Genomic DNA, 72,089 nt, shown 5'->3' with positions numbered 1-72,089 from the left:
AATTTGTCTTTGTTTCCCTTTCCAACACCGTAATTCGGATTTAGCCAAACTTTTCTTGATCTAACATCCAAGACTTCAAACCAAACAACAAGGCATAAATTTGACATTCAAACAACCAAAGACATAGGAAAAGATCATGCAAACATTCTGGAAAAATATACAAGAATGGTTCGGCACTTTGAAGATTTCTGCATTTGAAGCTTTCTGCAACTAAACATAAGCTTTCTTTAACAGATGCAAACTTCATTCAAACACAGACAGCTTCTCCACCACACAGCAAAGGCATGATATGGAGCAATCAATATCACAGAAATTGAACATTCAAGCAAGCAAATCTTCTGTAAAAAAAATCTGCAACCTTCCGGGTTTAGTTCAAAAAAGAAAGAAAAGTTTCCTGCTGCAAATTTGTTGCTTGGCTACCTCGCGTGGCAGATTCTCACAAGCATCTCAACCCTCAATCCTAACTTTAAGTTCCTATCAAGCTTTTTATGCATGCCGTGGGATGGTAGAACCAGAAATGATGAAAGATTTTCATGCAAACAAAATATGAGCAAAGCTTTCTGCCCAAACAATTCAGCAGCTAAAGCGACTTTCTGCAATTCTGATTTCCAGGGGTTTGCACAACATTATATGAAAAATAGATAGCAGCAAAGTCTAATCTCCAAGCTCTCATTCAGTATTACAAACTCATCCTCAAAATATCATGCAAGGGGAAGGAAATTCTGGAATGGGAAAGGCTTGCAAGTTCCAAGTTCATTTAAAAGAAAATTTCCCTACAGGCCACAGATCATGCAAACCAGGCTCCAAACTAACGAAAATCATGCAACTTATGCCTTTTATTTTCTCAACCAAGCACTAAATACACACAAGAACAGGCAACAGCAAAAGGCAGCAAACCCACGAAGCTTTGATGTGTTCCTGAGTTCATTCTCAGCAAGCACCGCACGAATTAAGCAAGCAAAGCAACTAACCATATCATGAACTCCAACCAAACTTGCTAATGATGTACCAAGATAGACTTCCTATGTTTTCTTGCCTAAAACCCAAGTTCAAACAGAACCCAACTCTAGATCTACACATGCCAAAAAAAATCAGAATAAAGAGCGCGCAAAGCTGGAAACTTTCTGCAACTATCCGACATGTGGCTTCAGATGCAGAATCGAATGAATCAGCCAAGGAAATGTTATTTCCTTCTCAAAGTTAACATCTTTACTACTAAACTACAGCCTGTAGCCTATTCCAGTTAACACCCAACCCAGCAGCAATATTGTGCAAACACGAAAAAACAGCGACCCAGGAATTGATACATGTTCATCGCAGGGTTTCAAGACATGTTCATTATACCAGTAGCCAAATTTTTCTGTGTTTTTGTGTGTCCACTCTGATGATGTATGAGCAACTAAGGATACAAAAGATTACCTTTAACTTCTGGTGGAAACAGGAACACAGAGTGGATGAAAAGATTGCTTCCGCTGTAGAGGTTCGAAGCTGCAAATTTGATGCCCGGGCTCTCCCTTTTTCACAGCCCTCTTTTTTGTTTTCTCTTCCAGCCGTTCCCCTTTCTTTCCCTTTTTCTGTGTTTCTATCTCTCGGATTCCTCCTTTTGCCGTCTCACGCACCCTCTTTTTTCTTTTTTTCTCTCGCTTTCTAGCTCTACCCCCAGATCTCCTCTTTTCTCTTCTTGCGGCTACTGTCAAAATGCAACCCACCTTCACCAAACCCTTCATCCCACGGCTCTCCTTTGCTGCCTCTTCTCTTTTCTGTTTTAATCCCTACACCTTGCATAGAAGCTTCCTCCATTAGCCAGGTGTCTGGCCACCTGGAACCACCAGCCTTCTCCTCTAAAAATTGCAGCCAAAGGGCTGCCCGAGCCCTTTCTTGCAAGCTGCGAAAATACGCAGCTTGCATGTCACGCCTTTTTTTTATTAATAATTTAACAAAATTAATAATAAAGCTAAGTAATAAAAAACCACAATTTAAGTAATATCACATTAAAACATACAAACTAAAAACAACAAAGTTGCCATTTTTCAATCTTTTTTTCCTTCATTTTCACTTTCATCTTTTTCTTTTCTTTTTCCTCTTTTTTTTGAATCAAATTAGTAAATAAAATAAATGCTCGTAAACTAATTAAAATACAATAAGAGGCACGAAACAGGAAACAACCAAAATAAACCTAAAATTGAAACAAATAAATCTAAAATTAAACTAATTAAAAAATAAAATTCGAAACCAAAAATTTGGTGTCTACAGTTTGCCCCTCTTTGTCTGAGTTTTGGAAAAACTTGAGACAAAGAAGTAGACACCAAATACCTACCTGTGTTATTTGGCTGTGAACGACTCGAACGATGGGGACTGACCCCTTTTGATGAGATTAACTGGGACGAGAAATTTATAATGGATTGATCTGAACAAGAAATTTAAAACGGGACTGACTCGAACAGAAATTTTAAAACGGGACTGGTCCGAACAAAAATTCAAATGGGATAGACCCACGGGATAGACTGGGCAAAAATGTAAATGGGATAGACCCACGGGATAGACCCGGACAGAAATGTAAATGGGATAGACCCGGACAGAAATGTAAATGGGATAGACCCCGACAGAAATGTAAACGGGATAGACCCGGACAAAAATGCAAATGGGATAGACCCACGGGATAGACCCGGACAGAAATGTAAAAGGGATAGACCCAGACAGAAATGCAAATGGGATAGACCCACGGGATAGACCCAGACAGAAATGTAAATGGGATAGACCCAGACAGAAATGTAAATGGGATAGACCCACGGGATAGACCCGGACAGAAATGTAAACGGGATAGACCCACGGGATAGATCCGGACAGAAATGTAAACGGGATAGACCCACGGGATAGACCCAAACAACATGTAAATGGGATAGACCCGGACAGGAACGTAAATGGGATAGACCCACGGGATAGACCTGGACAGAAACGTAAATGGGATAGACCCAGACAAAATGTAAATGGGATAGACCCACGGGATAGACCTTGACAGAAACGTAAATGGGATAGACCCACGGGATAGACCCAGACAAAATGTAAATGGGATAGACCCACGGGATAGACCCGGACAGGATGTAAAAGGGATAGACCCACGGGATAGACCCGGACAGAAACGTAAATGGGATAGACCCACGGGATAGATCCGGACAGGAACGTAAATGGGATAGACCCACGGGATAGACCTGGACAAAATGTAAATGGGATAGACCCACGGGATAGACCCGGACGGAAATGTAAATGGGATAGACCCACGGGATAGATCCGGACAAAAATTTAAATGGGATAGACCCAAACAGAAAAGTAAATGGGATAGACCCACGAGATAAACCCGGACAAAATTTAAATGGGATAGACCCAAACAGAAAAGTAAATGGGATAGACCCACGGGATAGACCCGGACAAAAATTAAAATGGGATAGACCCATGTTTAACGGCAATGAGAATGAAATGCGCGCTAGTGGGACTGACCCATGTTTAGCGGCGAAGAAAACAAAATGCACACTAGTGGGACTAACCCATGTTTAGTGGCAATGGAACATGAAATGCACGTTAGTGGGACTGACCCACGTTCCAGCAACGGTGAAAAATGAAATGCTTACTGGCGGGACTAACCCACGCTCCAGTAGCGATGTAAATGAAATGTGTCGCGCCCCACTTTTCGATCGTCGAATGTATGTGTGTGAAGTGTGGTGTGTGAACGTGTGTAAAATGAAAAGTAAAAGGCCATGGGACTTCGAATGCGACGATTTGGCCAAGTGAAGTTCAAAAGGGTTTTTTGTATCAAAAATGGAGTCGCCACTTGGTATAGAGTTAGGGTGTACCAAGTCACCCAAAAAGTGTTTTTTAAAGACAAAGTAGTAAAACCCTTTTTAAAACGACTCCTAGTCCACGTAAGCCAAAGAAAAAGGTTCGGGGGTCACGTTTGACAAAGGGGAAGGCAAGGATAGAATCCAAGGCACCCCTTTGACCTAGCCAAGGCTAGTTGCGTGACTTAAACCAATTTTCCCTAGTTTTCTACCCAATATATGTTCGTACGTTGGATATGACTATATGAATGCAAAACGGAAAGAAAAATGCAATCCTAAATTCTACGATGTCTCTCATGAGGCTCTTGGTCCCAAACCACATGAATTGTGGCGGCCAACAAAAGAAAACCCCATAGAGGTCGATTAATGCAAATGAGACTCAAATGTGCAAGTGTGGAAGTGTATGAAAGAAATTAAAAATCCAAGTGTTTGTGTGCAAGTGTATGAAAAGGTGCACGTGTGCAATTGTATGAAAATTCCAAGTGTTTGTGTGCAAGTGTATGAAATATAGTGATAAGTGCATATTAAATGCAATTTTGTGAAGTAGAAATCAAAATGAACAATAAGGAAAGGAAAATGTGAATTGAAAAGAATGAGTGAGTGATAAATGAGAATGAATGAACCTAAGGGAATGCATCAGGTCGGGTATGGGAATGACTCCTAACTTGTCGACTTCGATTTTCCCTTTGATTAGAAGGCAAAACTAGCGTGCTAAGGCTATCGAGTAGCCACACTCGCTCGTTTCCCTTATCAGAAGGGGACTCTCATGCAAATGTACACTATACCTAGTATGGGACGCAAGACCTAAAGTGAGGGGAAAGGGGAATCGAGGAGCACGCCAGATGATAAAACTAAGAAAAAATGCATGATATGTAGTGAACAGGCAAATAATGCATTAATGAAAAATAAAGGAAAAATCCTATTGGGTCTAGCGTTGGACTAGCCCTTTCTATGAATTCCTAATGAAATAATGAGCCACAACTAGCGTTGGACTAGTGTGGTGACGTACATTCATTCCATTCCATTCATTCATGGCTATGAAAGCAAGTAGACATGCCAAAACACTCGTAAACACGTAACACGTAACACTTAGCATGCTCGACTAGATGCAAGAGCCTAATAAAGCAATTAAACATGTAGCAATAAAAACAAGCAACCAAGGGGAAGGGGAAATGGACCAGATGCTCTCCGAGCCCTATCTATTACAAGCCAAGAGGTGTACACATACCCCATAAAAGCATAAAGGGGAAGGGGAAATGGACCAGATGCTCTTCGAGCCCTATCTATTACAAGCCAAGAGGTGTACACATACCCCATAAAACTTAAATAAAAGTAAAAGCAAGTAAATGCATGCAAGGAGGTAAGGAAAGCGGAGTAGACATGCGTATTCACGTAACACGTAGGAGCACGTAGAATCAAATGAAGTGCAAATAAAAGGGTAGAGTGTACCTTCCTTGAAATTGGGCCCCAATGAAGTGAACTTACTAATTTACCCTCCAAAATAATAAAAAGGTCAAGGCACCAATTTATTTGGCAAATAATCACAAAGGATAAAAATAAGCATGAATTGAATCAATTGAATCATGTCAAAACCCACATTTAAGAAGTCAAAAGAAGAAGGGACTTAATTGCAAAAACGAACAAAGTTTTGGGGTCAAAATTAAAGAAAAATAAAGTTCAGGGACTTAATTACAATTAATTTAAGGACCGAATTGAAAGAAGTTGAGAATGTCCAGGGCCACAATACATCTAAGGAGAAATTCAGGGGCTGATTTGCAAATTTGCTTTCTGGTTTCTTAGTGGATCAAGCCACTGGGCTATTGCCTTTATTTGTTTGGGCCAAAGTTTCCCAGCCCAATGGAAATTCAAAGCAAGAAGGGAATGGACCATTTTATTTGTTCGTTTGGGCCAACCCTTCCTAGCCCAACCAAAAAACCCAAGCAAAAACAGATGGGCTAGCTTAACTATTTTGGCCCAAAATTAGCCAACCACACAGATGGGTCATGACCCTATGGCCCAAACCAAAAAATTCAAATAAACAAACTAAAACTCATCAGCCAAAAACCCACCAAGCAAACCTTTAGCCCAATAGGATAACAAATCCACTAAAACAAATTAAGGTTTAATTATACCCGCAACCACAGAAATAATAAGTTTAGAAATGCACCTAAAATATCAAGAGGAGATGAGCATCCAATAGGGATGTGAATCGTTCAATTACAAATGTTTCTGGGCCGTAATGCAATTGGACAAAAGTTGGGGCTAAAATAAAAAAATTCAGAAAGTATCATGCATCCTGCTCGAAGTTCTCTTGCAATTTTTTCATTTCTTTCTTCGGTAACTCACCCCAGGAACCACACGAAACAGATGCGGAGCAAACAAAACTTTTTAACAAACTCAAACCCCCTTTGATCAATGCAACCCAGTCATTCATATTAAGCCGTTGCAGATTAAAAGAATATCAGTGGCCATTTAGCCTTCCTTCGCAGAATAAAAACATCAAAGCAAAAACGCAAGTTAATCATCACTCAAGCAGAATTTTAGCTGGGCATTTCATCAAACATCTAATGGGCATTAAGCATATCATCGATTCTTAGCTCAATTGGGGTGATAATCAACCCCAAAATTGTCAGCAACCCAAGGAAATTTAGTCCGGACAGTATACAAGCTCACGTGTTCAGAAGTTTAGGCAAATTAACAGGGGATTCGCACCAAAATAATACCATGGCAAACTCATTTCAGAAGTTTGAGAGAAACTGAAATTTGAAGAAAATAACTTACAGGGCTATAAATTCTGAAGTCGAATTGAATCTGGGGGGGTGGCGCTGACGGTAGACGGCTCTGTGGAGATGGCAGTAGAAGCCCCTGCTGCTTTGATGGCTACGGTGGCAGCAACGGCAGTGGGAGTTGAAAGGCGGCAGCAGAGGTGGAGAGTAGCATACAGCAACAACGACGAGTGCGGCCTGGAGGTGGCTTGGGCAAGCGGTTGGCTGCTTGTTGGTCGCGCTGGAGAAGAAAGGTGGCGCACGAGGTGGAGGTGCCGTGGCGGAGCTCGGATTGCGGCGGACCTCCTGGTCTTTGTTTCCTCACTTTGCGTTTAGTTCCTTTGCCTCTGCCCGAAATTCCTCCTCCAAATTCCAGATTTCGGCTGCCAGTTTCTTTTTTTTTAGTTCCGTTTCTTGCTCTTCCTAAATTCCTCTCAGCTATCTCTCCGTTTTCTGTTCCCTTTACTCTCCGCAGCCCCCTTCTCTGTTCTTTAGCCTTTCCTTAGCCGAATCCTCCCCTGTTTTCTTTCTTTTGCTTTGTTTTTCTTTCAGCCTTTTTCCTTTTGCTAGCAGCCCCTTCTCTGTTTTTTCATTTTTTGCCGTCCATCCTCTGTTTTTAGCCCGAAGCCTTTGCCTAAAAATCCTAACTTCATTCTCTTCTCTTTTCCCTTTTCTGCGTTTTTCTCTCCACCCAGATTCAGCCGCCCCTTTGTTTTCCTCTCAAGGCCGAAGCCCCCTGCTTAGCTCTCCAGATTTTTCATCGTCCCCTGCCCTCTTCTCTGTTTTTCTGGTTTTTTCTTCCCTTAGCTCCGCCCAAAACCTTCCCCTGTTTTTCCTTTTCATTCCCTCGCTTGCCCCCCAGCCAAGAGCTTCCTTCGATTTTTTTAGCCTTTCGTACCTTTTCTCCTCTCTTAGACCTCCAGGTGTCTCAAACACCTACCCCTCCCTAAACACTTGTCCTACCATTCCTTAACCACTTGTCTAATGCTTATTTGCACACTTGTTCAACATGCAATTGACACACTTGTTTAATATGCTAATTTTCTAAAATTACCTTGCAAAATGCCTTAGCAAGAAAAAATCAAATTTAAAAAAATAAAATGGATCTTTATTCAGGATTTTTCCTAAAATTTAGCGTAAAATTGCTTTTAAAAAGAAAATGATGAATTTTAATGTATTAAAATAAGAATAAACATCAATTACTATTTGCAACCTCAAATCAATTAAAAATAATAAATATGAAACAAGAATAAATAAATAATGATAAAAACTAAAATTGAATCAAAGAGAGTCAGAAATTGAATAAAGCTAAATACAGTTAAGATTGAATTGATGAAATTTTTGGTGTCTACAGTTTGCCCCTCTTTGTCTGAGTTTTGAAAAAACTTGAGGCAAAGAAGTAGACACCAAATACTTACCTGTGTTATTCGGCTATGAGCGTCTCGAACGATGGATGCTTTAGAAATGGGGACTGACCCCTTTGACAAAAATTTAAAATGGGATTGATCCAAACAGAAAATTTAAAATATGGATTGACCCGAACAGAAAGTTAAAACGGGGTTAGACCCACGGGATAGACCCGGACAGAAATGTAAAATTGGGATAGACCCACGGGATAGACCTGAACAGAAATTTAAAATTGGGATAGACCCACGGGATAGACCCGGACAGAAATTTAAATGGGATAGACCCAGACAGAAAAGTAAATGGGATAGACCCATGGGATAGACCCGAACAGAAATTTAAAATTGGGATAGACCCACGGGATAGACTCGGACAGAAATTTAAAATTGGGATAGACCCACGGGATAGACCCGAACAGAAATTTAAAATTGGGATAGACCCACGGGATATTGTGAAGTTGGCGGCACGAAATCCAGGCCCAACGTGATTTTTGGAATGTTGGCGGCACGAAATCCAGGCCCAACTTGATGTTTGGAACGTTGGCGGCACAAAATCCAGGCCCAACTTGATTTTTGGAATGTTGGCGGCACGAAATCCAGGCCCAACTTGATGTTTGTGAGGTTGGCGGCACGAAATCCAGGCCCAACTTGGTGATGTGAAGTTGGTGGCACGAAAACCAAGCCCAACGTGACATTTGTGATGTTGGCGGCACCTAGTCCAGGCCCAACGTGATAAAGTGATGTTGGCGGCACCAAGTCCAGGCCCAACGTGATAAAGTGAAGTTGGTGGCACGAACACCAAGCCCAACGTGATAAAGTGATGTTGGCGGCACCAAGTCCAGGCCCAACGTGATGTTTGGGAAGTTGGCGGCACAAAATCCAGGCCCAACGGGATGTTTGGGAAGTTGGCGGCACAAAATCCAGGCCCAACGGGATGTTTGGGAAGTTGGCGGCACAAAATCCAGGCCCAACGGGATGTTTGAGATGTTGGCGGCATTAAATCCAGGCCCAACGTGATAAAGTGATGTTGGCGGCACCAAGTCCAGGCCCAACGTGATAAAGTAAAGTTGGTGGCACGAAAACCAAGCCCAACGTGATAAAGTGATGTTGGCGGCACGAAACTCAGGCCCAACGTAATAAAGTGAATGGTCAGCGGGATAAGACCCAGTCCTACCATCCAATTGGTCAAGAACTTGAACTTGATTTGTCAGGAATCAAGAAATTTGATTTTCCAAGTAACAAAAACTTGAATTTTGATTTTTGATTTTTGACTTTTTCTGATTTTTCGAGAGAATCTTTTTCACAAATAATTTGCCCCAGTGTAGGGCCCTTCTCCCTTCTTTCTCCTCTTTCTTCGGCATCGGCCTTCCACATCGCCAGATGCTTTTCGTCGACTTCAACTGTAAATACCTGCACAGGGCTTACGTGCACTCAAATGAGCGTGACTGATTTGAAAAAATGCATTATTTTGATTCTTGGACGAAATCCTCACTTGGACTTCAAAAATATTTGCCCCTGTGTGGGCTTATTTTGCGAAATTTTGCAAATAAAAATTTTGCCCCAGTTTGGGCCCATTTGATTGCAAAAATTGGTTTAGATGATTTCCCATTTACTTGAACAAAGAAAAACCGCACTTTTGCCCATTTAGAAAAGAATGCACATATACAACAATGTGAAGAAACTTTAAGCGTCAAGTTTGAACTCATGCAGAAATTTCATGATGAATTCCTCGAAGTAACACCAAATTCAAGAAGATTTCTTCCTCACTTTTTAGCATTGGTGTTAGGGTAACGGGTCACCACTTTTGGTTGGCTCATCTTTTCAGAATCAATCAAGTGACTTTATTTTTGAAATGGCTAAGGAAATGGGAGATAAGAATTTGTCTCATTTTTGTGCCCCAGTTGTATGTAATCCATTCAATGTCACATCTTAGTGAAAGCAAAGAGTTTGTTACCCTTATTTTCAAGAAAACTTAGTCAACATACAAGCTTTCTAGGCTTGTAACGTATGGACAGAAGTGATAGCTAAACATGTGGAAACGGGTTATGCCCCTATGATCACAAATGATTTGATGAATTTCTTGTGAGCATGATCCTCATTTTGGATTGTCATGAAAGAATAAGTCAACGATGGACTTTGTTAGCTTGTAATTTGGCTTGAAAACGATAGTTTAAGACTTTCAAGGATATTGCACCATAGATCGCATTTTTCCAAAATTGCCCCTATTTTGAAATCAAAAGACTTCAGCCTTTGTTTGCATTTTTCTCATCACTCACCAGAGACTTCAGCGTCGATTTTTCTGCATTTTCTTGCATTTACTTTTCTTTCTTCGCTTTTTGCCTCTTTTCCCTTTCCCTCGAGCTGATGGGTTTTCACATGGTGAGTAGCGTCAAACTCATACTCAAGCAATTCAGAAATACAGCTAAAATTTTCCGGCATCAGAAATTTTCTTGACAGGGCCATTGCAAAGAACAGAAGTCAGGACTTTCGGCTTTTGTAACGGGGTCAGGTGGGGTGCTTAGAAAAGTTAAGGCTTGAAAACGGATTTCGAAACAGGTTTGAAGGATCTGAGATCGCATCGTTGTGCCAACCCTACTTTAGGGTTAAATCAGAATTTGCCCCAATTTTTGCTCAATTGAGGCTTTTTCTCTTTCATTTTCTTTCTTTTTTTTTGATTTTTCGGCTTTTGGCCATTCTTTTGAACTTTCACAAAATTTGCCCCAGTTTATTTTGAACTGAGGTTCTCTTTTCTTCTTTTGTTTTTGATTTTGTTGCTTTTCACTTTTTTGAAATTTTCTTTTCAACTCAAACTCGCCCCCAGTGTGGGGTTTGCGATTCTCAGGGGTTGCCAAACGAAATAATTTATTTTGATGGCTCAAAAGGGATAACTAGGGATAAAGTGTTCGATTGGAAAAGAAGATGGCCTGACTTGTATTCCATTCCTTACAGCAGCTCTGAAAGGAAACTTTCGTTAATGCGAAATTTTTTGCGTGTGTCTGAATTAATTGACTGAGGAAGACCCTTGCTCATCCATATTTGTGAAACATAGGCGATTCACATGGACAAAAACCCTTCCTTTTCTTTTTTCAAACTTGGAACCCAAGTGGAATCAAATTTCCCCAATTTGCAGTTCCCTCCTTATTCTAGCATTTTTGCTTTTTCCCTTTTTTCCTTTTTCTTTTTTTTTTTTTTTTTTTTGAAAATTCTCCAATCTCCCTCCCCAATGTGGGGTACGACCATGAGTGCATTAGAAAAGAACCACCAATTTTAGCTCAAAATGGGGATGCAAGGGGTGATCAGTGTTTAGGTTGTAGAAACGACGGCCAAAGCATCATTCTTACACCTCATGACAACCAAAGTAACGAAACGGTTATTGAAAATCCATTCCCCTATTTGATATTTGAAAATTTTCCAATATAGGGTAGAGATCATTAAAGCCTTTATTTGAAACGAAATTATTCTTTCATAGGCTCAAATGGGAGAGCAAGTGATAAAAATCTGTATAGGTAGTGAAACAAACGCTCAAAGTATCATTCCAAATTTTCAAAACAAACAAGAATAATGCACATTTTTTCTTTCACTTAGATGTGAATTGAATCCGGTTAAACCAATGGGGATTTTTCCAAGCAAAGAATGTCCCAATTTGCAATTTATCAATCAATGTGACTGATTTTATTTTGAGGTTAAATGAAGGAAAAAAGATATCTCATTGGGCCTTCTGAATGACCTCTTTTAATTCTGAACACTCTTATTGTGAATTTTCAGGTCGGAGGTTGAAAAAATCCCAATTTAGTCTTATTTCTTAAAATTCATCATGAAATCTCCAATGAATAAGAATAAAGAATGAAATGTACATAAATATACACAAAACAATGATTGTCCAAAAAGTTTATTGCTGAAAAAGTTTGAAACAAATTTTCTCATTCAATTACGATACAAGTGAGAAGAGAGAAACTTGTAAAGAGCTCCACATATACACTTTTTGTCTCCTTTTCAAATATACAAAATTTCCCTTTGGAAAACAATTACAACATCTCTCAGAGGGTTTTCATCGTAGGATCCGCCCAAGAATCAAATAACACTTGTAAACTTCAAACTTTATTGGATTAAAATTATCATCAGATATAGAAGAACATTTTCGTCTTATTGAAATATTTTTATGAATGCAGGGGAGGGGGGAAACAAAAGAAAAATACCCCGAGTTAGTAGGCAAAACTGCAAAATCGGTATGCATGTCCTATGGGAGAATCCTTTTATGCCAAGGGTAGGCCTAGCATGAGGATGCAGTCCTCTGAGGTAGGCACTATACTATACCTGATGGATCTGATCAACTTATTGAGTGAAGAATAATTTCAAAAATTTTGGTCAATTGGAGTGACGAGAGACATTCGTCAAAATGAGGTCAACGTTCGAATGGATTGATCACTTTTGATCGATACAAGATATTGCAAAAACGCACGGGTTTGACCTTGACGAACTTCCTATCAAAGTGATTGGAATTCGTTTGATAAAATTTCTCAGAGAAGCATGAGTCAAAAACCCAACTGATTAAATAGTTGGATATAATGGATGGTTTTCTCAAAATTGACTAGATTTCCCAATTTGGAATTCGATATCGAAACCCTAATTGGTCAATTGACAATTTATTAAAAATTGACCGGATTACCCTAAAAAGGGAAACAGGTCAAATGAATTCAAAGAAATTTATCCAAAATTAATCAGATCACCCTAAAAAGGGTAAATTGATCAAATAGATTGAACGAAACTTGATTTATTCAAAATCGGCTCGGTTGCCCTAAAAATGGGTAAATTGGTCAAATGAATGAAATTGAATTTAGGGATTTATTCAAAAATCGGCCGAATGACCCTAAAAAGGGTAAATTGGTCCAAAGACCCTAAAAAGAGTAATTTGGTCAATTGAATTGATAATTTATTCAAAAGCGACCGAATGACCCTAAAAAGGGTAAATTGGTCAAAAGACCCTAAAAGGGTAAATTGGTCAAATGAATTGACGATTTATTCAAAATCGACCGAATGACCCTAAAAAGGGTAAATTGGTCAAATGATTTGACGATTTATTCAAAATCGACCGAATGACCCTAAAAAGGGTAAATTGGTCAAATGATTTGATGAATGAATTTATTCAAAAATGATTAGATTGAACTAAAATTGAATGAATTGAAAAAAAGTGGATTGGACAAGATGGATGATTTGTTCAAAAATCGATTGAATTATTCGCCCACTGGGTGGTTTCAAAAAATCATTACAATGCCTTGGTCTATGAGCCTCTAAAATCAAAATTTGGCCTCTATATTTATCGTCTCAACAATGAGGAATCATTTGTGAATTTTCTTGGAATTAATGTCCTTTTATGCAAGGGGATTTTACCAATTTTGAGAAAATGGCCAAAAGATGATTATTAGATGCTCATATTCCAAAGATCACTCTATGAAAATGATCGGATCCTACCTTACCTTGTGCACTACCCCTTCGGACGGTACGAGAAAGGTAAACGTGCAAGTCTCATTTGGATTATATATCCGAGACATGGGGTGGTTTATTCCTAACACGGGATCCCCTAAATGGCATTCCCTTTCTAGGGTTTATGCATGATGCCAGTTTATTAAAGCTATGTAAATATGTGACAAACATGAAATGTGAGCTAAAGGACATAAATAATGCAACGGGGGGAAAAGGTCTAAACATGAAATGTATTCACTGAAAAGTAAGTGCAAAGACTGAAATTTAGACGTGTGAGCTATCTAGTGGGTGAGTCACTAAAAGAGTGCCCAAGAGGCCTCTTATTGCTAAGGCATATGAATGCAAGCCAGGAAAACAAAAGAATGGTTAGTGCAATTGATAGCACACATAACACATTGGGAACAATTAAGAAGAAGAAATACAATAAAGCAAGTAAAAGGGGTGGAACCCCTTCCCTCGTGCCTAATGTGCTTAAAATAGGGTGAGGCTGACTCTAGCCTAGGTCATTCTAATATGGATGCATGAGGCTGGGGTTCACTAATGCCTAGACTCGATAAAGCTTCGGCTCCCAAGCCTTCAGACCTAAAGGCGAAGGGTCATCACTCCCAGGGCCTTCGGTCGGTGGCTCGAGTGATCCCTTAGGTAGCGCTATGGGCGCAGAGCACACCATCCGCCTACCCAAGGCAATCGATCCTAATCCTACAAGGCGGTGTGGGATGGCGCCCACGAAAAATAAAATAAAATGGGATAAAGCAAGTAAACATGCACGTATGAAGTGTTCCCCTATTTTGAGGGAAGGGGTTGAGAACCACGCGAGGCTCTAAAGGTGACACACACCCCCTCCCAAATGCAATGCAAGCGTGAAATAAAGAAGTAAATATACATCCAAACATACATTCATGAGTCGAGGGATTGGTTTGAGACGCGAGTGATGCAAAATCCTAAAAGGGAAAAAAAATGCAACCCTAAAACACCCAAATGTAATATATGAAAAGGTTAAAAGAAGGAAAAGGTTGATTAAATCAAATTTGCTCGGACTCTCGAATGTCCCCAGTGGAGTCGCCAACTGTCGCGCCCCACTTTTCGATCGTCGAATGTATGTGTGTGAAGTGTGGTGTGTGAACGTGTGTAAAATGAAAAGTAAAAGGCCATGGGACTTCGAATGCGACGATTTGGCCAAGTGAAGTTCAAAAGGGTTTTTTGTATCAAAAATGGAGTCGCCACTTGGTATAGAGTTAGGGTGTACCAAGTCACCCAAAAAGTGTTTTTTAAAGACAAAGTAGTAAAACCCTTTTTAAAACGACTCCTAGTCCACGTAAGCCAAAGAAAAAGGTTCGGGGGTCACGTTTGACAAAGGGGAAGGCAAGGATAGAATCCAAGGCACCCCTTTGACCTAGCCAAGGCTAGTTGCGTGACTTAAACCAATTTTCCCTAGTTTTCTACCCAATATATGTTCGTACGTTGGATATGACTATATGAATGCAAAACGGAAAGAAAAATGCAATCCTAAATTCTACGATGTCTCTCATGAGGCTCTTGGTCCCAAACCACATGAATTGTGGCGGCCAACAAAAGAAAACCCCATAGAGGTCGATTAATGCAAATGAGACTCAAATGTGCAAGTGTGGAAGTGTATGAAAGAAATTAAAAATCCAAGTGTTTGTGTGCAAGTGTATGAAAAGGTGCACGTGTGCAATTGTATGAAAATTCCAAGTGTTTGTGTGCAAGTGTATGAAATATAGTGATAAGTGCATATTAAATGCAATTTTGTGAAGTAGAAATCAAAATGAACAATAAGGAAAGGAAAATGTGAATTGAAAAGAATGAGTGAGTGATAAATGAGAATGAATGAACCTAAGGGAATGCATCAGGTCGGGTATGGGAATGACTCCTAACTTGTCGACTTCGATTTTCCCTTTGATTAGAAGGCAAAACTAGCGTGCTAAGGCTATCGAGTAGCCACACTCGCTCGTTTCCCTTATCAGAAGGGGACTCTCATGCAAATGTACACTATACCTAGTATGGGATGCAAGACCTAAAGTGAGGGGAAAGGGGAATCGAGGAGCACGCCAGATGATAAAACTAAGAAAAAATGCATGATATGTAGTGAACAGGCAAATAATGCATTAATGAAAAATAAAGGAAAAATCCTATTGGGTCTAGCGTTGGACTAGCCCTTTCTATGAATTCCTAATGAAATAATGAGCCACAACTAGCGTTGGACTAGTGTGGTGACGTACATTCATTCCATTCCATTCATTCATGGCTATGAAAGCAAGTAGACATGCCAAAACACTCGTAAACACGTAACACGTAACACTTAGCATGCTCGACTAGATGCAAGAGCCTAATAAAGCAATTAAACATGTAGCAATAAAAACAAGCAACCAAGGGGAAGGGGAAATGGACCAGATGCTCTCCGAGCCCTATCTATTACAAGCCAAGAGGTGTACACATACCCCATAAAAGCATAAAGGGGAAGGGGAAATGGACCAGATGCTCTTCGAGCCCTATCTATTACAAGCCAAGAGGTGTACACATACCCCATAAAACTTAAATAAAAGTAAAAGCAAGTAAATGCATGCAAGGAGGTAAGGAAAGCGGAGTAGACATGCGTATTCACGTAACACGTAGGAGCACGTAGAATCAAATGAAGTGCAAATAAAAGGGTAGAGTGTACCTTCCTTGAAATTGGGCCCCAATGAAGTGAACTTACTAATTTACCCTCCAAAATAATAAAAAGGTCAAGGCACCAATTTATTTGGCAAATAATCACAAAGGATAAAAATAAGCATGAATTGAATCAATTGAATCATGTCAAAACCCACATTTAAGAAGTCAAAAGAAGAAGGGACTTAATTGCAAAAACGAACAAAGTTTTGGGGTCAAAATTAAAGAAAAATAAAGTTCAGGGACTTAATTACAATTAATTTAAGGACCGAATTGAAAGAAGTTGAGAATGTCCAGGGCCACAATACATCTAAGGAGAAATTCAGGGGCTGATTTGTAAATTTGCTTTCTGGTTTCTTAGTGGATCAAGCCACTGGGCTATTGCCTTTATTTGTTTGGGCCAAAGTTTCCCAGCCCAATGGAAATTCAAAGCAAGAAGGGAATGGACCATTTTATTTGTTCGTTTGGGCCAACCACCCTTCCTAGCCCAACCAAAAAACCCAAGCAAAAACAGATGGGCTAGCTTAACTATTTTGGCCCAAAATTAGCCAACCACACAGATGGGTCATGACCCTATGGCCCAAACCAAAAAATTCAAATAAACAAACTAAAACTCATCAGCCAAAAACCCACCAAGCAAACCTTTAGCCCAATAGGATAACAAATCCACTAAAACAAATTAAGGTTTAATTATACCCGCAACCACAGAAATAATAAGTTTAGAAATGCACCTAAAATATCAAGAGGAGATGAGCATCCAATAGGGATGTGAATCGTTCAATTACAAATGTTTCTGGGCCGTAATGCAATTGGACAAAAGTTGGGGCTAAAATAAAAAAATTCAGAAAGTATCATGCATCCTGCTCGAAGTTCTCTTGCAATTTTTTCATTTCTTTCTTCGGTAACTCACCCCAGGAACCACACGAAACAGATGCGGAGCAAACAAAACTTTTTAACAAACTCAAACCCCCTTTGATCAATGCAACCCAGTCATTCATATTAAGCCGTTGCAGATTAAAAGAATATCAGTGGCCATTTAGCCTTCCTTCGCAGAATAAAAACATCAAAGCAAAAACGCAAGTTAATCATCACTCAAGCAGAATTTTAGCTGGGCATTTCATCAAACATCTAATGGGCATTAAGCATATCATCGATTCTTAGCTCAATTGGGGTGATAATCAACCCCAAAATTGTCAGTAACCCAAGGAAATTTAGTCCGGACAGTATACAAGCTCACGTGTTCAGAAGTTTAGGCAAATTAACAGGGGATTCGCACCAAAATAATACCATGGCAAACTCATTTCAGAAGTTTGAGAGAAACTGAAATTTGAAGAAAATAACTTACAGGGCTATAAATTCTGAAGTCGAATTGAATCTGGGGGGGTGGCGCTGACGGTAGACGGCTCTGTGGAGATGACAGTAGAAGCCCCTGCTGCTTTGATGGCTACGGTGGCAGCAACGGCAGTGGGAGTTGAAAGGCGGCAGCAGAGGTGGAGAGTAGCATACAGCAACAACGACGAGTGCGGCCTGGAGGTGGCTTGGGCAAGCGGTTGGCTGCTTGTTGGTCGCGCTGGAGAAGAAAGGTGGCGCACGAGGTGGAGGTGCCGTGGCGGAGCTCGGATTGCGGCGGACCTCCTGGTCTTTGTTTCCTCACTTTGCGTTTAGTTCCTTTGCCTCTGCCCGAAATTCCTCCTCCAAATTCCAGATTTCGGCTGCCAGTTTCTTTTTTTTTAGTTCCGTTTCTTGCTCTTCCTAAATTCCTCTCAGCTATCTTCTCCGTTTTCTGTTCCCTTTACTCTCCGCAGCCCCCTTCTCTGTTCTTTAGCCTTTCCTTAGCCGAATCCTCCCCTGTTTTCTTTCTTTTGCTTTGTTTTTCTTTCAGCCTTTTTCCTTTTGCTAGCAGCCCCTTCTCTGTTTTTTCATTTTTTGCCGTTCATCCTCTGTTTTTAGCCCGAAGCCTTTGCCTAAAAATCCTAACTTCATTCTCTTCTCTTTTCCCTTTTCTGCGTTTTTCTCTCCACCCAGATTCAGCCGCCCCTTTGTTTTCCTCTCAAGGCCGAAGCCCCCTGCTTAGCTCTCCAGATTTTTCATCGTCCCCTGCCCTCTTCTCTGTTTTTCTGGTTTTTTCTTCCCTTAGCTCCGCCCAAAACCTTCCCCTGTTTTTCCTTTTCATTCCCTCGCTTGCCCCCCAGCCAAGAGCTTCCTTCGATTTTTTTAGCCTTTCGTACCTTTTCTCCTCTCTTAGACCTCCAGGTGTCTCAAACACCTACCCCTCCCTAAACACTTGTCCTACCATTCCTTAACCACTTGTCTAATGCTTATTTGCACACTTGTTCAACATGCAATTGACACACTTGTTTAATATGCTAATTTTCTAAAATTACCTTGCAAAATGCCTTAGCAAGAAAAAATCAAATTTAAAAAAATAAAATGGATCTTTATTCAGGATTTTTCCTAAAATTTAGCGTAAAATTGCTTTTAAAAAGAAAATGATGAATTTTAATGTATTAAAATAAGAATAAACATCAATTACTATTTGCAACCTCAAATCAATTAAAAATAATAAATATGAAACAAGAATAAATAAATAATGATAAAAACTAAAATTGAATCAAAGAGAGTCAGAAATTGAATAAAGCTAAATACAGTTAAGATTGAATTGATGAAATTTTTGGTGTCTACAGTTTGCCCCTCTTTGTCTGAGTTTTGAAAAAACTTGAGGCAAAGAAGTAGACACCAAATACTTACCTGTGTTATTCGGCTATGAGCGTCTCGAACGATGGATGCTTTAGAAATGGGGACTGACCCCTTTGACAAAAATTTAAAATGGGATTGATCCAAACAGAAAATTTAAAATATGGATTGACCCGAACAGAAAGTTAAAACGGGGTTAGACCCACGGGATAGACCCGGACAGAAATGTAAAATTGGGATAGACCCACGGGATAGACCTGAACAGAAATTTAAAATTGGGATAGACCCACGGGATAGACCCGGACAGAAATTTAAATGGGATAGACCCAGACAGAAAAGTAAATGGGATAGACCCATGGGATAGACCCGAACAGAAATTTAAAATTGGGATAGACCCACGGGATAGACTCGGACAGAAATTTAAAATTGGGATAGACCCACGGGATAGACCCGAACAGAAATTTAAAATTGGGATAGACCCACGGGATATTGTGAAGTTGGCGGCACGAAATCCAGGCCCAACGTGATTTTTGGAATGTTGGCGGCACGAAATCCAGGCCCAACTTGATGTTTGGAACGTTGGCGGCACAAAATCCAGGCCCAACTTGATTTTTGGAATGTTGGCGGCACGAAATCCAGGCCCAACTTGATGTTTGTGAGGTTGGCGGCACGAAATCCAGGCCCAACTTGGTGATGTGAAGTTGGTGGCACGAAAACCAAGCCCAACGTGACATTTGTGATGTTGGCGGCACCTAGTCCAGGCCCAACGTGATAAAGTGATGTTGGCGGCACCAAGTCCAGGCCCAACGTGATAAAGTGAAGTTGGTGGCACGAACACCAAGCCCAACGTGATAAAGTGATGTTGGCGGCACCAAGTCCAGGCCCAACGTGATGTTTGGGAAGTTGGCGGCACAAAATCCAGGCCCAACGGGATGTTTGGGAAGTTGGCGGCACAAAATCCAGGCCCAACGGGATGTTTGGGAAGTTGGCGGCACAAAATCCAGGCCCAACGGGATGTTTGAGATGTTGGCGGCATTAAATCCAGGCCCAACGTGATAAAGTGATGTTGGCGGCACCAAGTCCAGGCCCAACGTGATAAAGTAAAGTTGGTGGCACGAAAACCAAGCCCAACGTGATAAAGTGATGTTGGCGGCACGAAACTCAGGCCCAACGTAATAAAGTGAATGGTCAGCGGGATAAGACCCAGTCCTACCATCCAATTGGTCAAGAACTTGAACTTGATTTGTCAGGAATCAAGAAATTTGATTTTCCAAGTAACAAAAACTTGAATTTTGATTTTTGATTTTTGACTTTTTCTGATTTTTCGAGAGAATCTTTTTCACAAATAATTTGCCCCAGTGTAGGGCCCTTCTCCCTTCTTTCTCCTCTTTCTTCGGCATCGGCCTTCCACATCGCCAGATGCTTTTCGTCGACTTCAACTGTAAATACCTGCACAGGGCTTACGTGCACTCAAATGAGCGTGACTGATTTGAAAAAATGCATTATTTTGATTCTTGGACGAAATCCTCACTTGGACTTCAAAAATATTTGCCCCTGTGTGGGCTTATTTTGCGAAATTTTGCAAATAAAAATTTTGCCCCAGTTTGGGCCCATTTGATTGCAAAAATTGGTTTAGATGATTTCCCATTTACTTGAACAAAGAAAAACCGCACTTTTGCCCATTTAGAAAAGAATGCACATATACAACAATGTGAAGAAACTTTAAGCGTCAAGTTTGAACTCATGCAGAAATTTCATGATGAATTCCTCGAAGTAACACCAAATTCAAGAAGATTTCTTCCTCACTTTTTAGCATTGGTGTTAGGGTAACGGGTCACCACTTTTGGTTGGCTCATCTTTTCAGAATCAATCAAGTGACTTTATTTTTGAAATGGCTAAGGAAATGGGAGATAAGAATTTGTCTCATTTTTGTGCCCCAGTTGTATGTAATCCATTCAATGTCACATCTTAGTGAAAGCAAAGAGTTTGTTACCCTTATTTTCAAGAAAACTTAGTCAACATACAAGCTTTCTAGGCTTGTAACGTATGGACAGAAGTGATAGCTAAACATGTGGAAACGGGTTATGCCCCTATGATCACAAATGATTTGATGAATTTCTTGTGAGCATGATCCTCATTTTGGATTGTCATGAAAGAATAAGTCAACGATGGACTTTGTTAGCTTGTAATTTGGCTTGAAAACGATAGTTTAAGACTTTCAAGGATATTGCACCATAGATCGCATTTTTCCAAAATTGCCCCTATTTTGAAATCAAAAGACTTCAGCCTTTGTTTGCATTTTTCTCATCACTCACCAGAGACTTCAGCGTCGATTTTTCTGCATTTTCTTGCATTTACTTTTCTTTCTTCGCTTTTTGCCTCTTTTCCCTTTCCCTCGAGCTGATGGGTTTTCACATGGTGAGTAGCGTCAAACTCATACTCAAGCAATTCAGAAATACAGCTAAAATTTTCCGGCATCAGAAATTTTCTTGACAGGGCCATTGCAAAGAACAGAAGTCAGGACTTTCGGCTTTTGTAACGGGGTCAGGTGGGGTGCTTAGAAAAGTTAAGGCTTGAAAACGGATTTCGAAACAGGTTTGAAGGATCTGAGATCGCATCGTTGTGCCAACCCTACTTTAGGGTTAAATCAGAATTTGCCCCAATTTTTGCTCAATTGAGGCTTTTTCTCTTTCATTTTCTTTCTTTTTTTTGATTTTTCGGCTTTTGGCCATTCTTTTGAACTTTCACAAAATTTGCCCCAGTTTATTTTGAACTGAGGTTCTCTTTTCTTCTTTTGTTTTTGATTTTGTTGCTTTTCACTTTTTTGAAATTTTCTTTTCAACTCAAACTCGCCCCCAGTGTGGGGTTTGCGATTCTCAGGGGTTGCCAAACGAAATAATTTATTTTGATGGCTCAAAAGGGATAACTAGGGATAAAGTGTTCGATTGGAAAAGAAGATGGCCTGACTTGTATTCCATTCCTTACAGCAGCTCTGAAAGGAAACTTTCGTTAATGCGAAATTTTTTGCGTGTGTCTGAATTAATTGACTGAGGAAGACCCTTGCTCATCCATATTTGTGAAACATAGGCGATTCACATGGACAAAAACCCTTCCTTTTCTTTTTTCAAACTTGGAACCCAAGTGGAATCAAATTTCCCCAATTTGCAGTTCCCTCCTTATTCTAGCATTTTTGCTTTTTCCCTTTTTTCCTTTTTCTTTTTTTTTTTTTTTTTTTTGAAAATTCTCCAATCTCCCTCCCCAATGTGGGGTACGACCATGAGTGCATTAGAAAAGAACCACCAATTTTAGCTCAAAATGGGGATGCAAGGGGTGATCAGTGTTTAGGTTGTAGAAACGACGGCCAAAGCATCATTCTTACACCTCATGACAACCAAAGTAACGAAACGGTTATTGAAAATCCATTCCCCTATTTGATATTTGAAAATTTTCCAATATAGGGTAGAGATCATTAAGGCCTTTATTTGAAACGAAATTATTCTTTCATAGGCTCAAATGGGAGAGCAAGTGATAAAAATCTGTATAGGTAGTGAAACAAACGCTCAAAGTATCATTCCAAATTTTCAAAACAAACAAGAATAATGCACATTTTTGCTTTCACTTAGATGTGAATTGAATCCGGTTAAACCAATGGGGATTTTTCCAAGCAAAGAATGTCCCAATTTGCAATTTATCAATCAATGTGACTGATTTTATTTTGAGGTTAAATGAAGGAAAAAAGATATCTCATTGGGCCTTCTGAATGACCTCTTTTAATTCTGAACACTCTTATTGTGAATTTTCAGGTCGGAGGTTGAAAAAATCCCAATTTAGTCTTATTTCTTAAAATTCATCATGAAATCTCCAATGAATAAGAATAAAGAATGAAATGTACATAAATATACACAAAACAATGATTGTCCAAAAAGTTTATTGCTGAAAAAGTTTGAAACAAATTTTCTCATTCAATTACGATACAAGTGAGAAGAGAGAAACTTGTAAAGAGCTCCACATATACACTTTTTGTCTCCTTTTCAAATATACAAAATTTCCCTTTGGAAAACAATTACAACATCTCTCAGAGGGTTTTCATCGTAGGATCCGCCCAAGAATCAAATAACACTTGTAAACTTCAAACTTTATTGGATTAAAATTATCATCAGATATAGAAGAACATTTTCGTCTTATTGAAATATTTTTATGAATGCAGGGGAGGGGGGAAACAAAAGAAAAATACCCCGAGTTAGTAGGCAAAACTGCAAAATCGGTATGCATGTCCTATGGGAGAATCCTTTTATGCCAAGGGTAGGCCTAGCATGAGGATGCAGTCCTCTGAGGTAGGCACTATACTATACCTGATGGATCTGATCAACTTATTGAGTGAAGAATAATTTCGAAAATTTTGGTCAATTGGAGTGACGAGAGACATTCGTCAAAATGAGGTCAACGTTCGAATGGATTGATCACTTTTGATCGATACAAGATATTGCAAAAACGCACGGGTTTGACCTTGACGAACTTCCTATCAAAGTGATTGGAATTCGTTTGATAAAATTTCTCAGTGAAGCATGAGTCAAAAACCCAACTGATTAAATAGTTGGATATAATGGATGGTTTTCTCAAAATTGACTAGATTTCCCAATTTGGAATTCGATATCGAAACCCTAATTGGTCAATTGACAATTTATTAAAAATTGACCGGATTACCCTAAAAAGGGAAACAGGTCAAATGAATTCAAAGAAATTTATCCAAAATTAATCAGATCACCCTAAAAAGGGTAAATTGATCAAATAGATTGAACGAAACTTGATTTATTCAAAATCGGCTCGGTTGCCCTAAAAATGGGTAAATTGGTCAAATGAATGAAATTGAATTTAGGGATTTATTCAAAAATCGGCCGAATGACCCTAAAAAGGGTAAATTGGTCCAAAGACCCTAAAAAGAGTAATTTGGTCAATTGAATTGATAATTTATTCAAAAGCGACCGAATGACCCTAAAAAGGGTAAATTGGTCAAAAGACCCTAAAAGGGTAAATTGATCAAATGAATTGACGATTTATTCAAAATCGACCGAATGACCCTAAAAAGGGTAAATTGGTCAAATGATTTGACGATTTATTCAAAATCGACCGAATGACCCTAAAAAGGGTAAATTGGTCAAATGATTTGATGAATGAATTTATTCAAAAATGATTAGATTGAACTAAAATTGAATGAATTGAAAAAAAGTGGATTGGACAAGATGGATGATTTGTTCAAAAATCGATTGAATTATTCGCCCACTGGGTGGTTTCAAAAAATCATTACAATGCCTTGGTCTATGAGCCTCTAAAATCAAAATTTGGCCTCTATATTTATCGTCTCAACAATGAGGAATCATTTGTGAATTTTCTTGGAATTAATGTCCTTTTATGCAAGGGGATTTTACCAATTTTGAGAAAATGGCCAAAAGATGATTATTAGATGCTCATATTCCAAAGATCACTCTATGAAAATGATCGGATCCTACCTTACCTTGTGCACTACCCCTTCGGACGGTACGAGAAAGGTAAACGTGCAAGTCTCATTTGGATTATATATCCGAGACATGGGGTGGTTTATTCCTAACACGGGATCCCCTAAATGGCATTCCCTTTCTAGGGTTTATGCATGATGCCAGTTTATTAAAGCTATGTAAATATGTGACAAACATGAAATGTGAGCTAAAGGACATAAATAATGCAACGGGGGGAAAAGGTCTAAACATGAAATGTATTCACTGAAAAGTAAGTGCAAAGACTGAAATTTAGACGTGTGAGCTATCTAGTGGGTGAGTCACTAAAAGAGTGCCCAAGAGGCCTCTTATTGCTAAGGCATATGAATGCAAGCCAGGAAAACAAAAGAATGGTTAGTGCAATTGATAGCACACATAACACATTGGGAACAATTAAGAAGAAGAAATACAATAAAGCAAGTAAAAGGGGTGGAACCCCTTCCCTCGTGCCTAATGTGCTTAAAATAGGGTGAGGCTGACTCTAGCCTAGGTCATTCTAATATGGATGCATGAGGCTGGGGTTCACTAATGCCTAGACTCGATAAAGCTTCGGCTCCCAAGCCTTCAGACCTAAAGGCGAAGGGTCATCACTCCCAGGGCCTTCGGTCGGTGGCTCGAGTGATCCCTTAGGTAGCGCTATGGGCGCAGAGCACACCATCCGCCTACCCAAGGCAATCGATCCTAATCCTACAAGGCGGTGTGGGATGGCGCCCACGAAAAATAAAATAAAATGGGATAAAGCAAGTAAACATGCACGTATGAAGTGTTCCCCTATTTTGAGGGAAGGGGTTGAGAACCACGCGAGGCTCTAAAGGTGACACACACCCCCTCCCAAATGCAATGCAAGCGTGAAATAAAGAAGTAAATATACATCCAAACATACATTCATGAGTCGAGGGATTGGTTTGAGACGCGAGTGATGCAAAATCCTAAAAGGGAAAAAAAATGCAACCCTAAAACACCCAAATGTAATATATGAAAAGGTTAAAAGAAGGAAAAGGTTGATTAAATCAAATTTGCTCGGACTCTCGAATGTCCCCAGTGGAGTCGCCAACTGTCGCGCCCCACTTTTCGATCGTCGAATGTATGTGTGTGAAGTGTGGTGTGTGAACGTGTGTAAAATGAAAAGTAAAAGGCCATGGGACTTCGAATGCGACGATTTGGCCAAGTGAAGTTCAAAAGGGTTTTTTGTATCAAAAATGGAGTCGCCACTTGGTATAGAGTTAGGGTGTACCAAGTCACCCAAAAAGTGTTTTTTAAAGACAAAGTAGTAAAACCCTTTTTAAAACGACTCCTAGTCCACGTAAGCCAAAGAAAAAGGTTCGGGGGTCACGTTTGACAAAGGGGAAGGCAAGGATAGAATCCAAGGCACCCCTTTGACCTAGCCAAGGCTAGTTGCGTGACTTAAACCAATTTTCCCTAGTTTTCTACCCAATATATGTTCGTACGTTGGATATGACTATATGAATGCAAAACGGAAAGAAAAATGCAATCCTAAATTCTACGATGTCTCTCATGAGGCTCTTGGTCCCAAACCACATGAATTGTGGCGGCCAACAAAAGAAAACCCCATAGAGGTCGATTAATGCAAATGAGACTCAAATGTGCAAGTGTGGAAGTGTATGAAAGAAATTAAAAATCCAAGTGTTTGTGTGCAAGTGTATGAAAAGGTGCACGTGTGCAATTGTATGAAAATTCCAAGTGTTTGTGTGCAAGTGTATGAAATATAGTGATAAGTGCATATTAAATGCAATTTTGTGAAGTAGAAATCAAAATGAACAATAAGGAAAGGAAAATGTGAATTGAAAAGAATGAGTGAGTGATAAATGAGAATGAATGAACCTAAGGGAATGCATCAGGTCGGGTATGGGAATGACTCCTAACTTGTCGACTTCGATTTTCCCTTTGATTAGAAGGCAAAACTAGCGTGCTAAGGCTATCGAGTAGCCACACTCGCTCGTTTCCCTTATCAGAAGGGGACTCTCATGCAAATGTACACTATACCTAGTATGGGATGCAAGACCTAAAGTGAGGGGAAAGGGGAATCGAGGAGCACGCCAGATGATAAAACTAAGAAAAAATGCATGATATGTAGTGAACAGGCAAATAATGCATTAATGAAAAATAAAGGAAAAATCCTATTGGGTCTAGCGTTGGACTAGCCCTTTCTATGAATTCCTAATGAAATAATGAGCCACAACTAGCGTTGGACTAGTGTGGTGACGTACATTCATTCCATTCCATTCATTCATGGCTATGAAAGCAAGTAGACATGCCAAAACACTCGTAAACACGTAACACGTAACACTTAGCATGCTCGACTAGATGCAAGAGCCTAATAAAGCAATTAAACATGTAGCAATAAAAACAAGCAACCAAGGGGAAGGGGAAATGGACCAGATGCTCTCCGAGCCCTATCTATTACAAGCCAAGAGGTGTACACATACCCCATAAAAGCATAAAGGGGAAGGGGAAATGGACCAGATGCTCTTCGAGCCCTATCTATTACAAGCCAAGAGGTGTACACATACCCCATAAAACTTAAATAAAAGTAAAAGCAAGTAAATGCATGCAAGGAGGTAAGGAAAGCGGAGTAGACATGCGTATTCACGTAACACGTAGGAGCACGTAGAATCAAATGAAGTGCAAATAAAAGGGTAGAGTGTACCTTCCTTGAAATTGGGCCCCAATGAAGTGAACTTACTAATTTACCCTCCAAAATAATAAAAAGGTCAAGGCACCAATTTATTTGGCAAATAATCACAAAGGATAAAAATAAGCATGAATTGAATCAATTGAATCATGTCAAAACCCACATTTAAGAAGTCAAAAGAAGAAGGGACTTAATTGCAAAAACGAACAAAGTTTTGGGGTCAAAATTAAAGAAAAATAAAGTTCAGGGACTTAATTACAATTAATTTAAGGACCGAATTGAAAGAAGTTGAGAATGTCCAGGGCCACAATACATCTAAGGAGAAATTCAGGGGCTGATTTGCAAATTTGCTTTCTGGTTTCTTAGTGGATCAAGCCACTGGGCTATTGCCTTTATTTGTTTGGGCCAAAGTTTCCCAGCCCAATGGAAATTCAAAGCAAGAAGGGAATGGACCATTTTATTTGTTCGTTTGGGCCAACCCTTCCTAGCCCAACCAAAAAACCCAAGCAAAAACAGATGGGCTAGCTTAACTATTTTGGCCCAAAATTAGCCAACCACACAGATGGGTCATGACCCTATGGCCCAAACCAAAAAATTCAAATAAACAAACTAAAACTCATCAGCCAAAAACCCACCAAGCAAACCTTTAGCCCAATAGGATAACAAATCCACTAAAACAAATTAAGGTTTAATTATACCCGCAACCACAGAAATAATAAGTTTAGAAATGCACCTAAAATATCAAGAGGAGATGAGCATCCAATAGGGATGTGAATCGTTCAATTACAAATGTTTCTGGGCCGTAATGCAATTGGACAAAAGTTGGGGCTAAAATAAAAAAATTCAGAAAGTATCATGCATCCTGCTCGAAGTTCTCTTGCAATTTTTTCATTTCTTTCTTCGGTAACTCACCCCAGGAACCACACGAAACAGATGCGGAGCAAACAAAACTTTTTAACAAACTCAAACCCCCTTTGATCAATGCAACCCAGTCATTCATATTAAGCCGTTGCAGATTAAAAGAATATCAGTGGCCATTTAGCCTTCCTTCGCAGAATAAAAACATCAAAGCAAAAACGCAAGTTAATCATCACTCAAGCAGAATTTTAGCTGGGCATTTCATCAAACATCTAATGGGCATTAAGCATATCATCGATTCTTAGCTCAATTGGGGTGATAATCAACCCCAAAATTGTCAGCAACCCAAGGAAATTTAGTCCGGACAGTATACAAGCTCACGTGTTCAGAAGTTTAGGCAAATTAACAGGGGATTCGCACCAAAATAATACCATGGCAAACTCATTTCAGAAGTTTGAGAGAAACTGAAATTTGAAGAAAATAACTTACAGGGCTATAAATTCTGAAGTCGAATTGAATCTGGGGGGGTGGCGCTGACGGTAGACGGCTCTGTGGAGATGGCAGTAGAAGCCCCTGCTGCTTTGATGGCTACGGTGGCAGCAACGGCAGTGGGAGTTGAAAGGCGGCAGCAGAGGTGGAGAGTAGCATACAGCAACAACGACGAGTGCGGCCTGGAGGTGGCTTGGGCAAGCGGTTGGCTGCTTGTTGGTCGCGCTGGAGAAGAAAGGTGGCGCACGAGGTGGAGGTGCCGTGGCGGAGCTCGGATTGCGGCGGACCTCCTGGTCTTTGTTTCCTCACTTTGCGTTTAGTTCCTTTGCCTCTGCCCGAAATTCCTCCTCCAAATTCCAGATTTCGGCTGCCAGTTTCTTTTTTTTTAGTTCCGTTTCTTGCTCTTCCTAAATTCCTCTCAGCTATCTCTCCGTTTTCTGTTCCCTTTACTCTCCGCAGCCCCCTTCTCTGTTCTTTAGCCTTTCCTTAGCCGAATCCTCCCCTGTTTTCTTTCTTTTGCTTTGTTTTTCTTTCAGCCTTTTTCCTTTTGCTAGCAGCCCCTTCTCTGTTTTTTCATTTTTTGCCGTTCATCCTCTGTTTTTAGCCCGAAGCCTTTGCCTAAAAATCCTAACTTCATTCTCTTCTCTTTTCCCTTTTCTGCGTTTTTCTCTCCACCCAGATTCAGCCGCCCCTTTGTTTTCCTCTCAAGGCCGAAGCCCCCTGCTTAGCTCTCCAGATTTTTCATCGTCCCCTGCCCTCTTCTCTGTTTTTCTGGTTTTTTCTTCCCTTAGCTCCGCCCAAAACCTTCCCCTGTTTTTCCTTTTCATTCCCTCGCTTGCCCCCCAGCCAAGAGCTTCCTTCGATTTTTTTAGCCTTTCGTACCTTTTCTCCTCTCTTAGACCTCCAGGTGTCTCAAACACCTACCCCTCCCTAAACACTTGTCCTACCATTCCTTAACCACTTGTCTAATGCTTATTTGCACACTTGTTCAACATGCAATTGACACACTTGTTTAATATGCTAATTTTCTAAAATTACCTTGCAAAATGCCTTAGCAAGAAAAAATCAAATTTAAAAAAATAAAATGGATCTTTATTCAGGATTTTTCCTAAAATTTAGCGTAAAATTGCTTTTAAAAAGAAAATGATGAATTTTAATGTATTAAAATAAGAATAAACATCAATTACTATTTGCAACCTCAAATCAATTAAAAATAATAAATATGAAACAAGAATAAATAAATAATGATAAAAACTAAAATTGAATCAAAGAGAGTCAGAAATTGAATAAAGCTAAATACAGTTAAGATTGAATTGATGAAATTTTTGGTGTCTACAAAATGCACACTGGCGGGACTAACCCACGCTCCAGTGGTTGTGAAAATGAAATGCACACTGGCGGGACTAACCCACGCTCCAGTGGCGATGTAAATGAAAATGCTTACTGGCGGGACAGACCCACGTTCCAGTGGCGGTAAAATGAAATGCTTACTGGCGGGATGAGATGCACACTGGCGGGACTAGCCCACGCTCCAGTGGCGATGTAAATGAAATGCACACTGGCGGGACTAACCCACGCTCCAGTGGTTGTGAAAATGAAATGCTTACTGGCGGGACTAACCCACGCTCCAGTAGCGATACAAAATATAATGCTCACTAGTGGGACTGACCCACGGCTAGTGGCCAAGATGAAAGAAATGCGGGTATATATGAAGAAACTGTATAAGATTTGCTTGAAAAATGATCCGAAGATTTGCCCCAGTGATGAATTGGTCAGTGGGATTAAAACCCGAGCCTGCCTTAGTTGGTGGTACAAAATCCAAGCCCAACGTGATAAAGTGATGTTGGCAGCATTAAATCCAGGCTCAACGTGATAAAGTGATGTTGGTGGCACGAAAACCAAGCCCAACGTGATTTTTGTGAAGTTGGCGGCACGAAATCCAGACCCAATGTGATCTTTGTGAAGTTGGCGGCACGAAATCCAGGCCCAACGTGATGTTGGTGATGTTGGTGGCACGAAAACCAAGCCCAACGTGATTTTTGTGAAGTTGGCGGCACGAAATCCAGGCCCAACGTGATCTTTGTGAAGTTGGCGGCACGAAATCCAGGCCCAACGTGATGTTGGTGATGTTGGCGGCACCAAATCCAGGCCCAACGTGCTTTGTGTATGGTCAATGGGATAAGACCCAGGCCTGCCATCCAATTGGTCAAGAAATTGAATTTGATTTGTCAAGAAATAAGAAATTAAATTGGCGGCACGAAATCCAGGCCCAACGTGCTTTGTGAATGGACAGTGGGATAAGACCCAGGCCTGCCATCCAATTGGTCAAGAAATTGAATTTGATTTGTCAAGAAACAAGAAATTAAATTTGATTTTCCAAGAAACCAGAATTTGAACTTGATTTTTGATTTTTGACTTTTGAAGTTTTTTTTTTTTTTTCGAGAGAATCTTTTTCAAAAATAATTTGCCCCAATGTAGGGCCATTTTCCCTTCTTTCTTCTCTTTCTTCGGCATCGGCCTTCCACATCACCAGATGAATACCTGCACAGGGGGCTTACCAAAGTATGACATGCATTCAAATTTTCATGAAAAGAGCAGCGTGATTGATTTGAAAAATGCATTATTTGATTCTTGGACGAAATCCTCAATTGGACTACACAAATATTTGCCCCTGAGTGGGCTTGTTTTCACGAAATCTTATAAACAAAATTTTGCCCCAGTATGGGCCATTTAATTGCAAAAACTTGTTTGGATGACTTTCCATTTATTTGAACCAAGAGAAATCGCACTTTCCAAAATTTAGAAAGTAATCATATATACAACGAGAAGAAATTTGAATGTTGAATTCATGCAGAAATTTCATGATGAATCTCTCAGAATAACACCAAATTACAAAAGATTTCTTCCTCACTTTTAGCATCGGTGCTAAGGGTAACGGATCACCACTTCTTGTTGGCTCATCTTTCAGGACCAATCGAGTGGGGCGTTAATTCTGATTTGGAAATGGGAGGTCAATATTTGTCTTATTCTTGTGCCCAAATTGTACGTAATCCCTTCAATATCACATCTTAGTGAAAGCAAAGAGTTTGTCACCCTTATTTCTTAAGAAAACGTAGTCCACATATGAGCTTTATAAGCTTGCAACAATACGGATGGAAACGATAGCTAAGCATGCAAAACTGGTTATACCCTTATGATCACAAATGATTGATGGATTTTCTTATGAGCATAATGCTCACTTTGGGTTGTCATGAAGAAATAAGTCAACGATGGACTTTATTAGCTTGTAATTTGGCTTGAAAACGATAGCTAAAGAATAAAACTTTCAAGGACATTGCACCGAAGATCGCATTTTTTCAAAATTGTCCCTATTTTGAACCCAAAGATCTCAGACTTTGTTTGCATTTTTCTCATCATTAACCAGGGATTTCAGAGTCGATTTTTTTGCATTTACTTTTCTTGCTTTGTTTTTCGCTTTTCTTTTCCTCGACCTGGTGGGTTTTCATATGGTGAGTAGTGTCAGCCCCCATACTCAATCAATTCAGAAATACAGCTAAAATTTCCCGACATCAGAAATTTTCTTGACAGGGCCATTGCAAAGAACAGAAGTCAGGACTTTTGGCTTTTGTAATGGGGTCAGGTGGGGTGCTTAGAAAAGTTAAGGCTTGAAAGCGGATTTCAAAAGTGGTTTGAAAAATCTGAGATCGCATTGTTGCGTCAACCCTACTTTAGGGTTAAATCAGAATTTGCCCCAGTTTATGCTCAACTGAGGCTTTTTCTTTCATTTTCTTTCTTCTTTTGATTTTTCGGCCTTTTGCCATTTTTGAACTTTCACAAAATTTACCCCAGCTTATTTTTGAACTGAGGTTCTCTTTTCTTCCTTTGTCTTTTGATTTTGTGGCTTTTTACTTTTTCCACTTCTTGAAATTTTCCTTTTTCAAATTTGCCCCAGTGTGGGGTTTGCGATCCTCAGGGGTTGCCAAACGAAGTATTTTATTCTGAAGGCTCAAAAGGGATAACTAGGGATAGAATGTTTGATTGGAAAAGAAGATGGCCTGACTTGTATTCCGTTCCTTACATTGACTCTGAAAGGAAACTTTCATTAATGAGAAATTTCTGGCATGTATCTGAATTAATTGATTGAGGAAGACTCTTACTCATTCATATCTTATGAAACATAAGTGATCCACCAGACAGAACTTGTCCTTTTCCCTCTTTTCTTTTCTTTTCAAAATTGAAACCCAAGTAGAATCCAATTTCCCAATTCGCGGTTCCCTTTCCCCTTTTTGTTTCTTCCTTTTTCAAAATTCCCCAATGTGGGGTGCGATCATATGTGCACTCGAAAAGAACCACCAATTTTTTGGCTCAAATGAGGATGCAAGGGATAAATGGTGTTTAGGTTGTAGAAACGATGGCCAAAGTATCATTCTTACACCTCATGACAACCAAAGTAGCGAAATGGTCATTGAAAATCCATTCCTCTTTTGATATTTGAAAATTTTCCAATGAAGGGTAGTGATCATTAGGGCTCTTATTTGAAACAAAATTATTCTTTCAAAGGCTCAAATGGGAGAGCAAATGATAAAATGTGTATAGGTAGAGAAAAGAATGCTCAAAGTATCATTCCAAATTTTCAAAACAAACAAGAATAATGCACATTTTTGCTTTCACTTAGATGTGAATTGAATATAATTAAACACAGTGGACATTTCTAAAGATTGCCTCAACTTGCAATTCATCAATCATTGTGACTGATTTTATTTTGGGGTTAAGTGAAGGAGAAAGGCACCTCATGGGCCTTCTGAGTGATCTCTTTTAATTTTGAGCACTCTTATTGTGTAGCTCGGATCACCAATCTAGTGTATACATTTGTGAGTTTTCAGGCTGGAGGTTGAAAAAAATCCCAATTTAGTCTTATTTCTTAAAGTTCATCATGAGATCTCCAATGAGCAAAAATAAAGAATGAAATGTACACGAGTATTATACAAAACAAATAATTGTCTGAACAAAAGCTTTATTATTGCCAATGTTTGAAAAATTTAAAAGCAATTCTACAAAATTCCTTTGCACATGTATACACATTTTCTCTCTTAATATCCCCTTTTTCTTTGAGCAATGAAACCTCTTAAAGGTTTTACACGAGCGCTTTCAGATGAGTTTCCAAATTTACATTGTAGGGCCTGCCCAAGAATCAAGTAATACATGTAATTTTCAAACTTTATCAGATCAGAATTGTTTTCACACTTTATTTCATGTTTTCATGTTTTATGAAATTTTTATGAATGCAGGGGAGGGGGAAAACAAAAGAAAAATACCCAGAGTTAGTAATCAAAACTATAAAATCCATATGCATGCCTTATGGGGGAACCCTTTTATGCCAAGGGTAGGCCTAGCATGAAAATGCAATCCTCTAGGGTAGGCACCATACAATACTTGACGGATCCCATCAATTGATTGAGTGAAAAATAATTTGAAAAATTTGGCCAATTTAGAGTGAGAAGAAACATTCATCCTAAAAAAAGAGGACAAAGTCCGAATGAATTGCTTATTTTGATCGACACATAATGTGCAAAAGGGGTAAGAGGGTCAAATGCATTGAATAAAATTTGATTAATTGAATGAATTAAACTAATCAAATAAATTGAATGAAATCAATTGATCAAGCGGATCGAGTGAAATGATGATTTATTCAAAACCGACCAAATTGCTCTAAAACTAGGCAAATCGGTCCAATGGATCGGATGATTTATTCAAAATTGACTAGACCACCCTAAAAGGGTAAACTGTTCAAATGAAATTGAACGAAATTGATGACTTATTCAAAATTGATTGAATTGACCTAAGAATGGGTAAACTAATCAAATGAATCAGTGATCTATTCGAAATCGACTAGACTGCCCTAAAATGAACAAATTGATACATGAATTGGATGAAATTTGTGACAGCCCCACTTTCCCCTAAGGCGAACCAAAGAGGTTAGCGGACTGCCTGCCCAGCTCTCGCCAGGACTAACGGTGCAGTATAGAGCGATCTTTCACATTCCGGAACTTATAACGCGCAAATAAGGCAAAAGGGCAAAATAACCCAAAATAAAAGAAAATGAAACCCGGAGTCGGCCATGAATAGTAACCGACTCGTCCGAACCCAACCAAACATCGAATTACATAAACCACATAACATTTAGCCTTTACAAACCAAAATGACATTTAAAAGTGATACAAAAGTCGCTACATATATGGTTTGCCAAAACAAAAGTGAAAACGGCCCTAATGATACATTTAGGGTCCCATTTTATATACAATACAAAAGAGTCATTCATCTAGTTCATTCGGCAACCATTTATCAAAATTCATTCCAAAAGAGTCATATTCCTGTAAGGAAAACAAAAGGAACGGGGTGAGCTAATTGCCCAGTGAGAATACAACTCAAGCAACCAAGTTCATGGATACCTCAAGCTTAACAGTCCAATTTACCAAAATAAATAAAGCCACACATTAATAATGAGGATAAAAGGATACGGGTGGCTCTCAAGAGCCCTTTTCCTCGTTTGAATTCTTGATCGGTCTCATTGACTCTCCGTCAATGTTTGAAAAGTAACCAACTGTAGACTCCTCTTCTCTCCCATTCCTTCCACCAAACATCCCCCTACCGGGCCCGCACTCCAAACACTTGTACTGTGCTATTACTCGAGTATACCGGAATCAAGAGTCTCTCATACTACAAGATTCCTTATAACTTTACCCAAGGCTCATTAATTGTCACGACCAAACCCTTGTCGGCTCGATTCAATCAACTACCAATGGGGTTGAGCTCAATGATAACATTTGTAGTCGTTGGATACTTGTCCAATCGATATCAAGTCATGTATTTCATTTCATATATCAGTTCATATAACTTTCCAATAACTTTCCAATAACTTTTCAATAACATGTGAAACAATAAGTGAGAGTGATAAAGTACACTCTCACATCAATCCATTAACATACAACATCTCAAGTTCAAATATCAAAGCCATATAATAGCACACAAGTGAGTAGTACACTCACCAATCAATTAAGTGCTATTTCATGCACTTCCGTCAGGAGAATGTCGTGAGCTATCGTCACGCACTCGAACATGTAAACAAATACCATAAGACTCGATAACGAGTCATAAAGTCAAACCAATTATCGCCCAATAGGGTTTCATGCATGGAAATTCAAGGGTTAAATACTTAACCTTTACTCAAGTCGAGAGTATAGTTTTCTAAATCTCGAGTAAAAATTCGGGCAGCATGCCCTTTGTGTTTACCAAATTTTCCAGCCATAAGGCTTCATTATTTTTCTTCAATCACAACCCAACAACACACATATAAGCATTTCATGTCAAGAGCCGTTCCATAGCTCACAATATCATAAAACAAGAAACCATACCGAGCCATAAACAACACCAATTCACAACCCCAATAGGGTTTTATAAACATATACAAGCATGAAAGCAAACCAGAAATTAAGAAAGGCTTTAATGTTGGCCTTGATAAGAAAACCGGTTTTGACGTCATAATGCGGTAATGGCACAACTCTCACTACAATTATCGGTTAGGGGTGTAAGACCCACCGTTTCGAAGCTATGAAACAGGGCTACAACAATGTAGAAGGTCACTCAATCCAGTTCCTGACCCAACTAGGTCAAAAATGCCAAACACTAAACCAGAATCACCAAAACAGGTTTGCAAAACACAGAAAACTGTAATCGGTATATCTCAGTCCATACAAGTCCAAATGCCGAAATTCCAAAGGCATAAGTTATTTAAGACATCCAGCTACATTTCATCAGAAGACACCAACTCCAAAATCCAAACCAATTCCAGTCAAAACAGGCAATTACTATCGCAGTTCGGACATTCTGTGCACCAAAAACAGCAACAGTAAAAACGGCATAACTCACTCTACACTTGTCCAATTGCCCTGAAATTTTGTAGGCACACTAAAATCATCAATACCTACAACTTTCATGTTTTGAGCAAAGTCCAATTCGGCCTCTAGCTATGACCTAAAATTTCGGACAGAATAGGGGTTCAAGAACCCTAACTTTTCACATTTCATTCCAAATCCAAAATTGATTGCATTTAACAACAATTCACACCTACTAGAGCCAAAGCCCCTTATTACCAACCATCATACTAGTCCAAAACATCAAAATCATATGAAACCAGAAAATTCATCATAAAATGGAAAACTTCACCAAATCAAGCCAAACCAAGAAATAAATCATATAATCCAACACTCAAGCCTCTTCTAAGCATAATATAACCATCATTAGGTGTAGTAGGGTGTTCAAGCATCACTTACCAAGAAATTAAGAGAGATAGAGAGGTTGGCCACCTTAGAGCTTCAAAACAACTTCACCAAGTCACTTACTAGCACCTAATGGAGTGATTTTATGGAGCAAATCTAAGTTTAATTGGTTGGAATGGAAGATTGAGATAGTTTGAAGCTTGTAAATTGAAGAAGTTTTTCTTCCTTGTCCAAGAGAGAGAATCGGCCAACAAGAGGTAAGAAAGAATGAATTTTTAGTCAATTTTTGAGATATTTAATCCATGATAAGAAAAGTCAAAAATGTCCAACAAGTGGACCAATCACATAGTGCCACTTGGCACTTCATTTAATGCCTTCCTATCACTTGGTTCCTCTCACATCAATGCCATGTCACCCTCTGCTTATCTCTTAAAACCCGATAAATTTCCACCAGTATCCGAAACTTAACCTTATTGGCCGAATTTTGCCGTACTTTTCGCACTAGTGGGTCCCACGTCCAAAATATATTCTTAATTTTCTAAAAACTCACCAATACTAGAAAAATCATCTAAAAACTATAATTACTCATAAAATCTACCAGAAAAATATTCCTAGGCCCGAAAATGCAGAAAACATGCAATTAAGGGGAAATAAACCCTAGGAAAATAATTAGGGTTTTACGGGTTCTCACAAAATTGATGAATAAAATGGATTGAATAGCTTATTGAAGAAATCAATCTATCCACTGGTAGTTTCAAAAACTTATTGCGATGCATTAGTTTATGAACCTTCTAAAATCAAATTTTGGCCTCAATTTATTTATCGTCTCAATAGCGAGGAATTATTTGTGGATTTCTTCAAATTAATGTCCTCTTCGCAAGGGATTTTCACCAATTTTGATAAAGTGGCCAAAAAGTGATTATTAGACGCTCATATTCCAAAGATCGCCCCATGAAAATGATCGGATCCTACCTTACCTTGTGCACTACCCCTATGGATGGTACAAAATGTAAACGTGCAAGTCTCATTGGATTAAATATCCGAGACACAAGGTGGCTTATTCCTAACACGGGATCCCCTAAATGGCATTCCCTTTCTATGGTTTATGCGTGATGCCAGTTTATTAAAAGCAGTAAAATATGCAATTCGAAATGAGACGTGACCTAAGGAACCCTTTATCTGCCAGGGTAGGCCTAAAATGGTATGGCATTATTAATTTATGAACGAAATATACCACAATTTTTAAACGTGCCATAGCCTATCTACAAGGGTAGGTCCTAAAAGAAAGGTCATGCCAGACCTCTTATTTCCTAACGTTTGTGAATACAAAGGCAAGAGACAAGGAAAGTTAGTTCAACACATAATCACATAACACGTTGGACAATTAAATGATATAAAAAGCAGGAAAAGTAAATAAGGAAAGGGGTGGGATCCCTTCCCTCGTGCCTAGTGTCCCTAGTTCAGGATAAGGTCGACTCTACCCTAGGCAATTCTAATATGGATGCATGAGGTTGGGGTTCACTAATGCATCTAGACTCGATAAGGCTTCGGCTCCCAAGCCTTCAGACCTAAAGGCGAAGGGTCATCACTCCCAGGGCCCTTGGTCGGTGGCTCGAGTGATCCCTTAGGTAGCGCTATGGGCGCAGCGCACACCATCCGCCTACCCAAGGCGATCGATCCTAATCCTACAGGGCGGTGTGGGAAACGCCCACGAAAATAAAATAAAATGGGATAACAATAAATAAACGTGCACGTATGAAGTGCTCCCTATTTTGAGGGAAAAGGGTTGAGAACCATCGCGAGGCTCTAAAGGTGACACACACCCCCCCCCAAAATGCAATGCAAAGCGCGACATAAAATAAGTAAAACATACATCCAAAAAACCAATCATACAAACATGAGCGAAGGAGTAGTTTGGTACGTGCGCGAGGTAAAAAGTCCTAAAATGGAAAATGCAATCCTAATATCCAAATGCTATGCATAACAAGGGTAGAAAACTGAAAGGAATGACTAAATCAAATGCTTGGACCCACTTAGGAAGTCCCCAGTGGAGTCGCCAACTGTCGCGCCCCACTTTTTGATGTGGTGTGAAAGTGTGGAATATGTATGTGAACGTGTGTAAATGAAAATAAAAGGCCATGGGACTTGAAAATGCGACGATTTGGCCAAACAAAGTTCAAAAAGGGTTTTTTGTATGGAAAATGGAGTCGCCACTTGGTATAGAGTTAGGGTGTACCAAGTCACCCAAAAAATGATTTTTTGGAAAGAAAAATAAACAAAACCCTTTTTAGAGAACTTTTAGGTCTACATAACCAAAGAAAGGGATCGGGGGTCACATTTGATAAGGGAGAAGGCAAAGGCAAAGCCTAAGGCACTCCCTTACCCTAGCAAGAGCTAGTTGCGTGATTTAGCCCCACTTTTCCTAATTCTTCTACCCAAAATAAGCGTTGCATGTTGGATGTGACTAATGGATATGAAAAAGGAAAGAAAAATGCAATCCTAAATCTAAAATGTCTCGTATGAGGCTTTTTGGTCCCAACCACATGAGTTGTGGTGGCCAATAAGGAAAGTCCTCATAGAGGTCGCGAATGATGCAAATGAAGACTCAAATATGAGTGCAAGTGTGAAAATGTATGAAAACGTGCATGTGTGCGAATGTAAGACAAGTGCATGTGTACAAATTGGGAAAATAAAGGTGTTTGTGTGCAAATGAATGAAAATATGATAGTAGATACATATAAGTGCAATTGGGTGCAATTTGTGAGGTAGAAAAACAAGTGACAAGAGGAAAAATGTGTGAGCATAGCATTTGCATTGAGAAGGACATAAGTAGTGAGAAAATGTGAACAAAAGGGTGAGAAAGTGAAATAAGAATGAGAATGTATGAACTTAGAGGAATGCATCAAGTCGGGTACGGGAATGACTCCTAACTTTGCGACGTTAATTTTCCCTTTGATTGGAAGGAAAAACTAGCGTGCTAAGGCTATTGGGTAGCCACACTCGCTCGTTTCCCTTATCGAAAGGGGACCCTCAAGCAAATGGACCCTATAACTAGCATGAGAATGCAAAAGCCTAAGATGAGGGGGAAAAAGTTGGAGGGGCATGCCAAATGCTAAAAACTAAGAAAAATGCATGAAATGTAGTGAAACATGCAAATATGAACTAGCGAGGGGAATCCCTAAGGGTCTAGCGTTGGACTAGCCCATCTATGAATTCCTACTAGCGTTGGACTAGTGGAAATCGGAACAATGAGCCACAACTAGCGTTGGACTAGTGTGGATTCGGGAAAGGGGGCCACAACTAGCATTGGACTAGTATGGTGACGTCCATTCATCCATCATATTCATCTACGACTATAGAAAGCAAGTAGACATGCAAATCATCTATAAACACGTAGCACATAACACTTAGCATGCTCGACTAAATGCAAGGGCCTAATAAAGCGATTAAACACGTAGCAACAAAAGCAAGCAATGAACCTATTACATTTGCTAACTAAAACAAAAGGGGAAGGGGAAAAATGGACAAAATGCTCGCCAGGCCCTATCTATTACAAGCCAAGAGGTGTACACATACCCCATAAAGAATAACTTAAAAAAAAACAAAAGTAAATGAACTAAATGAAAGGAATTAAAGAAAGGCAAGGAAAGCAAAGTAGACATGCAATTCTCATTTAGCACGTTGGATCACATAGGGGAGAGACAAAAAAGATAAAAGAAGTTATACCTCCCTTGAGTTGATGCCCTAAATGGAGTGAAATCACTTATTTATCCTCCAAAATAAAAGAAATGGTCAAGGTACCAATTTATTTGGGAAAATTAAAGAAAATAGGCAAACACAAGCTCACTTGCACACAAAGCTCTTAGAATCACGAATTAAGTGCAATTGAAACAAGGCATAGTAATTAATTGAAACAAACAAGCAATGAAGTTGTAGAATTAAAACTGCCAAGGACCAAATTGAGGAAATTATTCAATTGACTGGGTCATAGCAGCATGAGTTAGAAGCCAAGGGGTCAAAGTGAGATTTTCAGAAATTGTTTTGCATGCAAAATCAATGCAATCACGTAGAAAAACTCTCTGCAATGAGACCAATAAGACTGCTGCATAAATTTGTCTTTGTTTCCCTTTCCAACACCGTAATTCGGATTTAGCCAAACTTTTCTTGATCTAACATCCAAGACTTCAAACCAAACAACAAGGCATAAATTTGACATTCAAACAACCAAAGACATAGGAAAAGATCATGCAAACATTCTGGAAAAATATACAAGAATGGTTCGGCACTTTGAAGATTTCTGCATTTGAAGCTTTCTGCAACTAAACATAAGCTTTCTTTAACAGATGCAAACTTCATTCAAACACAGACAGCTTCTCCACCACACAGCAAAGGCATGATATGGAGCAATCAATATCACAGAAATTGAACATTCAAGCAAGCAAATCTTCTGTAAAAAAAATCTGCAACCTTCCGGGTTTAGTTCAAAAAAGAAAGAAAAGTTTCCTGCTGCAAATTTGTTGCTTGGCTACCTCGCGTGGCAGATTCTCACAAGCATCTCAACCCTCAATCCTAACTTTAAGTTCCTATCAAGCTTTTTATGCATGCCGTGGGATGGTAGAACCAGAAATGATGAAAGATTTTCATGCAAACAAAATATGAGCAAAGCTTTCTGCCCAAACAATTCAGCAGCTAAAGCGACTTTCTGCAATTCTGATTTCCAGGGGTTTGCACAACATTATATGAAAAATAGATAGCAGCAAAGTCTAATCTCCAAGCTCTCATTCAGTATTACAAACTCATCCTCAAAATATCATGCAAGGGGAAGGAAATTCTGGAATGGGAAAGGCTTGCAAGTTCCAAGTTCATTTAAAAGAAAATTTCCCTACAGGCCACAGATCATGCAAACCAGGCTCCAAACTAACGAAAATCATGCAACTTATGCCTTTTATTTTCTCAACCAAGCACTAAATACACACAAGAACAGGCAACAGCAAAAGGCAGCAAACCCACGAAGCTTTGATGTGTTCCTGAGTTCATTCTCAGCAAGCACCGCACGAATTAAGCAAGCAAAGCAACTAACCATATCATGAACTCCAACCAAACTTGCTAATGATGTACCAAGATAGACTTCCTATGTTTTCTTGCCTAAAACCCAAGTTCAAACAGAACCCAACTCTAGATCTACACATGCCAAAAAAAATCAGAATAAAGAGCGCGCAAAGCTGGAAACTTTCTGCAACTATCCGACATGTGGCTTCAGATGCAGAATCGAATGAATCAGCCAAGGAAATGTTATTTCCTTCTCAAAGTTAACATCTTTACTACTAAACTACAGCCTGTAGCCTATTCCAGTTAACACCCAACCCAGCAGCAATATTGTGCAAACACGAAAAAACAGCGACCCAGGAATTGATACATGTTCATCGCAGGGTTTCAAGACATGTTCATTATACCAGTAGCCAAATTTTTCTGCGTTTTTGTGTGTCCACTCTGATGATGTATGAGCAACTAAGGATACAAAAGATTACCTTTAACTTCTGGTGGAAACAGGAACACAGAGTGGATGAAAAGATTGCTTCCGCTGTAGAGGTTCGAAGCTGCAAATTTGATGCCCGGGCTCTCCCTTTTTCACAGCCCTCTTTTTTGTTTTCTCTTCCAGCCGTTCCCCTTTCTTTCCCTTTTTCTGTGTTTCTATCTCTCGGATTCCTCCTTTTGCCGTCTCACGCACCCTCTTTTTTCTTTTTTTCTCTCGCTTTCTAGCTCTACCCCCAGATCTCCTCTTTTCTCTTCTTGCGGCTACTGTCAAAATGCAACCCACCTTCACCAAACCCTTCATCCCACGGCTCTCCTTTGCTGCCTCTTCTCTTTTCTGTTTTAATCCCTACACCTTGCATAGAAGCTTCCTCCATTAGCCAGGTGTCTGGCCACCTGGAACCACCAGCCTTCTCCTCTAAAAATTGCAGCCAAAGGGCTGCCCGAGCCCTTTCTTGCAAGCTGCGAAAATACGCAGCTTGCATGTCACGCCTTTTTTTTATTAATAATTTAACAAAATTAATAATAAAGCTAAGTAATAAAAAACCACAATTTAAGTAATATCACATTAAAACATACAAACTAAAAACAACAAAGTTGCCATTTTTCAATCTTTTTTTCCTTCATTTTCACTTTCATCTTTTTCTTTTCTTTTTCCTCTTTTTTTTGAATCAAATTAGTAAATAAAATAAATGCTCGTAAACTAATTAAAATACAATAAGAGGCACGAAACAGGAAACAACCAAAATAAACCTAAAATTGAAACAAATAAATCTAAAATTAAACTAATTAAAAAATAAAATTCGAAACCAAAAATTTGGTGTCTACAGTTTGCCCCTCTTTGTCTGAGTTTTGGAAAAACTTGAGACAAAGAAGTAGACACCAAATACCTACCTGTGTTATTTGGCTGTGAACGACTCGAACGATGGGGACTGACCCCTTTTGATGAGATTAACTGGGACGAGAAATTTATAATGGATTGATCTGAACAAGAAATTTAAAACGGGACTGACTCGAACAGAAATTTTAAAACGGGACTGGTCCGAACAAAAATTCAAATGGGATAGACCCACGGGATAGACTGGGCAAAAATGTAAATGGGATAGACCCACGGGATAGACCCGGACAGAAATGTAAATGGGATAGACCCGGACAGAAATGTAAACGGGATAGACCCCGACAGAAATGTAAACGGGATAGACCCGGACAAAAATGCAAATGGGATAGACCCACGGGATAGACCCGGACAGAAATGTAAAAGGGATAGACCCAGACAGAAATGCAAATGGGATAGACCCACGGGATAGACCAGGACAGAAATGTAAATGGGATAGACCCAGACAGAAATGTAAATGGGATAGACCCACGGGATAGACCCGGACAGAAATGTAAACGGGATAGACCCAGACAACATGTAAATGGGATAGACCCACGGGATAGATCCGGACAGAAATGTAAACGGGATAGACCCACGGGATAGACCCAAACAACATGTAAATGGGATAGACCCACGGGATAGACCCGGACAGGAACGTAAATGGGATAGACCCACGGGATAGACCTGGACAGAAACGTAAATGGGATAGACCCAGACAAAATGTAAATGGGATAGACCCACGGGATAGACCTTGACAGAAACGTAAATGGGATAGACCCACGGGATAGACCCAGACAAAATGTAAATGGGATAGACCCACGGGATAGACCCGGACAGGATGTAAATGGGATAGACCCACGGGATAGACCCGGACAGAAACGTAAATGGGATAGACCCACGGGATAGATCCGGACAGGAACGTAAATGGGATAGACCCACGGGATAGACCTGGACAAAATGTAAATGGGATAGACCCACGGGATAGACCCGGACGGAAATGTAAATGGGATAGACCCACGGGATAGACCCGGACAAAAATTTAAATGGGATAGACCCAAACAGAAAAGTAAATGGGATAGACCCACGAGATAAACCCGGACAAAATTTAAATGGGATAGACCCAAACAGAAAAGTAAATGGGATAGACCCACGGGATAGACCCGGACAAAAATTAAAATGGGATAGACCCATGTTTAACGGCAATGAGAATGAAATGCGCGCAAGTGGGACTGACCCATGTTTAGCGGCGAAGAAAACAAAATGCACACTAGTGGGACTAACCCATGTTTAGTGGCAATGGAACATGAAATGCACGTTAGTGGGACTGACCCACGTTCCAGCAACGGTGAAAAACGAAATGCTTACTGGCGGGACTAACCCACGCTCCAGTAGCGATGTAAATGAAATGCACACTGACGGGACTAACCCACGCTCCAGTGGTTGTGAAAATGAAATGCACACTGGCGGGACTAACCCACGCTCCAGTGGCGATGTAAATGAAAATGCTTACTGGCGAGACTAACCCACGTTCCAGTGGCGGTAAAATGAAATGCTTACTGGCGGGACTAGCCCACGCTCCAGTAGCGATGTAAATGAAATGCACACTGGCGGGACTAACCCACGCTCCAGTGGTTGTGAAAATGAAATGCTTACTGGCGGGACTAACCCACGCTCCAGTAGCGATACAAAATATAATGCTCACTAGTGGGACTGACCCACGGCTAGTGGCCAAGATGAAAGAAATGCGGGTATATATGAAGAAACTGTATAAGATTTGCTTGAAAAATGATCCGAAGATTTGCCCCAGTGATGAATTGGTCAGTGGGATTAAAACCCGAGCCTGCCTTAGTTGGTGGTACAAAATCCAAGCCCAACGTGATAAAGTGATGTTGGCAGCATTAAATCCAGGCTCAACGTGATAAAGTGATGTTGGTGGCACGAAAACCAAGCCCAACGTGATTTTTGTGAAGTTGGCGGCACGAAATCCATGCCCAATGTGATCTTTGTGAAGTTGGCGGCACGAAATCCAGGCCCAACGTGATGTTGGTGATGTTGGTGGCACGAAAACCAAGCCCAACGTGATTTTTGTGAAGTTGGCGGCACGAAATCCAGGCCCAACGTGATCTTTGTGAAGTTGGCGGCACGAAATCCAGGCCCAACGTGATGTTGGTGATGTTGGCGGCACCAAATCCAGGCCCAACGTGCTTTGTGAATGGTCAATGGGATAAGACCCAGGCCTGCCATCCAATTGGTCAAGAAATTGAATTTGATTTGTCAAGAAACAAGAAATTAAATTGGCGGCACGAAATCCAGGCCCAACGTGCTTTGTGAATGGACAGTGGGATAAGACCCAGGCCTGCCATCCAATTGGTCAAGAAATTGAATTTGATTTGTCAAGAAACAAGAAATTAAATTTGATTTTCCAAGAAACCAGAATTTGAACTTGATTCTTGGATTGGAATACCTAGAGGGACAAACTTTTGAGGTAAATTTTATTGGCAATGATGAACTCGTTAATGAGATATTAGAGTATTCCAACCCTTAGCTTGTGAAAGGATTAAGAAGATTTGACTTAAAAGTTGCAATTTTGAGGACGAAATTCTCTTAAGGAGGGGAGATTGTGATACACCGAATGTTCGGAGATTATTTTTAAAGAAGATACTGAAGTTTATTTCTTTGGCTTTGATTTAAAACCTTAAATTTGTTTTAAAGGGACTAGAAACCCTTAAGTCTAATAAAAAACCCTAGTTTACTTGTGACTAATCGATTTTCTTAAATCTCTCATTTTTAATCGAAACCCTAATTGTAATCAATGGAATTGTAAAATCCCTCACATTTTGCTTAAAATTCCTTTTATTTGGCATTTATTCCTTTCTAATAGCTTTACTACTCATTCACACCCTCAGTAATTGCAATTAACCATAGAATTAAGGGTTTTCCCTTTCGTTTTCGAGTTATCGCAAATTAGGGTTTTTTTCGCCTTTTCGTAGTGTGACCATTCGGTACGGAGTGTGTATCAAATTTGGTGATTAAGAGTGAGTTTTAGATGATATTAAGTGTGTGATTAGAAGTGATAATAATAAGTTAGTGAATTATAAGATAAAATCCTAGTATACGTGATTTAAGGAAAATCGGCTCGAACCGACGGGTACCGTTCACTACCGATTGAACACACAATTTGACCAACATTTATCAAGTTAATCTCATTGTTATTAGAGCCTAAATATCAGCTCTAAAGCTGATCAGGGTGGCCAAAATTTTTGACCATTTAAACCAAAGGAAAAGAAACAAAATTGAGATGGAAATTGGTGGTGACAAGTGGCATCAATCCATGCATCTTTGACCCAATCCTTTCTTGGCCTTCATTCTTCTCCATTTTTCCAGCCTCCTAGCCGTGAGCCTTGAGAGGAAAACAAGAGAAAGAAAGCTCTAAATCCATCTTGGGTTTTGCTTGCTTGAGTGAGAAAACAAGAAAACTAAACCGATTAACTTGCAAATTGAGAGCTTGGGAAGCTTAGGGAGCTAAATTTCACAAGGAGAGGTGAAGGATAACTCTTCAAGTCCTTTTATTGAGGTATATTGGCTGTCCATCATTTTTAGTTCCTTTATTCGTGCTGAAGTTGCTATACAATTCATATTTTTGGTTGATTGATAGCTATGCAAGTAGTTGTGATGATTTTTGGAGAATTGGTAAGTTAGGGTTTTGTATTGTTCAACCATATTTCTTCTTGTTTAGATGGAATATGCTGTGAATAAGTGTAGACGAGGAGTGAAGTGGTGTTTCAAGTTAGAATTTTGAAGATTAGCACTTGTATTCATGAATTCCAGTTTTCGGTATTGTAATTCCCCTGTTCTACCCGGTTCTGTTTGACCATGATGGGGGCCGAATTAGGCTTGCAACAAAAAATGAAAGTTGTAGGGAATGATATTTTTTGTAGCTGCTTGTAAAATTTCAGCTCAATCCGAGCACTGTATCATGTGATAAGTCAAAAATACCCCTGACTGCCATAGGTAGAGCTCTGTGGCCAATTTTGACATTTCACCAATCTGACCGCGTCTGTTCACCCTGATCCGTATTGAATTAGCATTTGGCCAAAACACAGAAGTTGTAGTGCTATGTCTTAGCTTTCCAAAGGCCCTGAAAATGCCTCAACAGACTTCGGTAGCCTGAGTTATTGTCGTTTACGCATAGTGCGGTTAACTAGCCTGATTGTCAGATTCGGGTTCTGTAATTTGAAATTTTGACCTGGATACACTACGAACTGGACTGAGTGGTCTTCTTCAAAGTTGTAGCCCTTTATCTGAGTTTTGAAACGGTATAAATTGCACCCCAATCTGATAAGCGTAGCTTCGGTTGTGTCCGATATGCTAAGCGACGTCAAAATTGTCTTTTGTTTTATGACTTAAACTTCATTTCCGGACATTTTCCTAGCTTGATTTTGTACTTGTACGACATTGAGCCTATTGAACGGCTATTGAAATGAGATTATTTTGTGTGTGACTTTGGGACTGATTTGAGGAAAATATTGAAGCCATAAATGGCTGGAAAATAGGTAAATACAAGGGGCATGCCGCCAAATTTTCACTAGAGGTATAAACCGGTCTTTGGAGTTCTGGTTCGGTAATCTGCAAATTTGACTTGGATACATTGAAAATTGGGTTGAGGTGTCTTCATGAAAGTTGTAACCCTTTGTCTAAAATTTGAGACACTACCTAGTACATTTTGATCCGATAACCACAGCTCCAGTTATGGCCAAAATCGTGTAACCCGTTTTGTACCATTTTCATTTCCGTGCACGCGCGCATGCATTCCTTTGCCGTTTTGCCGCTTTGATCGTTTTACTCCTTATTTCCATTTGTGATAGTCGATTCACTGATAGTTGAGTATAATCTTCTATCACAGGCAGTGACGAACCGGACGGAGTCGGTGGACCCGTATAAAGTGCCTTGATTTACAAGCTAACTCTTTTGAGTGAGTAATTGGGTTGTTTATTGATGTGAAATTGTAAAAGTGCTTTGTATATGTTAAATGGGTACTTAGGCGAGGGTGTACTTTATCTCACTCGACCTAAACCCATCTTTTGTTTTGATTTCATATGTTAGAATACATGCCTTATGTTGAGTATCACCCATTTGTTGTGTGCTGATGGGGGTGATTACATGACTTGAGTTGAACCCTTTTTTGCTGTGTGCTCTTGGGATAAGTATTTTGTTGTGTACTTTGTTGAGAGATATCATCTATTGAGGGATTGGATATCTCAGGGCTTGGTTCCAGTCCGGTTCCAAGGGTAGACGGACTATTCGAGCCAGCCAGGGCTTGGTCGAAATTAGTTCCGTGCTAACCTTGGGATTTCGTTCTTTGTTAAAGCTTTGATTAAAGCTAAGTGATTTTATTTCGCTCGAGTTGCTGTATGCTGTTGACTGGCCAGCGGGGGTTGATAAGGTGAACGGGGAAAGTAAGTGGAGTCTACGGACCATGAGTACTTTGGTTGACGGAGTGTCAACAGGCGTTCAAGCTCGGGGAATTGAACTGGCTTTGGAGCCACCCGTATCCTACCATTGTGATGTTACCTTTCTGTTATTGATGTGAAATATCCTGATTTACTTGTTTGTTTGGATGTGAGTTTACATTTTTACCCCTGATTACTCACTAAGCATATAGCTTACCCATTCCATTTGTTTTCCTTAGCAGAGGGCCTACACGGGGATCGCTCGAGAAGGTGTATAGACTTTTGGCTATAGAATAGTTGAATTTGTACTTGTTATAAGTTGACTAGTAAGATGTATATATTTGTCGTGGTGGTTATAGTTATCAGCTTTTCTAGAGTTTACTTTCTGGTACTCGTGGTATGTATGGCTTGATGTGATAGTTTGTACAACTTTTGAAGATGTAATAGTTTAAATAGACCTTTCTTTTGGTGTGAACTCTATTTTCTCGTTTTAGAGTATCGAGTCCTGGCGCGAGTTAGGCAGGCGATCCGCTAAACCCTTTGATACACCTCTGGGTACGGTGGGGTCGTCACAGGTGGTATCAGAACGCATAGGTTAGTGGACTTGGGCAGTTGAGAAATGTGTTATAGAACATATAAGTATTCGATTGTATATAAGATGAATCGTATCTCTTGAGTTGAAATGCCGGAGAACTGATTCGGTGATATTTTGTTGTGTAGGTATGGAGACTGGTGGACCTAGCAATACCGGTGGACCTAGTGGTGCCGGAGTACGTGCTACGAGTGTAGGCGAGCCGGTGAACCAGGTGGTGCGCTGACGAGTCCTTCGATATCAGAGGAGGGTCTGGGAACCCTATAGGCTATATTCTCCCTTCGGTCAGATGAGTCGATCGTGTGAGTGTCGACATACATATGGATACCCTGACGAGGTTGTTATGGCTGTAGATGACGAGCGTCGTCACCTAGGCAGGACAGCCGACACTCTGAGGGCACAGTTGGATGAGGCCAGAGGGGTGAGCCATGCACAGGCCATGCACCTTCGTGATCTCGAGATGGGGTTCCGAGTTGAGGAGGAGCGGACGCATACCCTTGGTCGTCAGCTTGAGGATACCCACCGCCACCTCTTCGCTTTGAAGGGGCAGGTGAGAGAGAGAGCCCGGGGTATTATGCTAGACTGTGAGGTTCTCTTATATATGGCTGTCGAGGTGCCACCTAGGGCTGGCGGAGCAGGGCCGATGGATGCGATAAACTCTATAGGCTCTGTAGGGGATTTCCGCTAGGGTCGTTACTCAGAGTTGTTTTGTTGACTTTGTGAACTAACATGTTTTGTATTTGTTGAATGATGGCTAGCTGTGAACTGATATGTGTATATTTTGGCGTGAATTGTCGATATATGTAAATAGTTTCGTGTATGATATTTGGATATCTTGGCTAATTCATGCATTTATAATTTTTCAACGCTTTGAACTCGTACCATATTTTGTCCCAATTATAGAAGCTATAAAACAATCAAATGGAGACTCGTGGTGGGGGTACAGGACGAGGACAAGGAACCGAAGGGGTAACAAATGAAAATGCAAATATACAAGCCGAGGCCCAAGTAGCTACAGTTGATTTGTTAGAACAAATGGTTAACCAACAGGGTCAAGGCCAGGTATAGCACCCCGAAAATCATAAGGGAGAGGACCGTGCCTTAGAACGGTTCCAGAAGTTTCGAACGCCAAAATTTTTGGGTGGACCTAACCCTGATATGGTGGAGAGTTGGTTGGATCGAATGTTAGATATTTTCGCTGCGTTAGGATACCCGGAGGAACGGCAAATAGCTTTCGCCATTTTTCAATTCGAGGGAGTGGCTCGTGCCTGGTGGAATGTAATTCGAGCCAAATGGGATAGAGAGCAGACCCCATGGACATGGGTTAATTTCACTCGTGAGTTTAATGAGAAGTACTTACCGCCACTTGTTCAAGAAAGGCGAGAGGATGAGTTCATACGCCTACGTCAAGGGACTATGAGTGTGGCGGAGTACGAGACGCAATATACCAAACTCTCTCGTTTTGTTCCAGATTTAGTGCTGACAGACCAAAGGAGAATTCGTCGGTTTGTCCAGGGTTTGAATATGGAGATTCAAGAGGCATTAGCAGCTGCTCAATTGGAGACCTATAGTCAAGCTATTGAAAAAGCACAAAGAATTGAAATACCAAGATTCAAGTAAAGGCTTTTCATGATAGAAAACGAAGACAACCTGACACCAGTAGTTATATTGAGGGACAGAGCTCGGGGAGCGAACCACCATCTAAGAGGGGTCGAGGAATAGGTGGACCACGATCAATAGGGACCCCGAATCAAGGATATTTTGAGAAGGGTCAGGCAGAAAAAGAGACCCAAAAGGGTATCTCACGAGGAGGTCCAATATCAAGACCTAGAATGGCATGTGAATTTTGTGGGGCTGCTAACCACATGGAAGATAATTGTTGGAAGAAAGGACAAGTTCGGAAATGCTACCGATGTGGTAGTGCTGAGCACCTGATTGCACAGTACCCTCACCTTCCAAAAGAAGGAAATTTGCTAAGGGCAAAAGGGAACACGTCTAAGCCGACCAATGCATCGAGTAATCGACCGAAAGTGCCGGCAAGGACCTATGCAATGGGACATCAAGAGGTGACAGACCCATTGGCAATCATCGAAGGTACCCCCATCTTCCATCGTATTGAGGTTCCTTCTATTCGTTTTAAAAGATTACTACCATTAAGGCCGATCTATGAGACATTTGAAATTTATTAAGACTAAAGACCATTGAGACTTTAAGCTAAGGATTACATGGTTGGGTCTTGGATTGGAATACCTAGAGGGACAATGTGACGCCTCGAAAAAAAATTGAGTTTGAGAACCCGAAAATTTTCTAATTTTCTAGGGTTTATTTTATTGAATCGCCCGCCTTTTCTACATTTTATTTATTAGAAAAATTCCCCAGATAAAGTTTATGAGCAAAAATAGTTTTAAAATGATTTTTCTAGTATCGGTTAGTTTTTGAGAAATTAAAAGCGTATTTTGGACGTGGGACCCGCAAGTGCGGTAAATGCATTATATTTTTGACAACTTGTTGGAATTTTGTATTAAGTGATATTATTTTACAATGTGTTAATATATTTGTATTGGAGAGACAAAAAGATAAGTTTTAAACCTAAAGGTGACAAGTGTCACTTTCTTACTCAAGGGTGGACTTTGACCATTTTACTACCTTTACTAATTGATTAAAAACTTGACCCAAAATTCATCTTCTTCATAAGCTCCTTGGCCGAACCTCTTGGAGACAAAAAGAGAGAAAAGCTTCCAATTTCTTCCTTCTATTTCTTGCCCAATCTCACAAACCAACCGTTAAAACCGTGATTTGCTCCATAAAAACCTTTCTCTTGGTGGTATTAAGGTGTGTGGTGAAGTGGTTTGAGAAGCAAAGGTGCTAAGTTGGGTCTTTCCTTGGGTTTGCATGGTAAGTGACTAAGGAACCTTTCCTTTGATCTTGATAATGTTCAATTAGTGATTGGTGGTGGTTGAATAAGTGATTTTATGGATGATTTCATGATTTTGGTTGAAATTAGTGAAGTTTTATATTTAATTAGGATTTTTCTGTTCTCATATGATTGTTATTATGTGGTTATGTATGATGATTGGAAATGATAGTTGAGGAAGCTAGGAGGTGGAAAAAGTGATTAATTGCAAGAAAATTCTGTTTTGGAAGAAATCTGGAAAATTAGGGTTCTTGGTTCTTCATTCTGTCCGAAATTTTTGGTCCTATATAGAGGCCGAATTGGCCTTGGCTCAAAAAATGAAAGTTGTAGGTATTGATGTTTTAAGGGTTCCTGTAAAATTTCAGGTCAATTGGAGTAGTGTAGAATGAGATAAGCCGAAATTACTATTGCTGTTCTGGGTTCATCAGGATGTTAGAACTGTGTCTGAAATGGGTTGTTTTGACTGGAATTGTTTTGGATTTGTTTGTTGAGGTCTTCTGATGAAATGTATCTTGATGTCCTAGCTGCCATATGCCTTTGGAATTTCTGCATTTGGACCTGTTTAGACTGAGTTGGACTGATTACAGCATAGTGTAATTTGTAAACCTGCAAGTACGGTTCTGGTTTGTTATTTGGCATATTTGACTTAGTTGTGCTGGGATTTGGACTGAGTGACCTTCTACATTGTTGTAGCCCTGGATCTTAGCTTCGAAACAGTTGGTCTTGGACCTCCATCCGATACTCGTAGTACCTTTGGTGCCATTACCGTAAAATGACGTCAAAACTATTTTTCTGGTTTTGCGTTTAACTTTCATTTCCGGACTTTTCCCTAGCTTGACTTGTACTAGTACTACTTGGAGCTTGCTGAATGGCTATTGGATGAACTTGTTGTTGTGTGTGTACCTTTGGGACTGGCTGAGGAAATAATGAAGCCATGATGGCTGGAAAAGTTAGCAAATTCAGGGGAAGTGCTGTCCGAACTTTGAAGGGATTTGTTTGCATTGAGTTTGTGATCTAAGACTTGGATTTGAGCAAGGCAATGATATATGATGGATGGTTTCTGAGCCATGGAGGTGAGTGACCCTAAACTATTTCCAAAGTACTTGTGAAATGTTTCTTGCATTATGTACTCGATTGCATATCATGCGTGCTTGCATGTGAGTTCATGACATGATTTGGCTTCAATGAGTTCTGGGAAAGTCTTGTGCTGGACACCAACGTCTCCACTCTGTTTATGGTTCATGTTCATGTTTATCTGGAGCTCAAGAAGGGGCTCCCTCTTAATGTTAATGTTAATGTTAAATGATCTATTTGAGCATTGGGTGTTCAAGTGCTATGATTTCCCTGGCTCACGAGAGCACTAAACGAACATTTGATCTCTGAATCATGACATCATCGAAATGATCGAAATGCAATATTGTGAAATATATTTGATTTCGGATTTTACTGGTTACTCGCTGAGCTTTTAGCTCACCCCAAAAATATTTTATTCCCCTCCACAGGGCTCAAGGCGAAGGAAGGACTTGTTGTGCTTATTCACATGTCTGGATGGCCTATGTTTGGTACAATTTGGATTTGGAAATCATTTTATGTATAGTTTGGGGAATTATTTCCGCTTGGGGAATTAGTTTCCGCTGCATTTGTGACATGTAATTATTGGAGACTTGGATGTATATTTGTGGACCATGTGCTGTATCTTTGAGGTTTATTCTTGTAATTCATTTGAGGACTTTAGTGAACGACTGAGTCCCGGCGAGAGATGGGCAGGCGGCCCGCCGAACCCTCTGGTTCGCCTCAGGGGGAGGTGGGGCCGTGACAGACAAACTTTTGAGGTAAATTTTATTGGCAATGATGAACTCGTTAATGAGATATTAGAGTATTCCAACCCTTAGGTTGTGAAAGGATTAAGAAGATTTGACTTAAAAGTTGCAATTTTGAGGACGAAATTCTCTTAAGGAGGGGAGATTGTGATACACCGAATGTTCGGAGATTGTTTTTAAAGAAGATACTGAAGTTTATTTCTTTGGCTTTGATTGAAACCCTTAAATTTGTTTTAAAAGGACTAGAAACCCTTAAGTCTAATAAAAAACCCTAGTTTACTTGTGACTAATCGATTTTCTTAAATCTCACATTTTTAATCGAAACCCTAATTGTAATCAATGGAATTGTAAAATCCCTCACATTTTGCTTAAAATTCCTTTTATTCGGCATTTATTCCTTTCTAATAGCTTTACTACTCATTCACACCCTCAGTAATTGCAATCAACCATAGAATTAAGGGTTTTCCCTTTCGTTTTCGAGTTATCGTAAATTAGGGTTTTTTCTACCTTTTCGTAGTGTGACCATTCGGTACGGAGTGTGTATCAAATTTGGTGATTAAGAGTGAGTTTTAGATGATATTAAGTGTGTGATTAGAAGTGATAATAATAAGTTAGTGAATTATAAGATAAAACCTTAGTATACGCGATTTAAGGAAAATCGACTCGAACCGACGGGTACCGTTCACTATTGATTGAACACACCATTTGACCAACATTTATCAAGTTAATCTCATTGTTATTAGAGCCTAAATATCAGCTCTAAAGCTGATCAAGGTGGCAAAAATTTTTGACCATTTAAACCAAAGGAAAAGAAACAAAATTGAGATGGAATTTGGTGGTGACAAGTGGCATCAATCCATGCATCTTTGACCCAAACCAAGACCAAGCCTTATAACATTTTGTAACGGCCCCACCTCCCCCTAAGGCGAACCAGAGGGTTCAGCGGGCCGCCTGCCCAGCTCTCGCCGGGACTCAGTCAGTCACTATAAGAAAAGACAATAAAACCCTCAAAACGATCGAAAAAAAACAATAATTCCAAACTTAAATGTAAACTTATATACATAGCCATCCCAAAAGCAATACAACTTATGTACAAAGGTTCTCCATGCTCCATACAACCAGCCCACCAAACATTGGGGCGAGAACCATAACAAAAGAATCAAAAGTACTAGATCGGCTAGTCTATACGTAGCTTCCGTCCTTGCACGGCTTCCCCTGCTAAGGAAAACAAAAAAAAAACTAACGGAATGAGCTGGAAAGCTCAGTGAGGTTCCGTACACATAGGTAACAAGAGAATCGATGCATTTAATACATATAAACAACAATTCAAGGTAAAAGTACAAATAAAGCGATAAACACATTCATGAAAAGGATACGGACTCACACGGAGCCATTCGTTCATTCGTTCGTTCATTCATTCTCCTTTCGTTCCCCTACCTTCAATCATTTAAAATGCATTTTGTATAAGTAAAACCCCTCATTCATTCATTCGTTCATTCCTTTCATTCACCCCATCCCTAGCTTTTGGCCAGGCTCCACCAACCTACAAGGTAATACTCGAGTATACCGAAACGTTCACCCAAGTCCCTAATCGCCCGACCGAGTCCGCTTCTGGCTCGAGACGACCGGTAACAAGGGGCAATGGCCAGTTCAGCCCAAAAGGCTTACATTCATGCACAATTAACATTTCAATCGCTCAATCATTGAGGCTAAGTGCGATAAAGTACACACTCGCCTCGAAAACTCATTTAGCAATCATTGAAAGCATTTAACATGTTATCAATCATTCAAACAAGCCATATAATCATGAAACGTAACAAACAAGGAACACTCACCTAGTTATTGTGCACTTCTCAATCACCAATGAAACCTAAAATTAAATAAGATCACATTACAATTCATCGAGCATGATTTAGATGAAATCAAGAAATACCCGACTACTTGCGAGTAAACGTATAAAAGACTTTCAAAGTATAAAGAGGCATTTGGATCCGTGGACAAGAATAACCCTAATGCGACCCAAACCAAAAAGGGTTATAGAAGTTGTAACGGAAACACTTAACTCAAAACAATTCACATTTCCAGGAAATAAGCTAAGGCAATATTCTTTCGGAATTGTTTGTATGACTCAATAGCATATATATTCAAGTGGTCAATAAATGACCGAAGTCAATAAAAAAAATGTGAAAAGGAGGACAAAATACTTTAACTTCCACACTTAAAACCTTGCTTAGAAACAATGCACTTATGGCCGATAAAACCCGAACTCATACCTCTATAGGTTGGAAAGGCTTAAGGAACATTTGAAGGTTGAAACGGAAGAGGTATCATGTTTTCCAAAAGATAAAATGGTTACATTATTTGCCAAAGGACAATGTACGAGTTCGAATAGAAACTTAGCCTTCGAACCTTTATTCAAAGACCCGAAGACACTTCCAAGGAAATACGGTCAATTTGATACAAAATACATTTCCAAAACCCACTTTAACTTATTCAATTTACAAGAAAATAAACGGACGGCATGTCCCTTGTGTTTACCTATTTTCCAGCCATTAATGGCTTCATTATTTCTCAAATCAGTCCCAACAGCTCATATAGAATAATCTCATTTCCAAAAGCCGTTCACTAGGCTTAAAATCATATAAATACAAAATAAATACGAAAAGCAAGCTAGAAACATTTTCGGACAAAAACAGTTTTGACATCATTTTGCGGTTTTGGCACCATTGGCGCTACGATTATCGGATTAGGGTGTAAGACCCACCATTTCGAAGCTAGGAACCAGGGCTACAACAATGTAGAAGGTCACTCAGTCCAAATCCCAACACAACTAAGTCAAATATGCCAAACAACAAACCAGAACCGTAATTGCAGGTTTACAATTTACACTATGCTGTAATCAGTACAACTCAGTCTAAACAGGTCCAAATGCGGAAATTCCAAAGGCATATGGTAGCTAGGACATCAAGCTACATTTCATCAGAAGACCTCAACCACCAAATCCAAAGCAATTCAGTCAAAACAGCCAATTACAAACGCAGTTTGGCCATCCTGAAGAACCCAGAACAGCAACAGAAAAACCGACATTTCTCACTCTACACTACTCCAAATGACCTGAAATTTTACAGGCACTTCAAACACATCAATACCTACAACTTTCATGTTTTAAGCCAAGGCCAATTCGGCCTCTAACCATATGATACAAAACTGGATAGAAAAGGGGATATGAAACCCTAACTTTTCACATTTCCTTCCAAATCCAAAATTGGTTGCAATTAACCATCATTTACACCAACTAGCCTCATTCTATATCATTTCATAACATCATACATGGCCACAAAGAAATAACCATATGAAAACAGAAAAATCATAATTAATTAGAAAACTTCACCATAATCCATTAAACCCATGAAATCATTCACAATACAACATATATAACCACCACAAATCACTACTATACCATTATTAAACCAAAATAGTAACTTTCTTAGCAACTCACCTCTTGAGTTCAAGAAGATAGCACCTTAACACCTTTCCAACCAAAACAACTCCACCAAAAGCTTGGAACCAACTTAGATAAGAAATTAATCGGAGTGATTTGCAAAACAAACGGTTAAATCTCAAGATGGAAGTAGAAATTTGAAGCTAGAAAATGAAGTTTTCTTTCCTCTCTCTCAAGGCCTCGGTTGAGCAGAAACAAAATGAGGACAAAAGCAGCCAAAAACAAGATATTTATGAAGGGAACAGCCGGTCAAAGCTGCTGACCGGCTGTGACATGTCAGAATCCGGCCGGAATCTGGCCAGAGAGGACGTAAAATTTTTTCAAAATGGCTCCATAATCCGGCCAACAATCCGGCCAATAACTGGCCGGATTTGCGGCCGCATTTGACCCTTCAAACCATTTGCAAAATTTTTCCTCTTTTCCAAGTTTGAATGCCACGCTCAATCGTAGTTCTAACACATACACATACATACATATCTCATACATAATTGCACCTAACAAAAAGGCCTTCCCGTTTTTGAAACGATTAGTGGACAAAACTTCAATTAAACGGGAAACGGGAATAAACCAAAACACTTAGAAAGTATGAAAGGTTTAGGGTTCTCACACCTTTCTTGGCCTTCATTCTTCTCCATTTTTCCAGCCTCCTAGCCGTGAGCCTTGAGAGGAAAACAAGAGAAAGAAAGCTCTAAATCCATCTTGGGTTTTGCTTGCTTGAGTGAGAAAACAAGAAAACTAAACCGATTCACTTGCAAATTGAGAGCTTGGGAAGCTTAGGGAGCTAAATTTCACAAGGAGAGGTGAAGGATAACTCTTCAAGTCCTTTTATTGAGGTATATTGGCTGTCCATCATTTTTAGTTCCTTTATTCGTGCTGAAGTTGCTATACAATTCATATTTTTGGTTGATTGATAGCTATGCAAGTAGTTGTGATGATTTTTGGAGAATTGGTAAGTTAGGGTTTTGTATTGTTCAACCATATTTCTTCTTGTTTAGATGGAATATGCTGTGAATAAGTGTAGACGAGGAGTGAAGTGGTGTTTCAAGTTAGAATTTTGAAGATTAGCACTTGTATTCATGAATTCCAGTTTTCGGTATTGTAATTCCCCTGTTCTACCCGGTTCTGTTTGACCATGATGGGGGCCGAATTAGGCTTGCAACAAAAAATGAAAGTTGTAGGGAATGATATTTTTTGTAGCTACCTGTAAAATTTCAACTCTATCCGAGCACTGTATCATGTGAAAAAATAAAAATACCCCTGACTGCCATAGGAAGAGCTCTGTGGCCAGTTTTGACATTTCGCCAATCTGACCGCGTCTGTTCACCCTGATCCATATTGAATTAGCATTTGGCCAAAACACAGAAGTTGTAGTGCTATGTCTTAGCTTTCCAAAGGCCCTGAAAATGCCTCAACGGACTTCGGTAGCCTGAGTTATTGTCGTTTACGCATAGTGCGGTTAACTAGCCTGATTGTCAGATTCGGGTTCTGTAATTTGAAATTTTGACCTGGATACACTACGAACTGGACTGAGTGGTCTTCTTCAAAGTTGTAGCCCTTTATCTTAGTTTCGAAATGGTATAAATTGCACCCCAATCTGATAAGTGTAGCTTCGGTTGTGTCCGATATGCTAAGCGACGTCAAAATTGTCTTTTGTTTTATGACTTAAACTTCATTTCCGGACATTTTCCTAGCTTGATTTTGTACTTGTACGACATTGAGCCTATTGAACGGCTATTGAAATGAGATTATTTTGTGTGTGACTTTGGGACTGATTTGAGGAAAATATTGAAGCCATAAATGGCTGGAAAATAGGTAAATACAAGGGGCATGCCGCCAAATTTTCACTAGAGGTATAAACCGGTCTTTGGAGTTCTGGTTCGGTAATCTGCAAATTTGACTTGGATACATTGAAAATTGGGTTGAGGTGTCTTCATGAAAGTTGTAACCCTTTGTCTAAAATTTGAGACACTACCTAGTACATTTTGATCCGATAACCACAGCTCCAGTTATGGCCAAAATCGTGTAACCCGTTTTGTACCATTTTCATTTCCGTGCACGCGCGCATGCTTTCCTTTGCCGTTTTGCCGCTTTGATCGTTTTACTCCTTATTTCCATTTGTGATAGTCGATTCACTGATAGTTGAGTATAATCTTCTATCACAGGCAGTGACGAACCGGACGGAGTCGGTGGACCCGTATAAAGTGCCTTGATTTACAAGCTAACTCTTTTGAGTGAGTAATTGGGTTGTTTATTGATGTGAAATTGTAAAAGTGCTTTGTATATGTTAAATGGGTACTTAGGCGAGGGTGTACTTTATCTCACTCGACCTAAACCCATCTTTTGTTTTGATTTCATATGTTAGAATACATGCCTTATGTTGAGTATCACCCATTTGTTGTGTGCTGATGGGGGTGATTACATGACTTGAGTTGAACCCTTTTTTGCTGTGTGCTCTTGGGATAAGTATTTTGTTGTGTACTTTGTTGAGAGATATCATCTATTGAGGGATTGGATATCTCAGGGCTTGGTTCCAGTCCGGTTCCAAGGGTAGACGGACTATTCGAGCCAGCCAGGGCTTGGTCGAAATTAGTTCCGTGCTAACCTTGGGATTTCGTTCTTTGTTAAAGCTTTGATTAAAGCTAAGTGATTTTATTTCGCTCGAGTTGCTGTATGCTGTTGACTGGCCAGCGGGGGTTGATAAGGTGAACGGGGAAAGTAAGTGGAGTCTACGGACCATGAGTACTTTGGTTGACGGAGTGTCAACAGGCGTTCAAGCTCGGGGAATTGAACTGGCTTTGGAGCCACCCGTATCCTACCATTGTGATGTTACCTTTCTGTTATTGATGTGAAATATCCTGATTTACTTGTTTGTTTGGATGTGAGTTTACATTTTTACCCCTGATTACTCACTAAGCATATAGCTTACCCATTCCATTTGTTTTCCTTAGCAGAGGGCCTACACGGGGATCGCTCGAGAAGGTGTATAGACTTTTGGCTATAGAATAGTTGAATTTGTACTTGTTATAAGTTGACTAGTAAGATGTATATATTTGTCGTGGTGGTTATAGTTATCAGCTTTTCTAGAGTTTACTTTCTGGTACTCGTGGTATGTATGGCTTGATGTGATAGTTTGTACAACTTTTGAAGATGTAATAGTTTAAATAGACCTTTCTTTTGGTGTGAACTCTATTTTCTCGTTTTAGAGTATCGAGTCCTGGCGCGAGTTAGGCAGGCGATCCGCTAAACCCTTTGATACACCTCTGGGTACGGTGGGGTCGTCACAGGTGGTATCAGAACGCATAGGTTAGTGGACTTGGGCAGTTGAGAAATGTGTTATAGAACATATAAGTATTCGATTGTATATAAGATGAATCGTATCTCTTGAGTTGAAATGCCGGAGAACTGATTCGGTGATATTTTGTTGTGTAGGTATGGAGACTGGTGGACCTAGCAATACCGGTGGACCTAGTGGTGCCGGAGTACGTGCTACGAGTGTAGGCGAGCCGGTGAACCAGGTGGTGCGCTGACGAGTCCTTCGATATCAGAGGAGGGTCTGGGAACCCTATAGGCTATATTCTCCCTTCGGTCAGATGAGTCGATCGTGTGAGTGTCGACATACATATGGATACCCTGACGAGGTTGTTATGGCTGTAGATGACGAGCGTCGTCACCTAGGCAGGACAGCCGACACTCTGAGGGCACAGTTGGATGAGGCCAGAGGGGTGAGCCATGCACAGGCCATGCACCTTCGTGATCTCGAGATGGGGTTCCGAGTTGAGGAGGAGCGGACGCATACCCTTGGTCGTCAGCTTGAGGATACCCACCGCCACCTCTTCGCTTTGAAGGGGCATGTGAGAGAGAGAGCCCGGGGTATTATGCTAGACTGTGAGGTTCTCTTATATATGGCTGTCGAGGTGCCACCTAGGGCTGGCGGAGCAGGGCCGATGGATGCGATAAACTCTATAGGCTCTGTAGGGGATTTCCGCTAGGGTCGTTACTCAGAGTTGTTTTGTTGACTTTGTGAACTAACATGTTTTGTATTTGTTGAATGATGGCTAGCTGTGAACTGATATGTGTATATTTTGGCGTGAATTGTCGATATATGTAAATAGTTTCGTGTATGATATTTGGATATCTTGGCTAATTCATGCATTTATAATTTTTCAACGCTTTGAACTCGTACCATATTTTGTCCCAATTATAGAAGCTATAAAACAATCAAATGGAGACTCGTGGTGGGGGTACAGGACGAGGACAAGGAACCGAAGGGGTAACAAATGAAAATGCAAATATACAAGCCGAGGCCCAAGTAGCTACAGTTGATTTGTTAGAACAAATGGTTAACCAATAGGGTCAAGGCCAGGTATAGCACCCCGAAAATCATAAGGGAGAGGACCGTGCCTTAGAACGGTTCCAGAAGTTTCGAACGCCAAAATTTTTGGGTGGACCTAACCCTGATATGGTGGAGAGTTGGTTGGATCGAATGTTAGATATTTTCGCTGCGTTAGGATACCCGGAGGAACGGCAAATAGCTTTCGCCATTTTTCAATTCGAGGGAGTGGCTCGTGCCTGGTGGAATGTAATTCGAGCCAAATGGGATAGAGAGCAGACCCCATGGACATGGGTTAATTTCACTCGTGAGTTTAATGAGAAGTACTTACCGCCACTTGTTCAAGAAAGGCGAGAGGATGAGTTCATACGCCTACGTCAAGGGACTATGAGTGTGGCGGAGTACGAGACGCAATATACCAAACTCTCTCGTTTTGTTCCAGATTTAGTGCTGACAGACCAAAGGAGAATTCGTCGGTTTGTCCAGGGTTTGAATATGGAGATTCAAGAGGCATTAGCAGCTGCTCAATTGGAGACCTATAGTCAAGCTATTGAAAAAGCACAAAGAATTGAAATACCAAGATTCAAGTAAAGGCTTTTCATGATAGAAAACGAAGACAACCTGACACCAGTAGTTATATTGAGGGACAGAGCTCGGGGAGCGAACCACCATCTAAGAGGGGTCGAGGAATAGGTGGACCACGATCAATAGGGACCCCGAATCAAGGATATTTTGAGAAGGGTCAGGCAGAAAAAGAGACCCAAAAGGGTATCTCACGAGGAGGTCCAATATCAAGACCTAGAATGGCATGTGAATTTTGTGGGGCTGCTAACCACATGGAAGATAATTGTTGGAAGAAAGGACAAGTTCGGAAATGCTACCGATGTGGTAGTGCTGAGCACCTGATTGCACAGTACCCTCACCTTCCAAAAGAAGGAAATTTGCTAAGGGCAAAAGGGAACACGTCTAAGCCGACCAATGCATCGAGTAATCGACCGAAAGTGCCGGCAAGGACCTATGCAATGGGACATCAAGAGGTGACAGACCCATTGGCAATCATCGAAGGTACCCCCATCTTCCATCGTATTGAGGTTCCTTCTATTCGTTTTAAAAGATTACTACCATTAAGGCCGATCTATGAGACATTTGAAATTTATTAAGACTAAAGACCATTGAGACTTTAAGCTAAGGATTACATGGTTGGGTCTTGGATTGGAATACCTAGAGGGACAATGTGACGCCTCGAAAAAAAATTGAGTTTGAGAACCCGAAAATTTTCTAATTTTCTAGGGTTTATTTTATTGAATCGCCCGCCTTTTCTACATTTTATTTATTAGAAAAATTCCCCAGATAAAGTTTATGAGCAAAAATAGTTTTAAAATGATTTTTCTAGTATCGGTTAGTTTTTGAGAAATTAAAAGCGTATTTTGGACGTGGGACCCGCAAGTGCGGTAAATGCATTATATTTTTGACAACTTGTTGGAATTTTGTATTAAGTGATATTATTTTACAATGTGTTAATATATTTGTATTGGAGAGACAAAAAGATAAGTTTTAAACCTAAAGGTGACAAGTGTCACTTTCTTACTCAAGGGTGGACTTTGACCATTTTACTACCTTTACTAATTGATTAAAAACTTGACCCAAAATTCATCTTCTTCATAAGCTCCTTGGCCGAACCTCTTGGAGACAAAAAGATAGAAAAGCTTCCAATTTCTTCCTTCTATTTCTTGCCCAATCTCACAAACCAACCGTTAAAACCGTGATTTGCTCCATAAAAACCTTTCTCTTGGTGGTATTAAGGTGTGTGGTGAAGTGGTTTGAGAAGCAAAGGTGCTAAGTTGGGTCTTTCCTTGGGTTTGCATGGTAAGTGACTAAGGAACCTTTCCTTTGATCTTGATAATGTTCAATTAGTGATTGGTGGTGGTTGAATAAGTGATTTTATGGATGATTTCATGATTTTGGTTGAAATTAGTGAAGTTTTATATTTAATTAGGATTTTTCTTTTCTCATATGATTGTTATTATGTGGTTATGTATGATGATTGGAAATGATAGTTGAGGAAGCTAGGAGGTGGAAAAAGTGATTAATTGCAAGAAAATTCTGTTTTGGAAGAAATCTGGAAAATTAGGGTTCTTGGTTCTTCATTCTGTCCGAAATTTTTGGTCCTATATAGAGGCCGAATTGGCCTTGGCTCAAAACATGAAAGTTGTAGGTATTGATGTTTTAAGGGTTCCTGTAAAATTTCAGGTCAATTGGAGTAGTGTAGAATGAGATAAGCCGAAATTACTATTGCTGTTCTGGGTTCATCAGGATGTTAGAACTGTGTCTGAAATGGGTTGTTTTGACTGGAATTGTTTTGGATTTGTTTGTTGAGGTCTTCTGATGAAATGTATCTTGATGTCCTAGCTGCCATATGTCTTTGGAATTTCTGCATTTGGACCTGTTTAGACTGAGTTGGACTGATTACAGCATAGTGTAATTTGTAAACCTGCAAGTACGGTTCTGGTTTGTTATTTGGCATATTTGACTTAGTTGTGCTGGGATTTGGACTGAGTGACCTTCTACATTGTTGTAGCCCTGGTTCTTAGCTTCGAAACAGTTGGTCTTGGACCTCCATCCGATACTCGTAGTACCTTTGGTGCCATTACCATAAAATGACGTCAAAACTGTTTTTCTGGTTTTGCGTTTAACTTTCATTTCCGGACTTTTCCCTAGCTTGACTTGTACTAGTACTACTTGGAGCTTGCTGAATGGCTATTGGATGAACTTGTTGTTGTGTGTGTACCTTTGGGACTGGCTGAGGAAATAATGAAGCCATGATGGCTGGAAAAGTTAGCAAATTCAGGGGAAGTGCTGTCCGAACTTTGAAGGGATTTGTTTGCATTGAGTTTGTGATCTAAGACTTGGATTTGAGCAAGGCAATGATATATGATGGATGGTTTCTGAGCCATGGAGGTGAGTGACCCTAAACTATTTCCAAAGTACTTGTGAAATGTTTCTTGCATTATGTACTCGATTGCATATCATGCGTGCTTGCATGTGAGTTCATGACATGATTTGGCTTCAATGAGTTCTGGGAAAGTCTTGTGCTGGACACCAACGTCTCCACTCTGTTTATGGTTCATGTTCATGTTTATCTGGAGCTCAAGAAGGGGCTCCCTCTTAATGTTAATGTTAATGTTAAATGATCTATTTGAGCATTGGGTGTTCAAGTGCTATGATTTCCCTGGCTCACGAGAGCACTAAACGAACATTTGATCTCTGAATCATGACATCATCGAAATGATCGAAATGCAATATTGTGAAATATATTTGATTTCGGATTTTACTGGTTACTCGCTGAGCTTTTAGCTCACCCCAAAAATATTTTATTCCCCTCCACAGGGCTCAAGGCGAAGGAAGGACTTGTTGTGCTTATTCACATGTCTGGATGGCCTATGTTTGGTACAATTTGGATTTGGAAATCATTTTATGTATAGTTTGGGGAATTATTTCCGCTTGGGGAATTAGTTTCCGCTGCATTTGTGACATGTAATTATTGGAGACTTGGATGTATATTTGTGGACCATGTGCTGTATCTTTGAGGTTTATTCTTGTAATTCATTTGAGGACTTTAGTGAACGACTGAGTCCCGGCGAGAGCTGGGCAGGCGGCCCGCCGAACCCTCTGGTTCGCCTCAGGGGGAGGTGGGGCCGTGACAGACAAACTTTTGAGGTAAATTTTATTGGCAATGATGAACTCGTTAATGAGATATTAGAGTATTCCAACCCTTAGGTTGTGAAAGGATTAAGAAGATTTGACTTAAAAGTTGCAATTTTGAGGACGAAATTCTCTTAAGGAGGGGAGATTGTGATACACCGAATGTTCGGAGATTGTTTTTAAAGAAGATACTGAAGTTTATTTCTTTGGCTTTGATTTAAACCCTTAAATTTGTTTTAAAAGGACTAGAAACCCTTAAGTCTAATAAAAAACCCTAGTTTACTTGTGACTAATCGATTTTCTTAAATCTCACATTTTTAATCGAAACCCTAATTGTAATCAATGGAATTGTAAAATCCCTCACATTTTGCTTAAAATTCCTTTTATTCGGCATTTATTCCTTTCTAATAGCTTTACTACTCATTCACACCCTCAGTAATTGCAATCAACCATAGAATTAAGGGTTTTCCCTTTCGTTTTCGAGTTATCGTAAATTAGGGTTTTTTCTACCTTTTCGTAGTGTGACCATTCGGTACGGAGTGTGTATCAAATTTGGTGATTAAGAGTGAGTTTTAGATGATATTAAGTGTGTGATTAGAAGTGATAATAATAAGTTAGTGAATTATAAGATAAAACCTTAGTATACGCGATTTAAGGAAAATCGACTCGAACCGACGGGTACCGTTCACTATTGATTGAACACACCATTTGACCAACATTTATCAAGTTAATCTCATTGTTATTAGAGCCTAAATATCAGCTCTAAAGCTGATCAAGGTGGCAAAAATTTTTGACCATTTAAACCAAAGGAAAAGAAACAAAATTGAGATGGAATTTGGTGGTGACAAGTGGCATCAATCCATGCATCTTTGACCCAAACCAAGACCAAGCCTTATAACATTTTGTAACGGCCCCACCTCCCCCTAAGGCGAACCAGAGGGTTCAGCGGGCCGCCTGCCCAGCTCTCGCCGGGACTCAGTCAGTCACTATAAGAAAAGACAATAAAACCCTCAAAACGATCGAAAAAAAACAATAATTCCAAACTTAAATGTAAACTTATATACATAGCCATCCCAAAAGCAATACAACTTATGTACAAAGGTTCTCCATGCTCCATACAACCAGCCCACCAAACATTGGGGCGAGAACCATAACAAAAGAATCAAAAGTACTAGATCGGCTAGTCTATACGTAGCTTCCGTCCTTGCACGGCTTCCCCTGCTAAGGAAAACAAAAAAAAAACTAACGGAATGAGCTGGAAAGCTCAGTGAGGTTCCGTACACATAGGTAACAAGAGAATCGATGCATTTAATACATATAAACAACAATTCAAGGTAAAAGTACAAATAAAGCGATAAACACATTCATGAAAAGGATACGGACTCACACGGAGCCATTCGTTCATTCGTTCGTTCATTCATTCTCCTTTCGTTCCCCTACCTTCAATCATTTAAAATGCATTTTGTATAAGTAAAACCCCTCATTCATTCATTCGTTCATTCCTTTCATTCACCCCATCCCTAGCTTTTGGCCAGGCTCCACCAACCTACAAGGTAATACTCGAGTATACCGAAACGTTCACCCAAGTCCCTAATCGCCCGACCGAGTCCGCTTCTGGCTCGAGACGACCGGTAACAAGGGGCAATGGCCAGTTCAGCCCAAAAGGCTTACATTCATGCACAATTAACATTTCAATCGCTCAATCATTGAGGCTAAGTGCGATAAAGTACACACTCGCCTCGAAAACTCATTTAGCAATCATTGAAAGCATTTAACATGTTATCAATCATTCAAACAAGCCATATAATCATGAAACGTAACAAACAAGGAACACTCACCTAGTTATTGTGCACTTCTCAATCACCAATGAAACCTAAAATTAAATAAGATCACATTACAATTCATCGAGCATGATTTAGATGAAATCAAGAAATACCCGACTACTTGCGAGTAAACGTATAAAAGACTTTCAAAGTATAAAGAGGCATTTGGATCCGTGGACAAGAATAACCCTAATGCGACCCAAACCAAAAAGGGTTATAGAAGTTGTAACGGAAACACTTAACTCAAAACAATTCACATTTCCAGGAAATAAGCTAAGGCAATATTCTTTCGGAATTGTTTGTATGACTCAATAGCATATATATTCAAGTGGTCAATAAATGACCGAAGTCAATAAAAAAAATGTGAAAAGGAGGACAAAATACTTTAACTTCCACACTTAAAACCTTGCTTAGAAACAATGCACTTATGGCCGATAAAACCCGAACTCATACCTCTATAGGTTGGAAAGGCTTAAGGAACATTTGAAGGTTGAAACGGAAGAGGTATCATGTTTTCCAAAAGATAAAATGGTTACATTATTTGCCAAAGGACAATGTACGAGTTCGAATAGAAACTTAGCCTTCGAACCTTTATTCAAAGACCCGAAGACACTTCCAAGGAAATACGGTCAATTTGATACAAAATACATTTCCAAAACCCACTTTAACTTATTCAATTTACAAGAAAATAAACGGACGGCATGTCCCTTGTGTTTACCTATTTTCCAGCCATTAATGGCTTCATTATTTCTCAAATCAGTCCCAACAGCTCATATAGAATAATCTCATTTCCAAAAGCCGTTCACTAGGCTTAAAATCATATAAATACAAAATAAATACGAAAAGCAAGCTAGAAACATTTTCGGACAAAAACAGTTTTGACATCATTTTGCGGTTTTGGCACCATTGGCGCTACGATTATCGGATTAGGGTGTAAGACCCACCATTTCGAAGCTAGGAACCAGGGCTACAACAATGTAGAAGGTCACTCAGTCCAAATCCCAACACAACTAAGTCAAATATGCCAAACAACAAACCAGAACCGTAATTGCAGGTTTACAATTTACACTATGCTGTAATCAGTACAACTCAGTCTAAACAGGTCCAAATGCGGAAATTCCAAAGGCATATGGTAGCTAGGACATCAAGCTACATTTCATCAGAAGACCTCAACCACCAAATCCAAAGCAATTCAGTCAAAACAGCCAATTACAAACGCAGTTTGGCCATCCTGAAGAACCCAGAACAGCAACAGAAAAACCGACATTTCTCACTCTACACTACTCCAAATGACCTGAAATTTTACAGGCACTTCAAACACATCAATACCTACAACTTTCATGTTTTAAGCCAAGGCCAATTCGGCCTCTAACCATATGATACAAAACTGGATAGAAAAGGGGATATGAAACCCTAACTTTTCACATTTCCTTCCAAATCCAAAATTGGTTGCAATTAACCATCATTTACACCAACTAGCCTCATTCTATATCATTTCATAACATCATACATGGCCACAAAGAAATAACCATATGAAAACAGAAAAATCATAATTAATTAGAAAACTTCACCATAATCCATTAAACCCATGAAATCATTCACAATACAACATATATAACCACCACAAATCACTACTATACCATTATTAAACCAAAATAGTAACTTTCTTAGCAACTCACCTCTTGAGTTCAAGAAGATAGCACCTTAACACCTTTCCAACCAAAACAACTCCACCAAAAGCTTGGAACCAACTTAGATAAGAAATTAATCGGAGTGATTTGCAAAACAAACGGTTAAATCTCAAGATGGAAGTAGAAATTTGAAGCTAGAAAATGAAGTTTTCTTTCCTCTCTCTCAAGGCCTCGGTTGAGCAGAAACAAAATGAGGACAAAAGCAGCCAAAAACAAGATATTTATGAAGGGAACAGCCGGTCAAAGCTGCTGACCGGCTGTGACATGTCAGAATCCGGCCGGAATCTGGCCAGAGAGGACGTAAAATTTTTTCAAAATGGCTCCATAATCCGGCCAACAATCCGGCCAATAACTGGCCGGATTTGCGGCCGCATTTGACCCTTCAAACCATTTGCAAAATTTTTCCTCTTTTCCAAGTTTGAATGCCACGCTCAATCGTAGTTCTAACACATACACATACATACATATCTCATACATAATTGCACCTAACAAAAAGGCCTTCCCGTTTTTGAAACGATTAGTGGACAAAACTTCAATTAAACGGGAAACGGGAATAAACCAAAACACTTAGAAAGTATGAAAGGTTTAGGGTTCTCACACCTTTCTTGGCCTTCATTCTTCTCCATTTTTCCAGCCTCCTAGCCGTGAGCCTTGAGAGGAAAACAAGAGAAAGAAAGCTCTAAATCCATCTTGGGTTTTGCTTGCTTGAGTGAGAAAACAAGAAAACTAAACCGATTCACTTGCAAATTGAGAGCTTGGGAAGCTTAGGGAGCTAAATTTCACAAGGAGAGGTGAAGGATAACTCTTCAAGTCCTTTTATTGAGGTATATTGGCTGTCCATCATTTTTAGTTCCTTTATTCGTGCTGAAGTTGCTATACAATTCATATTTTTGGTTGATTGATAGCTATGCAAGTAGTTGTGATGATTTTTGGAGAATTGGTAAGTTAGGGTTTTGTATTGTTCAACCATATTTCTTCTTGTTTAGATGGAATATGCTGTGAATAAGTGTAGACGAGGAGTGAAGTGGTGTTTCAAGTTAGAATTTTGAAGATTAGCACTTGTATTCATGAATTCCAGTTTTCGGTATTGTAATTCCCCTGTTCTACCCGGTTCTGTTTGACCATGATGGGGGCCGAATTAGGCTTGCAACAAAAAATGAAAGTTGTAGGGAATGATATTTTTTGTAGCTACCTGTAAAATTTCAACTCTATCCGAGCACTGTATCATGTGAAAAAATAAAAATACCCCTGACTGCCATAGGAAGAGCTCTGTGGCCAGTTTTGACATTTCGCCAATCTGACCGCGTCTGTTCACCCTGATCCATATTGAATTAGCATTTGGCCAAAACACAGAAGTTGTAGTGCTATGTCTTAGCTTTCCAAAGGCCCTGAAAATGCCTCAACGGACTTCGGTAGCCTGAGTTATTGTCGTTTACGCATAGTGCGGTTAACTAGCCTGATTGTCAGATTCGGGTTCTGTAATTTGAAATTTTGACCTGGATACACTACGAACTGGACTGAGTGGTCTTCTTCAAAGTTGTAGCCCTTTATCTGAGTTTTGAAACGGTATAAATTGCACCCCAATCTGATAAGCGTAGCTTCGGTTGTGTCCGATATGCTAAGCGACGTCAAAATTGTCTTTTGTTTTATGACTTAAACTTCATTTCCGGACATTTTCCTAGCTTGATTTTGTACTTGTACGACATTGAGCCTATTGAACGGCTATTGAAATGAGATTATTTTGTGTGTGACTTTGGGACTGATTTGAGGAAAATATTGAAGCCATAAATGGCTGGAAAATAGGTAAATACAAGGGGCATGCCGCCAAATTTTCACTAGAGGTATAAACCGGTCTTTGGAGTTCTGGTTCGGTAATCTGCAAATTTGACTTGGATACATTGAAAATTGGGTTGAGGTGTCTTCATGAAAGTTGTAACCCTTTGTCTAAAATTTGAGACACTACCTAGTACATTTTGATCCGATAACCACAGCTCCAGTTATGGCCAAAATCGTGTAACCCGTTTTGTACCATTTTCATTTCCGTGCACGCGCGCATGCTTTCCTTTGCCGTTTTGCCGCTTTGATCGTTTTACTCCTTATTTCCATTTGTGATAGTCGATTCACTGATAGTTGAGTATAATCTTCTATCACAGGCAGTGACGAACCGGACGGAGTCGGTGGACCCGTATAAAGTGCCTTGATTTACAAGCTAACTCTTTTGAGTGAGTAATTGGGTTGTTTATTGATGTGAAATTGTAAAAGTGCTTTGTATATGTTAAATGGGTACTTAGGCGAGGGTGTACTTTATCTCACTCGACCTAAACCCATCTTTTGTTTTGATTTCATATGTTAGAATACATGCCTTATGTTGAGTATCACCCATTTGTTGTGTGCTGATGGGGGTGATTACATGACTTGAGTTGAACCCTTTTTTGCTGTGTGCTCTTGGGATAAGTATTTTGTTGTGTACTTTGTTGAGAGATATCATCTATTGAGGGATTGGATATCTCAGGGCTTGGTTCCAGTCCGGTTCCAAGGGTAGACGGACTATTCGAGCCAGCCAGGGCTTGGTCGAAATTAGTTCCGTGCTAACCTTGGGATTTCGTTCTTTGTTAAAGCTTTGATTAAAGCTAAGTGATTTTATTTCGCTCGAGTTGCTGTATGCTGTTGACTGGCCAGCGGGGGTTGATAAGGTGAACGGGGAAAGTAAGTGGAGTCTACGGACCATGAGTACTTTGGTTGACGGAGTGTCAACAGGCGTTCAAGCTCGGGGAATTGAACTGGCTTTGGAGCCACCCGTATCCTACCATTGTGATGTTACCTTTCTGTTATTGATGTGAAATATCCTGATTTACTTGTTTGTTTGGATGTGAGTTTACATTTTTACCCCTGATTACTCACTAAGCATATAGCTTACCCATTCCATTTGTTTTCCTTAGCAGAGGGCCTACACGGGGATCGCTCGAGAAGGTGTATAGACTTTTGGCTATAGAATAGTTGAATTTGTACTTGTTATAAGTTGACTAGTAAGATGTATATATTTGTCGTGGTGGTTATAGTTATCAGCTTTTCTAGAGTTTACTTTCTGGTACTCGTGGTATGTATGGCTTGATGTGATAGTTTGTACAACTTTTGAAGATGTAATAGTTTAAATAGACCTTTCTTTTGGTGTGAACTCTATTTTCTCGTTTTAGAGTATCGAG

Source organism: Coffea arabica, chromosome 10e, assembly GCF_036785885.1.
Source record: "Coffea arabica cultivar ET-39 chromosome 10e, Coffea Arabica ET-39 HiFi, whole genome shotgun sequence".
NCBI lineage: Eukaryota > Viridiplantae > Streptophyta > Magnoliopsida > Gentianales > Rubiaceae > Coffea > Coffea arabica.
Note: the sequence above shows the minus strand (reverse complement) of the source record.